Here is a 67,256-nt window from a genome sequence, read left to right on the forward strand (position 1 = left end):
GTGATCCATAGTCAATATTATCATGACACCACGTGCACCATCGATTTTCCGAATAAAATCACCGAACAAAGTCGTAACTTTCTTCTTCCCGACAGTATCAGTGATTTCCCTTTCCATCCAGTCCCATCCGAACTTATTTTTGACATGTTTATCAATTTCTTTTACTCGTAAAGCGTCCTTTCTCTCGAGAACCGACATTGTTTACATGTGGAAAATGGCCATATAGTAACCATCATTCATAACAGATGTCCTGATTGGTCACAAGGAACATATCGACCAATCAACTACGGCGTAATATAAACTACGTCTCGAATCTTGATTTAGGGTCGGAAAAAAAAACGGAAAAACGGGAGATAATTTTTTTTTCCCCCCGAGATTAAAAAAGACGGAATTCCGACTTTAGACGGAAAAATCACTTGCCTGGGAGACAGGAATAACAACTTCCAGACAAATGTCAAATGCTATAAATATATGTATGTATATACTAGGGTTGTACGGTACTAGTATGGTGTCAAAAGTCAAGATAAAGGTGAAGTTATAACATTGAAACACCCTCAGGAAGAGCTGCTTTAAGACACGGCTAGCTAGCTAGAAGCTAACGTCCATCCGCAGTGTTTTAGCTACTTCTAAATCACTAATCCTGGTCTCCATGGTGAGGAATAAAGTAAGTTTCTTACAAGTTTATTATCACTGGAGTAGGAGGAATAGCTAAACATACTTCACTACACACCGTAGGAGGATACAATAGCTCACCAGCGTCACAATGGCAACCAAGGTAATCAAAAAGGTTAACCAACGAACGAGATTTCTCTACAGAATTTCCTCTCTGGTCAACAAAAGCACCTTGAGGATTCTGGCGGGAACTCTCGTTCAACCCTTTTTCCATTACGCATGCACCTCCTGGTACCCTAGCACCTCCAAAACCCTCAAATCTAAACTCCAAACATCTCAGAACAAGCTAGTCAGGTTACTTCTAGACCTCCACCCCAGATCCCACCTCACTCCTACCCACTTCTCTAAAGTGGGCTGGCTCAAGGTGGAGGACAGAGTTAAACAACTTGCACTGAGCCTAGTCTATAAAATCCGCTACACCTCCCTGATACCGAAGTACATGTCAAACTACTTCCTTAACGTAAATGACCGCCATAACCACAACACCAGGGGGTGCTCCACTAACCACGTTAAACCCAGATTCCGAACTAACAAAGGTCTTAACTCATTCTCTTCCTATGCCACATCAATGTGGAATGCGCTCCCAACAGGTATAAAAGAAAGGGCATCTCTATCCTCCTTCAAAACCGCAATAAAAGTTCACCTCCAGGCAGTTACAACCCTAAACTAACACCCTCCCCGGATTGCTAATAATCAAATGTAAACAATCAAATGCAGATTCTTTTTCTTATGCCTTCTGATCTCTCTCTCTCTCTATGTCCACTACTTGATGTCCATATCCCCCCCCCCACCCCCGCCCTCCCTCCACACCCCTGATTGTAAATAATGTAAATAATTCAATGTGATTATCTTGTGTGATGACTGTATTATGATGATAGTATATATGATAGTATATATCTGTATCATGAATCAATTTAAGTGGACCCCGACTTAAACAAGTTGAAAAACTTATTCGGGTGTTACCATTTAGTGGTCAATTGTACGGAATATGTACTTTACTGTGCAACCTACTAATAAAAGTCTCAATCAATCAATCAAACAATGTAAACAAATGCCATGGGTGGCTCTACACCTGACATCCACTGTAATGATACCAAGTACAAGAGCGTATCTCGTCGACACTACTATGATTACATCGATATTTTTTATTGTCCCAAATTATTTTTTTCATATTATGTTTATAAACTCGGTAACTACGGACACATGAGGACTTTGAATATGACCAATGTATGATCCTGTAACTACTTGGTATCGGATCGACACCTAAATGTGTGGTGTCATCCAAAACTAACGTCAAGTATCAAAGAAGAGAAGAATAAGTGATTATTACATTTGAACAGAAGTGTAGATAGAACATGCTAAAACAGAAAAGAGCGCGACACCTACCCTTTACTTCACTATTTCTTAACCATATTATTATTGGTTTATTTGGTATTATATTTTATTGTATGATCCTGTAACTACTTGGTATCGGATCCGATACCTACATGTGTGGTATCATCCAAAACGAACGTCAAGTATCAAAGAAGAGAAGAATAAGTGATTATTACATTTGAACAGAAGTGTAGATAGAACATGTTCAAACAGAAAATAAGCAGATATTAACAGTAAATGAACAAGTAGATGAATAATAAATGAACACATTTTTACTGTTTGTCCCTCATAATGTGTACAAAATAATAGGTGTCTAAATGACACAATATGTTACTGCATACGACTAATTAGGAGTCTTTGTTTGTTTACTTCCTACTAAAAGACAAGTTGTCTAGTATGTTGACTATTTTATTTAAGGACAATAATAAACATGTTTCATGTACACTAACATTTGTTGTTACAATAAAGACAATAATGACATTTTTTTGTGCTCCCCTTTATGTATTGAAGTCTATAAATGCATGTGTGTGTGGGGACAACCCTAGTATGTATGTATGTATGTATATATGTGGCAGCCATAAAGACTTATGGAACATAGATAATAATGTTGCCTTAGGCGGCAGAAAAACATTTTAACAACCCCAGGATGACTACAAAAGAATAAAATTGATCATAAAGACAGAGTGGCCATTGTTGTCGGTGTTTTTCCTGGCATAAGTGCAGATATTCCACGTGTTTACGACGTGCAACTCGCATTCACGGCCTTAATTCAGTGGCTGGCAGGCACTGACAATCCTATTATATGACACAAAAGATGTTTCTCGGCCTTTGAATGTGTCGATTCTTCTTCTGCGCTCTGCAATTCAAAGAATTCCTATCTTTGGAATGCGTTTGCTTGGCTTTTTTATTCCCAACACGCCTTTGACAAAGTGATATTTCTGTAGTTTGTTGCTATCGAGGGGGGGAGAGCAAGGAGGAGGTAGGACTCTGGCGCCATCAGCTGGTGAAACAAAGAACTGCATCAACCCTTTCTGATTCTAACCCAGAGAGGTTCATGAGGTCTTCAAAAAAAATTATGCGCTCTTTTTTTTTTTTTTTTGTAGATTTTTTTATTTTATTTTTATTTTTATTATACAATTTTGTATTTATTTTATTTCTGCTCGTATTTCTTTTATTTGGGTTTTATCGTTGTATGTTTTGTCTTCTGTGATATGGATCTAGAGCTGCAGCTATCGAATATTTTAGTCATCGAGTATTCTATCGAATATCACGATCGATTAATCGAATATATCATATTTAAATGTTTTTATTGTCCTGTCCAACTTCTCAGGCAAATCATATAGTTCAGTGGTCCCCAAACTTTTTGTAGCTGCGGACCGGTCAACGCTTGAAAATGTGTCCCACGGACCGGTGGAGGGGGGGGGTGGGGGGGGGGGGGGTTGGGGGTGTATTTTAAAAAAACAATTTTTTTTTAAAATTTATTTATTTATTATTTTTTTTAATTTTTTTTTTTTTTTTTTTTGACGTAAATAAATACAATTATGTGTGCTTACGGACTGTATCCTTGCAGACTGTATTTATCTATATTGCTATATAATGTATATATTGTGTTCATTTATGTTGATTTCATAATTTATTTATTTATTTATTTTTTTTTATTTCTTGTGCGGCCCGGTACCAATCGGTCCGCGGACCGGTACCGGGCCTTCAACTATATTATAGTTGATATAGATACTGTTCAAATGTACTTTACAAAAGAGAAGTGTGGGATACTTCTCTTGTTGCCTTATTTGTATTTTGACATTATTAAATGTATTTATATTATTATTTGGTGCAGCCGGGCCACAGCAATATTTTAGTTTAATTAAGGTTTAAAATTATACATGTTAAAAAGTGCCCCTGAATTATTGTGTTTGGCCTAGTTGTCTTATTTCCTAAACGCCCGTTTTCAACGTTGAAGGCTGACACGCACAGCTGAAATGTGTCCGTGGTTGATTGTGCCAATTTGTGTGTGCTAATACAAACAGTTGCGCTCACAGCCCTATGTGCTGCAGGGTTTCCCACACATTCATTTATTTGTGGCGGCCCGCCACGAAAGAATTACGTCCGCCACAAATAAAATAAAAAAAATGTTAAAAAAAAAATAATAATAATAATAATTTAAATTAAAAAAAATAATAATAATAATAATAATTTTTTTTTATTTTTTTTTGTCCTCTCCAGCTTGTCAGGCAAATCATATAGTTGATGTAGATGCCCATATCGGCTGTTCAGATTTACTTTACAAAAGAGAAGTGTGGGATACTTCTCTTGTTGCCTCATTTGTATTTGACTTGATTAAATGTATTTATATTAGAAACACAACATGTGTATATAACAAAGGGTGCAAAGTCTGCGGGCAGTAGGAAACACATGGTTAAGTGTAGGGAGTAAAACTGATGGCAGTCTAAAGTTCAAGATTTTTGGAGCTCTTTGTTCAGTGGATCAGATGTTTGATGAAACTCTGTGTCCATCTACCACCACTATTGTTTTCTGTTTATTTGTTACTGACTGTGGCAGGACACCTCTGCCTCTGTTTCACTTTATGTTGCTGGTAAATAATATGGTTGTAGTAGTAGGCTAAAGTTAAATTATTTAGTATTCACTAATTAAAGGGGCAGAGCTTTATGAGACATTTTAGCTTTTATATTTTATAAGATATATTTTTTGTAAGAACCACAATTAATAAATATATTTCAGTGAATAACTTATTGTTCAAATCTGTATATAAATATGTACATAAAGTGTTGTAATTATATTGTAAAATGGATGGATGGATGGACGTTTAAAACAAAACTGTTATTATTAATTAGTAAGTATACATTTTTTGAGCCTTTTTAGAGAAAATCAAATAATGTAGTAAATTATGCAAATTGCTCGATGATGTCATGGTGACCACGCCCATAGCCACGCCCCCACCGCCACAGGTATCTTGGCAGTTTATGGGAAACACTGTGCTGTGTGGTGTGACCGCATAAACCAAGTTCTTGTCCCTCCTGCGTTTGTTGATGATTATTATACGCTGCCGTTTAAATGGTGGTTTCTCCACGCAAATCCGATGAGCTGTTGTCAACCTGCCAACAATACAAAAACAATACAAACAATACAAAGCGAACATTCCTCGAATATATTTTGTAATCAAATTACTCAAGGAATTGTTTCAGCTCTACAAAGCACAGTGGGCGGGGCTTGTTTTCAGAGCAGCCAGCCCTAAATGCATGTGTCAGGAACAGATGCAGTAGCAAATTTTTTACAACAAATGTCTGCATAAAAGTGATAATATATCATATTATAGGTGTTTATTACACTTTGCATTCATTCATATTCTGCTGTTTGTTACATTTTTGTTGTGTTTTGCTTGATTGTAAAAGCCATTGGGGAACGATGTTCATATGTTGTTAATATTCAGTGTTTTATCGTTCATAGCTAATATTGTAAATCCCACGCAAAAGAGGAGCGATGTTCATATGTTGTTGATATTCAGTGTTTTATCGTTCATAGTTAATATTGTAAATCCCATGTAAAAGAGGAGCGACGTTCATATGTTATTGATATTCAGTGTTTTATTGTTCATAGTTAATATTGTAAATCCCATGTAAAAGAGGAGCGATGTTCATATGTTGTTGATATTCAGTGTTTTATCTTTCGTAGTTAATATTGTAAATCCCACGCAAAAGAGGAGCGATGTTCATGTTGTTGATATTCAGTGTTTTATCTTTCGTAGTTAATATTGTAAATCCCATGTAAAAGAGGAGCGATGTTCACATGTTGTTGATATTCAGTGTTTTATCATTCATAGTTAATATTGTAAATCCCATGTAAAAGAGGAGCGATGTTCATATGTTGTTGATATTCAGTGTTTTATCTTTCGTAGTTAATATTGTAAATCCCATGTAAAAGAGGAGCGATGTTCATATGTTGTTGATATTCAGTGTTTTATCTTTCGTAGTTAATATTGTAAATCCCATGTAAAAGAGGAGCGATGTTCATATGTTGTTGATATTCAGTGTTTTATCATTCATAGTTAATATTGTAAATCCCATGTAAAAGAGGAGCGATGTTCATATGTTGTTGATATTCAGTGTTTTATCTTTCGTAGTTAATATTGTAAATCCCACGCAAAAGAGGAGCGATGTTCATGTTGTTGATATTCAGTGTTTTATCGTTCATAGTTAATATTGTAAATCCCATGTAAAAGAGGAGCGATGTTCATATGTTGTTGATATTCAGTGTTTTATCTTTCGTAGTTAATATTGTAAATCCCACGCAAAAGAGGAGCGACGTTCATATGTTGTTGATATTCAGTGTTTTATCTTTCGTAGTTAATATTGTAAATCCCATGTAAAAGAGGAGCGACGTTCATATGTTATTGATATTCAGTGTTTTATTGTTCATAGTTAATATTGTAAATCCCACGCAAAAGAGGAGCGATGTTCATGTGTTGTTGATATTCAGTGTTTTATCGTTCATAGTTAATATTGTAAATCCCATGTAAAAGAGGAGCGACGTTCATATGTTATTGATATTCAGTGTTTTATTGTTCATAGTTAATATTGTAAATCCCATGTAAAAGAGGAGCGATGTTCATATGTTGTTGATATTCAGTGTTTTATCTTTCGTAGTTAATATTGTAAATCCCACGCAAAAGAGGAGCGATGTTCATATGTTGTTGATATTCAGTGTTTTATCGTTCATAGTTAATATTGTAAATCCCATGTAAAAGAGGAGCGACGTTCATATGTTATTGATATTCAGTGTTTTATTGTTCATAGTTAATATTGTAAATCCCACGCAAAAGAGGAGCGATGTTCATATGTTGTTGATATTCAGTGTTTTATCTTTCGTAGTTAATATTGTAAATCCCACGTAAACGAGGAGCGACGTTCATATGTTGTTGATATTCAGTGTTTTATCGTTCATAGTTAATATTGTAAATCCCATGTAAAAGAGGAGCGACGTTCATATGTTATTGATATTCAGTGTTTTATTGTTCATAGTTAATATTGTAAATCCCATGTAAAAGAGGAGCGATGTTCATATGTTGTTGATATTCAGTGTTTTATCTTTCGTAGTTAATATTGTAAATCCCACGCAAAAGAGGAGCGACGTTCATATGTTGTTGATATTCAGTGTTTTATCTTTCGTAGTTAATATTGTAAATCCCACGCAAAAGAGGAGCGATGTTCATATGTTGTTGATATTCAGTGTTTTATCTTTCATAGTTAATATTGTAAATCCCATGTAAAAGAGGAGCGATGTTCATATGTTGTTGATATTCAGTGTTTTATCTTTCGTAGTTAATATTGTAAATCCCATGTAAAAGAGGAGCGATGTTCATATGTTGTTGATATTCAGTGTTTTATCTTTCGTAGTTAATATTGTAAATCCCATGCAAAAGAGGAGCGACGTTCATATGTTGTTGATATTCAGTGTTTTATCATTCATAGTTAATATTGTAAATCCCACTTTCTTTATTTTCATGTACATTTTGGGTGTTCCATTTAGTAAAAAAATGTAAAATTCCGTTCCGTTTTTTTGAGGTGGTCTGTCATAACTTTTTTTAGAACTCTATGGGACATTGGGACTTTTGCTATTAGTGTTCCTGGGGGGAAAAAAGGACCCAAACACACATACTGTACAGCTAAATGTGTATATATCATTTATACACACATACTGTACAGCTAAATGTGTATACATCATTTATACACACATACTGTACAGCTAAATGTGTATAAATCATTTATACACACATACACATTGACGTACGCTGTACAAAAGCAAGTCTTTAGATAGTACTGTATAAAACTGGCAGCTCAGTCGCCACAATTTGACCGTAAAATTTTGCAGTTTTTTATTTTATGTTTTATAGCATATAAAATAAAAAAATTCATGGAATTAAATTAAATGGAATGGAAAAACGGTACCACTGGGTTTTTTTCACGTACAAATTAATGAAAGTTTATTATACTGTAAAATCTACAGTTATTGTGTTTTATAGTGTATTATTACTCTATATTAAAAGTGGATTTTACTGTAAAAAAAAATGTTACTGTATAATATTTGCATGAACAGTTTGTTGGCTTACTTGCTTTGAAATCACAAGTCAGGCAGATATTTAAAGTATGTATCTTTTTTTGAACAACAACATTGTTTTGAAATGTATGATGATACAATATTTTGTTTTATCATTAGAGATGATTCAAGTGTAAATATACGTCATTGTAGGTGTTGCAGGTTAATGGCGTTGCCAATCCCGGACGAGCCCCCAAATATTTGTTGCAGGTCCCAGGTCGCCATGACAAGCAGTCAGATAATAATGTCCTTTCACTTTCCGGTTTATTATTAACGGACTGTTCGATCACAGGCATCTTGGTTAAGTTTCTCTCCTTTTCTCTAGCAAAACAATGACTCTTCAAAATCGTCTGTAAGGTTAGATTTAACCATCCCGGACGAGCCCCCAAATATCTGTTGCAGGTCCCAGGTAGCCAGGACAAGCGGTCACATAATAATGTCTTTTCACTTTCCAGTTTATTATTAACGGACTGTTCGATCACAGGCATCTTGGTTGAGTTTCTCTCCTTTTCTCTAGCAAAACAATGACTATTCAAAATCGTCTGTAAGGTTAGATTTAACCATCCCGGACGAGCCCCCAAATATCTGCTGCAGGTCCCAGGTAGCCAGGACAAGCAGTCAGATAATAATGTCCTGTTAAACAGGAGGAAAAAGCACACAGAACATTTCAGTTGTTTACAGACCGGTCGCTCGCATCAGAATTTATTAACAGAAATTACAAATCCACAATTCACTTCATTTCCCATATCTTTTGTCACTTTGTATTATCATGTCAAAGTCTTTTACTTCATCTTCACCTCTATTTTCCATCAAAACACTCAATAAACTATCATTAAACCGTTACTGTATCACTGGAGTTATAATTCCCATAACAATACTGTATTCGGGGGCCACACAGATTGATGTGGCGGCCCCCAGACCTTGAGTTTGACACCTGTGTGATAGATGATAAAATAACACCAATATAAAGGGAACAAACACTACAGAGTAGACTCAGTTCCATGTTTAAAAAAAACAAAACACAAAAAAACACGTATTTTATGCCAGAAAATAATTTAGGACCTATTTTATTAATGACAGAAAGTTAGTAGGGGATACATAATATTTCTGTGCAGCCGCTGTTCTTTACCTCTGGAGGATGTAATAACCACGCCCGACACCAGGGGTCGCTGCTCAGCTGCACAACACTCGCGGCGATGCGTCTGACGATACCGGAAATGGAAAAGTAGTCAATATTTTTCTGCCAATCGTCGAGCCGCTACACAAAAATACAATAATACAGAACAATAAATAGTGACCTTAAGTTATTTTAATGAGACGATAAAGGCGTGTCCCAAAGAGGAAAGTGTTACAACAATTATTGTCTCATTTAGAAATGTTTGTGTAACCTATTTTTGGACTTCCGCTCTTGGCGCCTTCAAAAGAAGAGCTCAAGGCATATAATGTATAACAGCTTATAACAGGAACTTAACATCACAAAGAAACATATAAGGCAACCTATTTTTATGGACTTGCCTCTTTGTTGATGTTAAATTCCTGTTATAAGCTGTTATACAGTATATGCCTTGAGCTCTTATTTTGAAGGCGCTAAGAGCGGAAGTCCACAAAAATAGGTACAATTACATTATTATGCACCAGGCGAAACAATTTCTACATAAATGTCGATTTATGAAAGTAAGGCCTACATGTTCTAATTGGCTTAATGGGTTAAATTTATCAGTCAAATCTTGGAGAATGATTAAGAATACAAAAGCTCTTAAATTTATATCATTTTTAAAAACATTTAAAGTGATTTAAGTAGCCCTTTTTGTCTTCTTTATTTATTTATTTATTTATTCATATTTTTTAGTATTATTACTCTATCTGTATTTGCTTTTGTTTTATTTCCTTGATGTTGAAAGTGCCTTGACTTTGGTGTGAAATATAAATGTATGTTTGTTGTTCAATAAAAATAAAAAATAAAGTGTAAGTATAACAATAATACATTATAAAATATATTATATTTACATGACGTCATGTGTTTTATTCTACAACAAAACTTGTGAATTTGGACTCACGTTATTAATTCCAAAAAAAAGTTAGTAAGAGATACATAATATTTCAGCATATTTCTGTGCTGCCGTAAAATGTGTCCCCCTAGGTAGCACTTTTTGTCTTCTTTTTTTTTCTTTTTTTTTTATTATTATATATTTTTTAGTATTATTACTCCATCTGTATTTGCTTTTATTTTATTTCCTTGACGTTGAAAGTGCCTTGACTTTGGTGTGAATTATAAATGTATGTTTGTTGTTCAATAAAAAAATTTTTTTTAAAAAGTGTAATTATAACCATAATACAACATTATAGAATACATTATATTTACATGACATCAAGTGTTTATTTTACAACAAAACTTGTGAATTTGGAGTCACACTATTAATTACCAAAAAAAAAAGTTAGTAAGAGATACGTAATATTTCAGCATATTTCTGTGCTGCCGTAAAATGTGTCCCCCGAGGTAGCACTTTTTGTCTTTTTATTTTTATTTTTTATTTTTTAATTATTATATAATTTTTAGTATTATTACTCTATCTGTATTTGCTTTTATTTTCTTTCCTTGATGTTGAAAGTGCCTTGACTTTGGTGTGAATTATAAATGTATGTTTGTTGTTCAATAAAAAAAATACAAAAATACAAAAAAATAAAAAGTGTAATTATAACAATAATACAACATTATAAAATACATTATATTTACATGACATCATGTGTTTTATTCTACAACAAAACTTGTGAATTTGGACTCACGTTATTAATTACCAAAAAAAAAGTTAGTAAGAGATACATAATATTTCAGCATATTTCTGTGCTGCCGTAAAATGTGTCCCCCTAGGTAGCACTTTTTTTAAATTCTTTTTTTTATTATTATATATTTTTTTGTATTATTACTCTATCTGTATTTGCTTTTATTTTCTTTCCTTGATGTTGAAAGTGCCTTGACTTTGGTGTGAATTATAAATGTATGTTTGTTGTTCAATAAAAAATAAAAAAATTAAAAAAGTGTAATTATAACCATAATACAACATTATAGAATACATTATCTTTACATGACATCATGTGTTTTATTCTACAACAAAACTTGTGAATTTGGAGTCACGTTATTAATTACAAAAAAAGTTAGTAAGAGATACATAATATTTCAGCATATTTCTGTGCTACTGTAAAATGTGTCCCCCTAAGTAGCACTTTTTGTCTTTTTATTTATTTTTTTAAATTGTTATTATTATATATTTTTTAGTATTATTACTCTATCTGTATTTGCTTTTATTTTCTTTCTTTGATGTTGAAAGTGCCTTGACTTTGGTGTGAATAATAAATGTATGTGTGTTGTGCAATAAAAATAAAAAATAAAAATAAAAGTGTAATTATAACCATAATACAACATTATAAAATACATTATATTTACATGACATCATGTGTTTTATTCTACAACAAAACTTGTGAATTTGGACTCACGTTATTAATTACAAAAAAAATGTGTCCCTGAGGTAGCACTTTTTGTCTTTTTTATTTTATTTCATTTTTTTAAATTATTATATAATTTTTATTATTATTACTCTATCTGTATTTGCTTTTATTTTCTTTCCTTGATGTTGAAAGTGCCTTGACTTTGGTGTGAATTATAAATGTATGTTGGTTGTTCAATTAAAAAAAATTAAAAATTATTTTAAAAAAGTGTAATTATAACCATAATACAACATTATAAAATACATTATATTTACATGACATCATGTGTTTTATTCTACAACAAAACTTGTGAATTTGGAGTCACGTTATTAATTGCCAAAAAAAAAAGTTAGTAAGAGATACATAATATTTCAGCATATTTCTGTGCTGCCCTAAAATGTGTCCCCCTTTCTGTTTTCCTCAATAAAACATCACGCATTTTATTCTGTAGATACTTAGCACCATTAACAACAAAACTTGTGGATTTGGACACATTGTATTAATCACACGGAATAAAGTTAGTAGGGAATAGATCATATTTATAATCATTGACATCGCACAGAGCTCCGCCCACATGCCCACATAATTTGACACCGGAAGTAAACATATGACTTTTTAATACTAAAAGGTTCTCTCTCCATCTGGCTGGCTGTCTATGCCTTGCAGTACTGCGCGCAGCCACCAGAGGGAACCATTAGTCCGTCAGAGGAGTTCCATCATCTCAGCCTGTTTCCATGAAGACCCTCCGACTAAATGTGACGTCATTTCATTTATTTTGTCATTTATTTCTGGCAATGAAACACAAAAGTACAAAGTAGACAACGAATTAAAGGTTCCATATCAAGCAGAAGTAACACAATCTGGTTAAAGGATTTTGCACAACAAATCAATGATTGGAGTGACAAACTTGCCATCCAAACAATACCCCGTTTGTTGACAGGAAGATTTGACAGCCATGGAAACACATTCCATGTCTTTCTTAAGCAGAGGCAACACAATCTGGTGAAAAGAGTCTTAAACAACAAATCAACGACTGAAGTGACACACTTGCCATCCAAACAATACCCCGTTTGTTGACGAGAATAGTTGACAGCCATGGAAGCACATTCAATCTCTTTATTAAGCAGAGGTAACACAATCCGGTGAAAATATTCAAAAGCTCAAAGCCGACAAAGTGCGCTGCTAACTGCTAAAGCTAATACCTGGATGACGTCACCCGTCGCTAGGCAACAGGCCCCGCCTTTTAAAAGCACACACTCCGCACACTGTGCTCTTATGTGCATATGCCAGATGTTTAAAAAGGATTTTTTTTACTTTTTAAGTAACGTATAAATTAATTTACCGAGTAATTAATAGTTTTTCGTGCCCTGACCTGGGATCTGAGCCCACGATGTCCTTGTGGCTTGTGCAGCCCTTTGAGACATTTGTGATCAAGGGCTATAGAAGTCAATTTGATTGATTGATTGGTTGATCTTTAGGTGATTTCCTCACTGAGCATTCTTTAGAATTCTGTCACCTCCATGGATGTTTGCTAACACCAGAAACTACTTCCTGCCATGTGACCAAGTCTGGGTGATGCATGGTCGTCCATCCCAGTGGGAGAGCCCGTTCCCAAACATGACTCTAGCTCGGTATTTGGCAACGCGGGGAATTTGTTGGTCATTACTGTCACATAAGTCTCAAACGGCTACTGTCGGCTCCTAAAAGCTGGGATATTTACAACAGGAAATAGAGCACTTTTCTAAAAAGTCATTGAAGTTGGATGTGTTTTAAGAATGACCGGTCAAATATGTTTGGATTGTAACACTTCAAAGCTTCTGTGTGAATACTCACAGTACTTCCAGTGCTGGGTTCAATCCTAGTACCAGTCCTGTTTTCAGTCTACATCCTGCCCATTCGACGCATTTAAAAACAATATCATACATCATGTCATCTTTATGCTGGTGTCCCTTTAAAATCACTTTGAAATTGTCTTGAGGACAAAAAAGCGTGTAAACTTTCTAAACTTCAATGAGAACAAGACGTAAATAATTCGATTTGACTGAAAAGTATGACAGAATGCTCCCCCCAGTGACCTGGACCGCCTGATGCCTTATTTAAAACCCACAGTCACAAGTCTTGCTTTTATGGACGATGATTTTAAATTGGAACAGCGGATTAACCCCCCACTTCATTTTACAATTCATTGTAAAAAAAATGTTCATCTCTTTACAAATTAGCGCCACAATATATGTCAGACTTTTTAAAAATGTACACGCCCACAAGGTCTCTGAGGTCAGCTGATCAGTTTCTTCTTGTCGTCCCAAAAACCCGTTCAAAATCCAGAGTATGGCACATGAGACATATCCTCCTATTGTATTAGGATTTGGGTTTTTTGGAACTGTACACACCCTTACACTCTCCGTAGAGTAGAAGAAGTAAAGAAGAACAGTTGTTGTTAGTTTTTACTTCGTTTATAGTTTGTCGTTATCAAACAGGGTTATGTGAAAATAGGTCGACTGTGGTACGTGTACCAGTAATGATACGCGGGCTCTGCCTAGTAGTGAATAAAGTACAGTGTTTTATTTTCCTAAATTCAAACACTGTGTTACTGTTCAAACTGAGTGGCCAAAAATATTAAGCATACTGGTTAAATAAAAACCTCTGCCTTGTTTTTGTTGAATTCTTAGGCCTACCACGTTACTGTATCTTATTGTCGGTGGTATTATGGTGGTACTTAATGAATACTTAGGTCTTAAAGGCCTACTGAAACCTACTACTACCGACCACGCAGTCTGATAGTTTATATATCAATGATGAAATCTTAACATTGCAACACATGCCAATACGGCCGGGTTAACTTATAAAGTGACTTTTAAAACTTCCCGGGAAATATCCGGCTGAAACGTCGCGGTATGATGACGTATGCGCGTGACGAAGTCAGAGTAACGGAAGTTATGGTACCCCGTAGAATCCTTTACAAAAAGCTCTGTTTTCATTTCATAATTCCACAGTATTTTGGACATCTTTTGCAATTTGTTTAATGAACAATGAAGGCTGCAAAGAAGACAGTTGTAGGTGGGATCGGTGTATTAGCAACGGACTACAGCAACACAACCAGGAGGACTTTGTTGGAGCGCTAGCCGCGCTAGCTAGCCGCCGACCTCACCTTGACTTCCTACGTCTCCGGGCCGCCAAACGCATCGGGTGAAGTCCTTCGTCCTTCTGCCGATCGCTGGAACGCAGGTGAGCACGGGTGTTGATGAGCAAATGAGGGCTGGCTGGCGTAGGTGGAGAGCTAATGTTTTTAGCATAGCTCTGTGAGGTCCCGTTGCTAAGTTAGCTTCAATGGCGTCGTTAGCACAGCATTGTTAACCTTCGCCAGCCTGGAAAGCATTAACCGTGTATTTACATGTCCACGGTTTAATAGTATTGTTGATTTTCTATCTATCCTTCCTTCTATCCTTTATTTTTTTGTTTCTATATGCAGTTAAAGCACGATGCTATCACGTTAGCTCGTAGCTAAAGCATTTCGCCGATGTATTGTCGTGGAGACAAAAGGCACTGAATGTCCATTTTGCGTTCTCGACTCTCATTTTCAAGAGGATATAGTATCCGAGGTGGTTTAAAATACAAATCCGTGATCCACAATAAAAAAAAGGAGAGTGTGGAATCAAATGAGCCAGTTTGTACCTAATTTACGGTCAGAGCGAAAAAAGATACGTCCATCACTGTCTCTCAAGTCCTTCACTGTAACGTTCCTCATCTACGAATCTTTCATCCTCGCTCAAATTAATGGGGTAATCATCACTTTCTCGGTCCGAATCTCTCTCGCTCCATTGTAAACAACGGGGAATTGTGAGGAATCCTACCTCCTGTGACGTCACGCTACTTCCGGTACAGGCAAGGCTTTTTTTTATCAGCGAGCAAAAGTTGCGAACTTTATCGTCGATTTTCTCTATTAAATCCTTTCAGCAAAAATATGGCAATATCGCAAAATGATCAAGTATGACACATAGAATGGATCTGCTATTCCCGTTTAAATAAATAAAAAATCATTTCAGTAGGCCTTTAATGTTGTCAGTATGTTGGTACTTGAAGAGCCAAGTGTTATCTGGTGAACAAAGTTTGACAACCACTCGTCTAGAGGGGCAAAAAGTAAAATATTCACTACTGTCTTTATCATTAATATGGACAGCAATTTCAAGTAGAGTAGTGTACGGTATGTTTGACTAAGCTCGTTGTAGCAACTGGAAAAGGTGGCCAGAGGCCATGCAGTCTGGGCCTCCCTGCTAGGACTGATACTCCATGGTAGGGCTTGGAGAAGTGGTAGAACCTGGATGGATGGATGGCGGGATGGTCCTTGACGTCTCTGAGGTGGACTTTACAACAGTAACCATAAACTCAGGACCGGTGGCTTCTGGTGGCCAGCCCTGAACCACATCCCAAGTTCTACTGGAGGCCTGAATGGGAGAACCAGGTCAGGAAGGTTCATAACAAACAGATTTTAATGGGACCTTAATCGGGGTTTTTTTTACACATTCTTTCGTCTTTTTGCCTCAAGATACGCTTTGCAAATATATGTGAAAACAACAAGATTCTACCATCCTTGGTATTGCTGTGAGAAGATATGACAAAACTAGTTTTTCTGTGCACCGACCTCGGTGGGAAAGGTGTACCTAATGCACTGTCTTAGGGGTGACTAGAAGACGTGAGTCAGACCACGTAGGATTGTACTCCACGCATCAGCCTGAGCACGCTGTGAGCATGACCACACCGTCTAATGACCCGCAGGCACAGGGCTTGTTTCTAAGAAGAGCTCCGGGTCTCCATTTTTACACTTGAGCGTTGCCAAGCAAAAAAAATATATATATATATATACACACATATATATATATATATATATATGACCTGATGTGCTTGCAGACTTTGAACAGGTCCAGCAGGCTTAAAACTGCCATTGGTAACAGCTCCCTCTGCTGGAGCATCTTGGTTACCGCATCACCCGGCCCTGGTGCAAGTGGACTGGGACTGCACATAGTGAAAGTAAATGTTTGTCAACACACGTTTCTTTGACAAAACAGAATGCTCCCCCCCAGTGACCTGGACCCACCCATGTAACACTTCTGCACTCTGACCATATTATTAGGGCAGTCATACTGGAAATATGCAAACATTGTAAAGAGATGTGCTGTTCATCATTGACAATCCTTATGTAAGAGAAGAACACGTATGGTTTGTATGCATTCTGAATGGTAAATAAATATCTAACAATTGAGTCAACGGATGGAGGGTCCTCTCATTATACTCTCTATAAACAGACTATTTTGCAAAGTGCCAACAATACTCCATTTACACGTCGTAACCTGAAAATGAACAAAATATGAGTGATATTGTTATTATAAGTGCTGACGCAGACAGAGCCAGCAAAAGTAGAAAATTGTTGTAAAAAGGTTACAAAAAAGGAAAGAAAAGTAGCACAGTAGCTGAGGGCAGTAATCTGCCCGACAACAATCGCTGTGCTGCTGGGCACAAAACGGCGGATGTGAGCAATCGAAGTCTAAGACAAGATGTGACCAATCTAAGTCTAAGACTAGATGTGACCAATCTAAGTCTAAGACTAGATGTGACCAATCTAAATCTAAGACTAGATGTGACCAATCTAAATCTAAGACTAGATGTGACCAATCTAAGTCTAAGACTAGATGTGACCAATCTAAGTCTAAGACTAGATGTGACCAATCTAAGTCTAAGACTAGATGTGACCAATCTAAATCTAAGACTAGATGTGACCAATCTAAGTCTAAGACTAGATGTGACCAATCTAAATCTAAGACTAGATGTGACCAATCTAAGTCTAAGACTAGATGTGACCAATCTAAGTCTAAGACTAAATGTAACAATCTAAGTCTAAGACTAGATGTGACCAATCTAAATCTAAGACTAGATGTGACCAATCTAAATCTAAGACTAGATGTGACCAATCTAAGTCTAAGGCTAGATCTCCAATCTATGCTTAAAACTAGATGTGACCAATCTAAGTCTAAGACTAGATGTGACCGATCTAAGTCTAAGACTAGATGTGAAGTTTAAGACTAGATGTGACCAATCTAAGTCTAAGACTAAATGTAACAATCTAAGCTTAAGACTAGATGTGACCAATCTAAGTCTAAGACTAGATGTGACCAATCTAAGTCTAAGACTAGATGTGACCAATCTAAGTCTAAGACTAGATGTGACCGATCTAAGTCTAAGACTAGATGTGAAGTTTAAGACTAGATGTGACCAATCTAAGTCTAAGACTAAATGTAACAATCTAAGTCTAAGACTAGATGTGACCAATCTAAGTCTAAGACTAGATGTGACCAATCTAAGTGTAAAACTAGATGTGACCAATGTACGTCTAAGACTAGATGGGACCGATCTAAGTCGAAGACAATATGTGAACAATCTAAGTCTAACACTAGATGTGACCAATCTAAGTCTAACACTAGATGTGACCAATCCAAGTCTAAGACTAGATGTGACCAATCTAAGTCTAAGACTAGATGTGACAAATCTAAGTCTAAGACTAGATGTGACCAATCTAAGTCTAAGACTAGATGTGACCGATCTAAGTCTAAGACTAGATGTGAAGTCTAAGACTAGATGTGACCAATCTAAATCTAGGACTAGATGTGACCAATCTAAGTCTAAGACTAGATGGGACCAATCTAAGTCTAAGACTAGATGTGACCAATCTAAGTCTAAGACTAGATGTGACCAATCTAAGTCTAAGACTGGATGTGACCGATCTAAGTCTAAGACTAGATGTGAAGTCTAAGACTAGATGTGACCAATCTAAATCTAGGACTAGATGTGACCAATCTAAGTCTAAGACTAGATGTGACCGATCTAAGTCTAAGACTAGATGTGACCAATCTAAATCTAAGACTAGATCTCCAATCTAAGCTTAAAACTAGATGTGACCAATCTAAGTCTAAGACTAGATGTGACCAATCTAAGTCTAAGACTAGATGTGACCAATCTAAGTCTAAGACTAGATGTGAAGTTTAAGACTAGATGTGACCAATCTAAGTCTAAGACTAAATGTAACAATCTAAGTCTAAGACTAGATGTGACCAATCTAAGTCCAAGACTAGATCTCCAATCTAAGCTTAAAACTAGATGTGACCAATCCAAGTGTAAAACTAGATGTGACCAATGTACGTCTAAGACTAGATGTGACCAATCTAAGTCTAAGACTAGTTGTGACCAATCTAAGTCTAACACTAGATGTGACCAATCTAAGTCTAAGACTAGATGTGACCAATCCAAGTCTAAGACTAGATGTGACCAATCTAAGTCTAAGACTAAATGTAACAATCTAAGTCTAAGACTAGATGTGACCAATCTAGGTCCAAGACTAGATCTCCAATCTAAGCTTAAAACTAGATGTGACCAATCTAAGTGTAAAACTAGATGTGACCAATGTACGTCTAAGACTAGATGTGACCGATCTAAGTCGAAGGCAATATGTGACCAATCTAAGTCTAACACTAGATGTGACCAATCCAAGTCTAACATTAGATGTGACCAATCTAAGTCTAACACTAGATGTGACCAATCCAATTCTAAGACTAGATGTGACAAATCTAAGTCGAAGACTAGATGTGACCAATCTAAGTCTAAGACTAGATGTGACCAATCTAAGTCTAAGACTAGATGTGACCGATCTAAGTCTAAGACTAGATGTGAAGTCTAAGACTAGATGTGACCAATCTAAATCTTGGACTAGATGTGACTAATCTAAGTCTAAGACTAGATGTGACCAATCTTAGTCTAAGACTAGATGTGACCGATCTAAGTCTAAGACTAGATGTGAAGTCTAAGACTAGATATGACCAATCTAAGTCTAAGACCAGATGTGACCAATCTAAGTCTAAGACTAGATGTGACCAATCCAAGTCTAAGACTAGATGTGACCAATCTAAGTCTAAGACTAGATGTGACCAATCTAAGTCTAAGACTAGATGTGACCAATCTAAGTCTAAGACTAGATGTGACCAATCTAAGTGTAAAACTAGATGTGACCAAACTAAGTCTAAGACTAGATGTGACCAATCTAAGTCTAAGACTAGATGTGACCGATATAAGTCTAAGACTAGATGTGAAGTCTAAGACTAGATGTGACCAATCTAAATCTAGGACTAGATGTGACCAATCTAAGTCTAAGTCTAGATGTGACCAATTTAAGTCTAAGACTAGATGTGACCAATCTAAGTCTAAGACTAGATGTGACCGATCTAAGTCTAAGACTAGATGTGAAGTCTAAGACTAGATGTGACCAATCTTAATCTAGGACTAGATGTGACCAATCTAAGTCTAAGACTAGATGTGACCAATCCAAGTCTAAGACTAGATGTGACCAATCTAAGTCTAAGACTAGATGTGACCAATCTAAGTCTAAGGCTAGATGTGACCAATCTAAGTCCAAGACTAGATGTGAAGTCTAAGACTAAATGTGACCAATCTAAATCTAGGACTAGATGTGACCGATCTAAGTCTAAGACTAGATGTGACCAATCTAAGTCTAAGACTAGATGTGACCGATCTAAGTCGAAGACTAGATGTGACCAATCTAAGTCTAAGACTAGATGTGCAGTCTAAGACTAGATGTGACCAATCTAAATCTAGGACTAGATGTGACCAATCTAAGTCTAAGACTAGATGTGACCGATCTAAGTCGAAGACTAGATGTGAAGTCTAAGACTAGATGTGACCAATCTAAATCTAGGACTAGATGTGACCAATCTAAGTCTAAGACTAGATGTGACCGATCTAAGTCGAAGACTAGATGTGAAGTCTAAGACTAGATGTGACCAATCTAAATCTAGGACTAGATGTGACCAATCTAAGTCTAAGACTAGATGCGAAGTCTAAGACTAGATGTGACCAATCAAAAGGTTCGCATAAAGAGGAATTTGTAAATGATTATTATTATTCGTAAAGTAATCGTTGTCTCTCACAAAGTCTGCTTGGTTAGCATTGTTGTTGATGGGGAAGGGATCTGTGGTTCCTTGCTCATTATCTCTCAAAATGTCTGGGGAATAATCCGTGTGATTGATACTATTTTGATCACATCTATTTACTGTGAATCTTTAGGTGTCATCAATCAGATATAAATGATAACAGCTTCCACATGGCGGCGACTTGTTTTTCCACTGGTATGTTAAAACAGGGTTTTTCTCCTGGTTCCATTGTTCCACATAGCCAGAATGACTGCATGTGGAACAATTAGCCCAATGTACCCAGCCCGGAACCGTATTCCATCCTTGCCTTGAAAAGAACACGACGTTACATCACAGCGTTGTGCAAGTCGGTCTAATGAACGCTATAACATCGTAAATATGAAGGAGACGCCGGCGCCCTCATCACTCCGAGGTGACACGCGTGTCTTGATTACCGCCGCCTTCTGCTCCGCGCTCGACCCATTGTGTCGGCTGTATTTCAGAATAAAGGTGGGCGCATTAGCGGTACGGAGGGGCGTGATTCAGTTTTCTCTGGCAATGTACCCAATTAGCTGGGTGTCACACATCCTGCTGGCTGGCCTTGTTTGTGTCCGTGCCAGCGAGTCCAGACTTATTAGTCCCCTGCAGGGTATTCTTTGGAAACGTCTTCCTCGGAATAATTAATCCAAGGGCTTCGGCGACGTTGACCTGATCGCAGGCAACGATGGCTGCTTAACATTGATTTGGTTGATGTTTGATGTCCCGCTGACATTTGATAACGCGCAGATAGGATCATGTGACCAGCCGGGCTTCTTCGTTGTCATGCATCAGGTCGGCCTCCACCTGTTCCGCGAGACGGACCGCCGGCTGAATATGCAAAACCACGGCTTCTCTGTCCGCAGGCCAGATGGTACGCCTCTGGCACTGGACATGAAGATGTGCATGCGTGCTCGGCAAAGCTGAAGGAGAGCTAATAAAAAGTGTCTGTTGTGATCGAACGTGAAGCACGGACACGTGACCAGACATGTGCGGGGAGAGGGGTGGTGGAAGGCAGGAAGCAGAGGAGGAGAACTGCTGTCGCCTTGGACGCCGTCCAGATCGGAGGCTGGGGGCCGCGTCAGCGGGGAAATAAGGGTGACTATGTGGGAATTCCTCAGTATACTTCCCAGATTTGAAGGACCCTTCCAGAAACAAGGCGGGCTATCTATTGAAGTTTCTGACAGAGAGCGACAGGAAGAAGTCACGGTCTCTCCGGAGTGGGAAGACAGAGGTTGCGACACAAACAAAGATTGTGCAATCACCCCTATTTTGGAAGGCTTTTTAAAAACTGTAAAATCCATCTATCCATCCATCTTCTTCCGCTTATCCGAGGTCGCAGCCTAAGCAGGGAAGCCCAGACTTCCCTCTCCCCAGCCACTTCGTCCATCTCCTCCCGGGGGATCCCGAGGCGTTCCCAGGCCAGCCGGGAGACATAGTCTTCCCAACGTGTCCTGGGTCTTCCCCGTGGCCTCCTACCGGTCGGACGTGCCCTAAACACCCCCCTAGGGAGGCGTTCAGGTGGCATCCTGACCAGATGCCTGAACCACCTCATCTGGCTCCTCTCCATGTGGAGGAGCAGCGGCTTTACTTTGAGCTCCTCCCGGAAGGCAGAGCTTCTCACCCTATCTCTAAGGGAGAGACCCGCCACCCGGTGGAGGAAACTCATTTGGGCTGCTTGTACCCGTGATCTTCTCCTTTCGGTCATAACCCAAAGCTCATGACCATAGGTGAGGATGAGCACATAGATCGACCGGTTAATTGAGAGCTTTGCCTTCCGGCTCAGCTCCTTCTTCACCACAACGGATCGATACAGCGTCCGCATTACTGAAGACGCCGCACCGATCCGCCTCTCCATCTCACCATCCACTCTTCCCTCACTCGTGAACAAGACTCCCAGGTACTTGAACTCTTCCATTTGGGGGAAGATCTCTTCCCCAACCCGGAGATGGCACTCCACCCTTTTCCGGGCGAGAAGTCACGGTCTCTCCGTAGTGGTAAGACAGAGGTTGCGACCCAAACAAAGATTGTGCAATCACCCTTATTTTGGAAGGCTTTTTAAAAACTGTAAACTCTTTCAGAAATATCTGTTTGATAATCACTCTTGCCGGCTATTGATGTCCTAAAAGTTTGCACTTGAATTAAGGACTCGGTTCTTAGACTGAGACAAGGGGGATATATTTAGGCGGAGAACGTTGAGAATGTGTTCTTTGTTTCTTGCATGCAAAGTTCTATTTTGTATCACCGCCTCAAATTAGACCAAAGACCAGACAAAAGCGATAAGCTTAATCTTTGTTCGATATTTGGTCACTTTCATCTGAAAATAGACTCGAAGCACTTTGGGTTGCGTTGGATGGTTCCAGGTGTGACAGCTCTGTGTGGAGTCGGCATCAGATCTCCACTCGCCTGCAGAGGTTTCTTCCGGGTACTGTAGTGCAAAACATGCACCTTAGGTACATTGTCGAATTGCCCTGCTCTAAACAATCTATAAAACCGACCCGACTGCAGTCCGAATGCTCAGGTCGTGTTCATCCGACCAATAAGTCCCCTATAAGACCTAGAAACGTTCCTTGGCCAAAGTACGACGTACAGGGGACCTATAATTATTGCACACTTGCCGATCAATTCAGACTCCGCGGGGGAAAAGCATTGATTAGATGACAATAATACTTTATCCTGCATCCTACATTTTATTTTGCGTATGAAAATGGAAAATGATGGTAGAAAATATGTATTTATTGGTTTTATTTTTGGTTTATGTAGTAGGACAAACATGGGTTAAAAAATAACCAAACCCAACTGCTGGTTCAGAAAAGGACGAACCCCTTATTTGGGTTATTTTTACTCAACATTTTGGGTTACATTTTTCAACCCAACTTTTGGGTTGAATTATTTAACTAACAAGTTGAGTTGTGATAACTCAATGTTGGGTTATTAGACAAAGATTTCTTACTATCGATGAGTGGCCTGATAAATGTTAATCGATTGATTGCTGTCATGAACATACTTGCCAACCTTGAGACCTCCAATATCGGGAGGTGGGGGGTAGGGTGGGGGGGTCGTAGTTCGGGGCGTGGTTATTTACAGCTAGAATTCACCAACTCGAGTATTTCATATATATTTCATATATATATATATATATATATATATATATATATATATATATATATATATATATATATATATATATATATCTGAAATACTTCACTTTCAGTGAATTCTAGCTATATATATATATATATATATATATATATATATATATATATATATATATATATATATATATATATATATATATATATATATATTTGTTTATTTTATTTACACAAAAGAAATACTTGAATTTCAGTGTTTCGGTGGCTATCCATTAGATGGCAGTATTGTCCTGTTTAACTTCTCCGTTCATGATGAGTATATCATTTCGGCCACCGTGTTCAATGGAGAAGTCTGTTCTACATATTTACAGGCAACATACATACGCCTTCCCCTTCGAACTGTCCTGGATGAACTGAAATTCTTGTTTCCATTCGTTTTGGAACTTGCAAGCGTATTTCTTCATCTTGCTCGTCGACGGCGTCGCCATGTCTGTAATTTCCTCTTTCTTCTGCTTCGTCTCCTTGTTGTGTGCGCAGTTGTGCACTCTACTCTCTAAAAGCCCTAGATGTTATGACGTCATTGGGCAGGCAAGCTGTTTATATTGTGGGAAAGCGGACGTGAGAACAGGCTGTCCCCACTCAGGTCCGCATTGAGCTGGAGGGGGCGTGGCCTCCACCTCCGGCTAAATACCGGGAGTTTGTCGGGAGAAAATCTCTGCCGGGAGGTTGTCGGGAGAAGCGCTGAATACCGGGATTCTCCCGCTAAAAACGGGAGGGTTGGCAAGTATGGTCATGAAGTGGTGGTGACGAACCCCAAGATGCAGAGATGACAGGCTTGGTACAAGAAAACATGGTTTTAAGGTAAAAATAAGCAAGGAAACCACAAACCAGAAACCAGGAAACAGCCAACAGGGACAGGAGTCAGGATCCAGGGAATAGCTCACAGCATTCAAGAAACAGGCAGTCCACAGCATACAGCAAACAATACTCCAGCTTCTCCGCCATAGAAATCTCCGCGGGGTTCGTATTTGGCTGGAGTATTCTGTCATGAAGTGGTGGTGACGAACCCCAAGATGCAGAGATGACAGGTTTGGTACAAGAAAACATGGTTTTAATGTTAAAAATAAGCAAGGACAACACAAACCAGAAACCAGGAAACAGCCAACAGGGACAGGAGTCAGGATCCAGGGAATAGCTCACAGCATTCAAGAAACAGGCAGTCCACAGCATACAGCAAACAATACTCCAGCCTCTCCGCCATAGAAATCTCCGCGGGGTTCGTATTTGGCTGGAGTATTCTGTCATGAAGTGGTGGTGACGAACCCCAAGATGCAGAGATGACAGGTTTGGTACAAGAAAACATGGTTTTAATGTTAAAAATAAGCAAGGAAAGCACAAACCAGAAACCAGGAAACAGCCAACAGGGACAGGAGTCAGGATCCAGGGAATAGCTCACAGCATTCAAGAAACAGGCAGTCCACAGCACACAGCAAACAATACTCCAGCCTCTCCGCCATAGAAATCTCCGCGGGGTTCGTATTTGGCTGGAGTATTCTGTCATGAAGTGGTGGTGACGAACCCCGAGATGCAGAGATGACAGGTTTGGTACAAGAAAACATGGTTTTAATGTTAAAAATAAGCAAGGAAAACACAAACCAGAAACCTGGAAACAACCAACAGGGACAGGAGTCAGGATCCAGGGAATAGCTCACAGCATTCAAGAAACAGGCAGTCCACAGCATACAGCAAACAATACTCCAGCACTGACTGGAGGGCAAGGCAGGTATAAATAGCAGCCGAATGATTGACACCAGGTGTGGCCAGGTGCCAATCAGTCGCAGCTGAGGGGAACAGCGCTAAGGGAGGCAAGCAGGAAACTGAACAAAAATAAAAGCGCTGACAGGAAGTAACACAAACAGAGGTAAAACTAAAACATAACCAAAACTGTCAGTGACCAGCCTGACATGGTGCTCTTTAAGTCTGTTTTTGGCAGTGTTGACATATTTGTGGACTAAAGTAGGACCATTCCCTTCCCAGTAATTCATCTTTATTTTGTCACAATAAAATTGACTTTAAAAGGTTTTAAAAACGTGTTAAAACTGAGTCACAGACTCGACGTCAAACTCAAACGTGTACAGTGAAAAAATGAAAAATAATAATAAGTGGATAAATAAGTAATAATCGATTGAGTGGTCGACTAATCGACAAACTGACTAATTGACTATGAAAATAATGGTTATTACATTCAGTACACCACTTGTGTGCAGTGTGTTTTGTTCAAACTCTGAGTAGAACAACATTCTTCCTTAAAGTAGAAGGAGCTGATATTTGTTTAAGAACTACTTTGACTCCTCATGCATTCAAATAATCTGGAACGTCTTCACAGTGCGTCTCTTTTTTACACTTTTGCTTACGTTACAGCCTTATTCCAAAATGGAATACAATTATTTTAGTCCCCAAAATCCTGCACACAATACCCCATAATGATAATGTGATTTATTATTTTTTTGGTGCAACATTAATATATATATATATATATATATATATATATATATATATATATATATATATATATATATATATATATATATATATATATATATATATATATATATATATATATATATATATATGTATATATATGTATTTATATTTATATTTATTTATTTATTTATTTTTTTTTTTTTTTAATTTTTTTTTTAAATCACATAAGTATTTCATAACAATATGTAATTAATACAATATTGTATTTTTGTTGTTGTTTTAATACATTTGCAAAACATTAAAAAAAAAACTTTTCACTTTGTCATTATGGGTTATTGTGTGAAGAATTTAGAAGGACAAACATGCATTTATAAGGCTGTTACATAACACAATGTGGAAAAAGTGAGGTTTCCGTAGAAGAAGCATGACTGGGAAGAGTGATTGTGTCTGCTAAGGAAAGCAGCTCTTAATGAGTCGTCCTCCTCCGCTTCCCCAAATCTTCCTTTCCTGTCAACTCACTGAGGAACTTCCTGCTAATTTTATTTTTATCTCAAACATTCAGTCTATAAAAAGAAATGACCACCCAGAGTGGGCGGGTTGTGAGTAGACAGGAGCGTTTAATGCAATTATTCATGGTCCCTGGTGGAATAATAATGACATCACATGTGATATTAGTAAAGTTATTTGTTAATTGCAGTTATTCATATTTCCTATTTGAATAATGACGACATCACACGTGATATTAGTAAAGTTATTTGTTTAATGCAATTATTCATGGTCCCTGGTGGAATAATGATGACATCACATGTGATGTTATTTCAATTATTCATGAATAATGATGACATCTCATGTGATATTATTGCAATTATTCATGAATAATGATGACATCACATGTGATATTATTGCAATTATTCATGGTCCCTGGTTGAATAATGATGACGTCACACGTGATATTAGTAAAGTTATTTGTTTAATGCAATTATTCATGGTCCCTGGTTTGTTTGTACAATGGAAAAGTTTGTGCAATGGAGAAGTTTGTGCAATGGAAAAAGTTTGTACAATGGAAAAGTGTGTACGGTGGAAAAGTTTGTACAATGGAAAAGTGTGTACGGTGGAAAAGTTTGTACAATGGAAAAGTACGTACAATGGTTAGGCGGCACGTAGTGAAAGTTCGTACAATAGGAACATTTTCATAATGAAAAAGCTCGTAAAATGGAAAATTTTGTACGATGGAAAAGTTTGTACAATGGAAAAGTTTGTACAATGGAAAAGTGCGTACAATGGTTAGCTGGTACGACGGGAAAGTTTGTACAATAGGAAAATTTGCATAATGAAAAAGTTAATACAATGGGAAAGTTTGTGCAATGGAAAAGTTTGTACAATGGAAAAGTTTGTACAATAGGGACATTTGCATAATGAAAAAGTTCATACAATGGAAAAGTTTGTGCAACGGAAAAGTGTGTACAATGGAAAAGTTTGTATGATGGAAAAGTTTGTGCAATGGTAAAGTGCGTACAATGGTTAGCTGGTACGACGGGAAAGTTCGTACAATAGGAACATTTGCATAATGAAAAAGCTCGTAAAATGGAAAAGTTTGTGCAATGAAACAGTTGGTACGATGGAAAAGCTTGTACAATGGAAAAGTTTGTACAATGGTAAAGTTTGTACAATGAAAACAATTTGGATGTTGGAAAAGTTTGCACAATGGAAAAGTTTGTGCAATGAAAAAGTTTGTACAATGGAAATGTTTGTGCAATGGAAAAAGTTCGTACGATGGAAAATGCTGTACAATTGAAAAGTTTGTGCAATGAAAAAGTTGGTAGGATGGAAAAGCTTTTAGAATGGAAAAGTTTGTACAATGGAAAAGTGCGTACAATGGTTAGCTGGTACGACGTGAAGGTTTTACAATAGGAAAATTTGCATAATGAAAAAGCTCGTACAATGGAAAAGTTTAAAAATGGAAAAGTTTGTGCAATGGGAAAAGTTTCTGCCGTTTCTTTTCTTTTCTCCTCTGCCCCCCTCTCCCTTGTGGAGGGGGGGGACACAGGTCCGGTGGCCATGGATGAAGTGCTGGCTGCCCAGAGTCGGAACCCCGGGTGGACCACTAGCCTGTGCATCGGTTGGGGACATCTCTGTGCTGCTGACCCGTCTCCACTCGGGACGGTTTCCTGCTGGCCCCACTATGGACTGGACTCTCACTACTATGTTAGATCCACTATGGACTGGACTCTCACACTATTATGTTAGATCCACTATGGACTGGACTCTCACAATATTATGTTAGATCCACTATGGACTGGACTCTCACACTATTATGTTAGATCCACTATGGACTGGACTCTCACTACTATGTTAGATCCACTATGGACTGGACTCTCACAATATTATGTTAGATCCACTATGGACTGGACTTTCACTACTATGTTAGATCCACTATGGACTGGACTCTCACACTATTATGTTAGATCCACTATGGACTGGACTCTCACTACTATGTTAGATCCACTATGGACTGGACTCTCACAATATTATGTTAGATCCACTATGGACTGGACTCTCACTATTATGTTAGATCCACTATGGACTGGACTCTCACACTATTATGTTAGATCCACTATGGACTGGACTCTCACACTATTATGTTAGATCCACTATGGACTGGACTCTCACACTATTATGTTAGATCCACTATGGACTGGACTCTCACTATTATGTTATATCCACTATGGACTGGACTCTCACACTATTATGTTAGATCCACTATGGACTGGACTTTCACAATATTATGTTCGATCCACTATGGACTGGACTCTCACTATTATGTTAGATCCACTATGGACTGGACTCTCACACTATTATGTTAGATCCACTATGGACTGGACCCTCACTATTATGTTAGATCCACTATGGACTGGACTCTCACACTATTATGTTAGATCCACTATGGACTGGACTCTCACAATATTATGTTAGATCCACTATGGACTGGACTCTCACTACTATGTTAGATCCACCATGGACTGGACTTTCACAATATTATGTCAGACCCACTATGGACTGGACTCTCACTACTATGTTAGATCCACCATGGACTGGACTTTCACAATATTATGTCAGACCCACTCGACATCCATTGCTTTCGGTCTCCCCTAGAGGGGGGGGGGGGGGGTTACCCACATATGCGGTCCTCTCCAAAGTTTCTCATAGTCATTCACATCGACGTCCCACTGGGGTGTGTTTTTCCTTGCCCGTATGTGGGCTCTGTACCGAGGATGTCATTGTGGCTTGTGCGGCCCTTTGAGACACTTGTGATTTAGGGCTATATAAATAAACATTGATTGATTGATTGATTGATTGATTGATTGATGAGGGGTTCTACTGTCCGACACACAAATCCTATTTTACCCGCAAGGAGTTGAAATGGTTGTTGTACATCACAGAATGTTCCGCACTGGCAGAAGAAGACGACAGTCCTCCCTTCCTGACTGTGGAACAATCAGAGAAAACTGCAGCCAGACTCCATGTGGGGAAGTCTCTGCTGATTGGCTGAGATGTGTGATGTCAGCCGGGGGCCGGCCTATAAAGAGCTTCTTGCCCCCACACAGGCGTCACAGAAGCATCCACGGGAGTACTGCAGAGTCCACCACGGGAGTACTGCAGAGTCCACCACACCACGTCTCACCATGTGCAGAGGACTTGATCTGCTGCCCATCACCTGCTTGGAGAGGTGAGTCCTCCTCCTCCTCCTCCTCCTCCTCCTCCATCTGACAGGTGTGTGTTCTCAGGGCCAAGGAGCTGAAGGCTCTGTTCGGGAGTCTCCTGCAGAAGTCGGACCAGGTGCAGCCCAGGAGGAGCCAGCAGAGTCCCAGGTGAGACCCGCTCCCCACCCCCCCCCCCTTCTTAAGTCCAAACATGGAGGAGCTCATCTTCTTGCTCTTCTTCTGGCAGCTTCCACGTGGACGAGCGGCTGCAATGGAAGGACTCCTTCGACAAAATGCTCTGCAGTCCCAGTAAGTCAACCTTGGTTGTTGGACTCTCAACACCAGTTTTTGACCTTAGTTGTTTTTTGATTGATTGAGACTTTTATTAGTAGGTTGCACAGTGAAGTACATATTCCGTACAATTGACCACTAAATGGTAACACCCGAATAAGTTTTTCAACTTGTTTAAGTCGGGGTCCACTTAAATTGATTCATGATACAGATATATACTATCATATATACTATCATCATAATACAGGACTCTCAACACCAGTTTTTGACCTTAATTGTTGGACTCTCAACACCAGATTTTTGACCTTAGTTGTTGGACTCTCAACACCAGTTTTTGACCTTAGTTGTTGGACTCTCAACACCAGATTTTGACCTTAGTTGTTGGACTCTCAACACCAGTTTTTTTACCTTAGTTGTTGGACTCTCAACATCAGTTTTTGACCTTAGTTGTTGGACTCTCAACACCAGTTTTTTTACCTTAGTTGTTGGACTCTCAACACCAGTTTTTGACCTTAGTTGTTGGACTCTCAACACCAGTTTTTTTACCTTAGACTCTCAACACCAGTTTTTGACCTTAGTTGTTGGACTCTCAACACCAGTTTTTGACCTAAGTTGTTGGACTCTCAACAACAGTTTTTGACCTTAGTTGTTGGACTCTCAACACCAGTTTTTTACCTTAGTTGTTGGACTCTCAACACCAGATTTTTTACCTTAGTTGTTGGACTCTCAACACCAGTTTTTTTACCTTAGACTCTCAACACCAGTTTTTGACCTTAGTTGTTGGACTCTCAACACCAGTTTTTGACCTAAGTTGTTGGACTCTCAACAACAGTTTTTGACCTTAGTTGTTGGACTCTCAACACCAGTTTTTTACCTTAGTTGTTGGACTCTCAACACCAGATTTTTTACCTTAGTTGTTGGACTCTCAACACCAGTTTTTGACCTTAGTTGTTGGACTCTCAACACCAGTTTTCTTTACCTTAGTTGTTGGACTCTCAACACCAGTTTTTTTACCTTAGTTGTTGGACTCTCAACACCAGTTTTTTGACCTTAGTTGTTGGACTCTCAACACCAGTTTTTTTACCTTAGTTGTTGGACTCTCAACACCAGATTTTTGACCTTAGTTGTTGGACTCTCAACACCAGTTTTTGACCTTAGTTGTTGGACTCTCAACACCAGATTTTTGACCTTAGTTGTTGGACTCTCAACACCAGTTTTTGACCTTAGTTGTTGGACTCTCAACACCAGTTTTTGACTTTAGTTGTTGGACTCTCAACACCAGTTTTTTTACCTTAGTTGTTGGACTCTCAACACCAGTTTTTTTACCTTAGTTGTTGGACTCTCAACACCAGTTTTTGACCTTAGTTGTTGGACTCTCAACACCAGTTTTTTGACATTAGTTGTTGGACTCTCAACACCAGTTTTTGACCTTAGTTGTTGGACTCTCAACACCAGTTTTTTGACATTAGTTGTTGGACTCTCAACACCAGTTTTTTACCTTAGTTGTTGGACTCTCAACACCAGTTTTTTTTACCTTAGTTGTTGGACTCTCAACACCAGTTTTTTTTACCTTAGTCGTTGGACTCTCAACACCAGTTTTTTTACCTTACTTGTTGGACTCTCAACACCAGTTTTTGACCTTAGTTGTTGGACTCTCAACACCAGTTTTTGACCTTAGTTGTTGGACTCTCAACACCAGATTTTTGACGTTAGTTGTTGGACTCTCAACACCAGTTTTTTTACTTTAGTTGTTGGACTCTCAACACCAGTTTTTGACCATAGTTGTTGGACTCTCAACACCGGTTTTTGACCTTGGTTGTTGGACTCTCAACACCAGTTTTTGACCATAGTTGTTGGACTCTCAACACCAGTTTTTGACCTTGGTTGTTGGACTCTCAACACCAGTTTTTTACCTTAGTTGTTGGACTCTCAACACCAGTTTTTGACCTTAGTTGTTGGACTCTCAACACCAGTTTTTGACCATAGTTGTTGGACTCTCAACACCAGTTTTTGACCTTGGTTGTTGGACTCTCAACACCAGTTTTTGACCTTAGTTGTTGGACTCTCAACACCAGTTTTTGATCTTGGTTGTTGGACTCTCAACACAAGTTTTTGACCTTAGTTGTTGGACTCTCAACACCAGTTTTTTTACCTTAGTTGTTGGACTCTCAACACCAGTTTTTGACCTTAGTTGTTGGACTCTCAACACCAGTTTTTGACCTTGGTTGTTGGACTCTCAACACCAGTTTTTGACCTTAGTTGTTGGACTCTCAACAGCAGTTTTTGACCTTAGTTGTTGGACTCTCAACACCAGTTTTTTTACCTTAGTTGTTGGACTCTCAACACCAGTTTTTTTACCTTAATTGTTGGACTCTCAACACCAGTTTTTTTACCTTAGTTGTTGGACTCTCAACACCAGTTTTTTTACCTTAGTTGTTGGACTCTCAACACCAGTTTTTGACCTTAGTTGTTGGACTCTCAACACTAGTTTTTTTACCTTAGTTGTTGGACTTTCAACACCAGTTTTTGACCTTAGTTGTTGGACTCTCAACACCAGTTTTTGACCTTAGTTGTTGGACTCTCAACACCAGTTTTTGACCTTAGTTGTTGGACTCTCAACACCAGTTTTTGACCTTAGTTGTTGGACTCTCAACACCAGTTTTTTTACCTTAGTTGTTGGACTCTCAACACCAGTTTTTGACCTTAGTTGTTGGACTCTCAACACCAGTTTTTGACCTTAGTTGTTGGACTCTCAACACCAGTTTTTGACCTTAGTTGTTGGACTCTCAACACCAGTTTTTGACCTTAGTTGTTGGACTCTCAACACCAGTTTTTTACCTTAGTTGTTGGACTCTCAACACCAGTTTTTTTACCTTAATTGTTGGACTCTCAACACCAGTTTTTTGACCTTAGTTGTTGGACTCTCAACACCAGTTTTTGACCTTAGTTGTTGGACTCTCAACACCAGTTTTTTGACCTTAGTTGTTGGACTCTCAACACCAGTTTTTTTACCTTAGTTGTTGGACTCTCAACACCAGTTTTTGGCCTTAGTTGTTGGACTCTCAACACCAGTTTTTTGACCTTAGTTGTTGGACTCTCAACACCAGTTTTTTTTACCTTAGTTGTTGGACTCTCAACACCAGTTTTTGACCTTAGTTGTTGGACTCTCAACACCAGTTTTTTTACCTTAGTTGTTGGACTCTCAACACCAGTTTTTGACCTTAGTTGTTGGACTCTCAACACCAGTTTTTGACCTTGGTTGTTGGACTCTCAACTCTTTTTTTTTTTTTTAATTAAATTTCTTGCGCGGCCCGGTACCAATCGATAAATAAATACTTTTTGTCAACTGTTTTTTTCTTTTTTTTTGTTTTATTTTTTTAATCTACATCAAATTATGTCGACGTCGAATAAAAACATGTGAGCAAAATGAGCTCGTTAAAAAAAATGAAAGTAAACCTTGTTTGTATTTTGGACTCTTATTTAACTGATTATTTGAATTACTTGGAACATTCATTCATTTACAACTCACAGTTTCTCTTTGCAACATGTTTGAAAAGGAGTAGGAAGAAGCATCCATCCATTTTCTACCGCTTGTCCCTTTAATTGCTATTTGTAGACAATTTACTACAGAAATAACAACAACAACAACAAAATATTTTCATCTTAACTGTTGACAAAGTACACAGAACAATAATTATGATGAATATCTTGAATTCTTTTTTTATGTATTTAATATTTGTTGACTTACTATTATGTATTTTTATTTTTATTGTATTTTTTTAAATCTACATCAAATTATGCCGACAACCTCATCGTTTGAAAAAAATAAATAAAGTAAACCTAGTTTGTATTTTGGACTGTGATTTAACTGATTATTTTAATTACTTGGAACATTCATTCGTTTACAACATTTACAGTTTTTCTTTGCAAAATTGTCGAAAAGGAGTAGGAAGAAGCAGATCTCATTTAATCCTGACCCTTTAATTGCTGTTTGTAGACAATTTACTATACAAATAACAATAAAAAAAGAAGATTTTCATCCTAATTGTTGACAAAGTACACAGAACAATAATTATGATGAATATCTTGAATTCTTTTTTTATGTATTTAATATTTGTTGACTTACTATTGTGTATTTGTATTTTTATTTTATTTTATTTTTTTAAATCTACATCAAATTATGCCGACAACCTCATCGAATAAAAACATGTGAGCAAAATGAGCTCGTTTGAAAAAAATAAATAAAGTAAACCTAGTTTGTATTTTGGACTGTGATTTAACTGATTATTTTATTAATTGGAACATTCATTCATTTACAACTTCCAGTTTCTCTTTGCAACATGTTTGAAAAGGAGTAGGAAGAAGCAGATCTCATTTAATCCTGATCCTTTAATTGCTATTTGTAGACAATTTACTAAAAAATGACTAAAAAATGACTAAAAAATTACAAACATAATTACAAAAAAAATTCTAAAAATGTACTTAAAAAATTACCAAACCAAAAAATATTTTCATCTTAATTGTTGACAAAGTACACAGAACAATAATTATGATGAACATCTTCAACCCTTTTTTTGATGCATTTAATATTTGTTGACTTACTATTATTTATTTATTATTTATTTATTCACTGTTCTGTTACAGAGAAGAAGGAAAAGGGGATTAAAATAGCTATGGTATGCAATGGGTAGGATTAAATAAACTCTGCTTCTGCCGACTCCTTTTCATACGCGCTGTAATGAAACAAGTGTAAATATGTGATGTATGTTCCACATAAACTGAAACTGAAACTATAACTGAAACAGTCTTTTTTTAATTTTATTTACTTATTATTTTTTTTAATCTACATCAAATTATGCCGACAATTTCATCGAATAAAAAACGTGTGAGCAAATATGAGTTTTTTTAAAAAATTTTAATTAATTAAACCTAGTTTGTATTTTGGCCACTGATTTAACTGATTATTTGTAGTTACTTGGAACATTCATTCATTCACAACTCACAGTTTCTCTTTGCAACAAAAGGGAGTAGGAAGAAGCACAGCTCATTTAATCCGGACCCTTTAATTGCTATTTGTTGACAATTTACTAAAATATTACTAAAAAATTACTAAAAAATTACTAAAGAATTACCAAACCAAAAAATATTTTCATCTTAATTGTTGACAAAGTACACAGAACAATAATTACGATGAACATCTTCAACCCTTTTTTTTATGCATTTAATATTTGTTGACTTACTATTATTTATTTATTATTTATTTATTCACTGTTCTGTTACAGAGAACAAGGAAAAGGGGATTAAAATAGCTATGGTATGAAAATGGGTAGGATTAAATAAACTCTGCTTCTGCCGACTCCTTTTCATACGTGCTGTAATGAAACAAGTGCAAATATGTGATGTATGTTCCACATAAACTGAAACTGAAACTATAACTGAAACAGTTTTTTTTTTTGTTTAGTCTACATCAAATTATGCCGACAATTTCATCGAATAAAAAACGTGTGAGCAAATATGAGTTTTTTAAAAAAAATTTAATTAATTAAACCTAGTTTGTATTTTGGCCACTGATTTAACTGATTATTTGTAATTACTTGGAACATTCATTCATTCACAACGCACAGTTTCTCTTTGCAACAAAAGGGAGTAGGAAGAAGCACAGCTCATTTAATCCGTACCCTTTAATTGCTATTTGTAGACAATTTACTAAAATATTACTAAAAAAAAATGTTTTTAAATTACTAAAAAATTACTAAAGAATTACCAAACCAAAAAATATTTTCATCTTAATTGTTGACAAAGTACACAGAACAATAATTACGATGAACATCTTCAACCCTTTTTTTTATGAATTTAATATTTGTTGACTTACTATTATTTATGTATTATTTATTTATTCACTGTTCTGTTACAGAGAAGAAGGAAAAGGGGATTAAAATAGCTATGGTATGAAAAGGGGTAGGATTAAATAAACTCTGCTTCTGCCTACTCCTTTTCAGACGTGTATCTTGTGTTTTTTATGTTGATTTAATCAAATAAATTTAAAAAACGATACAGATAATAAAAAAAACGATACCGATAATTACCGATATTACATTTTAACGCATTTATCGGCCGATAATATCGGCTATCGGACATCCCTAATAATGTGTTAATTCCACGACTGTATATATCGGTTGATATCGGTATCGGTTGATATCGGTATCGGTAATTAAAGAGTTGGACAATATCGGAATATCGGATGTCGGCAAAAAGCCATTATCGGACATCCCTAATATATGTATATAGGTATATAATGTAATGAAATATGGACATTGTATCATATGCATGTTCCCAATGAACTGAAACTGAAACTATAACTGAAACATTTTAAAGACAAATAAATAAATACATTTGGTGAAGTGATTTTTTTTATGCTGACAACTTTGTTGAATGAAAAATGTGGTTTGTTAAAACAAAAAAAAAATTCAGTTTGAAAAAAATGCAAGTGCAGAAAAAGTGAGTTTCTTCAAAAGTGCCGCGTCATGTGACTTTAAAGTCGACGCCTCATTGGCTGCTTCTGAGACATGATCGATTGCTTCAGTCTTCATGTTGGGAACTTTCCTGCACTCATCTTTTCAGAAATTGAATTTTTATAAACCAAAACAAAACAAAAAAGACCAGGCGTCTTGACCGGTAGGCGAGCAAAAAGACTCGGTATGGCCCGAAAGGAGCTGGAGGAAGTAGCTGGGGAGGGTCCGGGTGACCCGGAATGTGCCCGTGAGATGCTAACTGCAACCTCTTGGTCTTCCTAGACGGGTTGTGCCTATTCCGAGCCTTCCTGGTGTCGGAGTTCAGCGAGGAGAACATCGCCTTCTACTTGGCGTGTGAGGACTACAAGACCACCAAGCCCTCCAAGATGTCCGCCAAGGCCAGGAGGATCTACGAGGAGTTCATCAGCACGGACGCTCCCCGGGAGGTACGGCGAGATGGCTTGTTTTGTGGGCTCGGGCGCTGGATCGTTGACTCCTTGTCCTTGAACAGGTCAACCTGGACCACGTGACCAAAGCCCTCATCCAGGAGAACGTGGAGAGTCCCGCTCGGACGTGTTTCGACCTGGCCCAAGCCAAGATCTACACCCTGATGGAGAAGGACTGCTACCCTCGTTTCCTCAAGTCCTTGACCCAGCAGACCGGACCGGAGCGCCTGGGCGGCTCCGTCAGGATCTGCCCGGCCAGCGGCAGGCAGAACTGAGCCGCTCTCAGACAGGAACTTGCCGACGCCACAAATATACTCGCAGCCCAGGAGACAGGTGGCAGGACCCGAGTCCCGGCTGAAGGACCCGGGTCCCGGCTGAAGGACCCGAGTCTTGGCTGAAGGACCCGAGTCCCGGCTAAAGGACCCGAGTCCCGGCTAAAGGACCCGAGTCCCGGCTGAAGGACCCGAGTCCCGGCTAAAGGACTGGAAGCTGTGACTGATGGTTGTGAACAGAAGCACTATGTTACTCTCAGTATGTGACTAAGAGAGTCTTTATTTATTTCATCTTTTTTACTGTAAATGTGTATTTATATCAAGGAAATAATATTGCTTTTGTATTTATTGATTTGTCAAATAAATGTGTCAAATAAAAGACCAAAGAAGGGAGAGTGACATTCTTGGGATGGAGGGTAGTAATGTACTCCATTACATGTACTCCATTACACGTACTCTATTACAAGTACTCTATTACAAGTACTCCAATACACGTACTCCATTACATGTACTCTATTACAAGGACTCCAATACACATACTCCATTACACGTACTCCATTACACATACTCTATTACACGTACTCTATTACAAGTACTCCAATACACATACTCTATTACACGTACTCCATTACACATACTCTATTACAAGTACTCCAATACACGTACTCCATTACACATACTCTATTATACGTACTCCATTACACGTACTCTATTACACACACTCTATTACAAGTACTCCAATACACATACTCCATTACATGTACTCCATTACACGTACTCTATTACAAGTACTCCAATACACGTACTCCACTACATGTACTCCATTACATATACTCCATTACATTTACCCCTTTACATGTACTCCATTACATATACTCCATTACATTTACCCCTTTACATGTACTCCATTACATGTACTCCATTACACGTACTCCATTACACGTACTCTATTACAAGTACTCCAATACACGTACTCTATTACATGTACTCCATTACACGTACTCCATTACACATACTCTATTACATGTACTCCATTACATGTACTCCATTAAATGTACCCCATTACATGTACCCCATTAAATTTACTACATTACATGTACTCCATTACATTTACTCCATTATGTATATATGTATATAGGCATATAAAAGTATATATATATATATATATATATATATATATATATATATATATATATATATATATATATATATATATATATATATATATATATATATATATATATATATAATTGGATTATTCAAAAAAAAATAGTGCTCGATACCATGGTAGAGTGTAATGTATGTGTGGGAAAAAATCACAAGACTATTTAATCTCTACAGAAAAATCTCCTGATGATTGAGGAAACCCTCATGAAACAGGCCTGTAGAGATGAAATAGTCATATATATATATATATATATATATATATATATATATATATATATATATATATATATATATATATATATATATATATATATATATATATATATATATATATATATATATTAGGGATGTATGCCGATAAATGCGTTAAAATGTAATATCGGAAATTATCTGTATCGGTTTTTTTATTATCGGTATCGTTGTGTTTGTTTTTTTGTTTTTTTTTGTTTTTTTTAATTAAATCAACATAAAAAACACAAGATACACTTACAATTAATGCACCAACCCAAAAAACCTCCCTCCTCATTCACACAAAAGGGTTGTTTCTTTCTGTTATCAATATTCTGGTTCCTACATTATATATCAATACATATCAATACAGTCTGCAAGGGATACAGTCCGTAAGCACACATGATTGTGCGTGCTGCTGCTCCACTAATAATACTAACCTTTAACAGTTAATTTTACTCATTTTCATTAATTACTAGTTTCTATGTAACTGTTTTTATATTGTTTTACTTTCTTTTTTATTCAAGAAAATGTTTTTAATTTATTCATCTTATTTTATTTTATAATTTTTTTAAAAAAGTACCTTATCTTCACCATACCTGGTTGTCCAAATTAGACATAATAATGTGTAGGGATGTCGACAATGGCTTTTTGCCGATATCCGATATTCCGATATTGTCCAACTCTTTAATTACCGATACCGATATCAACCGATACCGATATCAACCGATATATGCAGTCGTGGAATTAACACATTATTATGCCTAATTTGGACAACCAGGTATGGTGAAGATAAGGTACTTTTTAAAAAATAAAAATAAAATAAGATAACTCAATTAAAAACATTTTCTTGAATAAAAAAGAAAGTAAAACAATATAAAAACAGTTACATAGAAACTAGTAATTAATGAAAATGAGTAAAATTAACTGTTAAAGGTTAGTACTATTAGTGGAGCAGCAGCACACACAATCATGTGTGCTTACGGACTGTATCCCTTGCAGACTGTATTGATATATATTGATATATAATGTAGGAACCAGAATATTGATAACAGAAAGAAATGGGGGGAGGGAGGTTTTTTGGGTTGGTGCACTAATTGTAAGTGTATCTTGTGTTTTTTATGTTGATTTAATAAAAAATTTTTAAAACGATACAGATAATAAAAAAAACGATACCGATAATTACCGATATTACATTTTAACGCATTTATCGGCCGATAATATCGGCTATCGGACACCCTTAATAATGTGTTAATTCCACGACTGTATATATCGGTTGATATCGGTATCGGTTGATATCGGTATCGGTAATTAAAGAGTTGGACAATATCGGAATATCGGATGTCGGCAAAAAGCCATTATCGGACATCCCTAATATATGTATATAAGTATATAAAGGTATAAAAAATACAGTTATATATATATATATGTATATATGTACATAGGTATATGAAGAAATATACAGAATAGGTATAGATATAGGTATATATGCATATATGTATATAAAGGTATATATATATATATATATATATATATATATATATATATATATATATATATATATATATATATATATATATATATATATATATATATATATATATATACGCTGTAGACATAAGTCACGTAATGAGGCAGCTTGTGTTTTCTCCACCGTGCAGCAGCCATGGCGTGACTCAGGGGCCCCTTCATCCCTCACCTCCCACGCAGGCAGACTGCAAAGGTGTGCAAACAATCAGGCCCCCAGGAGGCGGGGACACGGCCATTAACACGCGGGCGGAACATGGTCGCCCTCTTGGCGGCTCCATGGACACGCTTGCGGTGATGAACACCAAGTGACTTGTTTTCCACCCTGGTGGCCTCCACTTCCACTTACTTATTCTGAGCTGTCACAGGCGCTACTAGTATAGTATAGCATGGCGATACTAGTATAGTATAGCGGCGCTAGTACATCAACAACATTACAGCATCTTTTTTCTTTTTTTTTTTTAATTCATATTATGTTTATAAAGTCAGTAAATACGTCCTTGGACACATGAGGACTTTGAATATGACCAATGTATGATACCTACTTGGTATTGGATTGATACCTAAATGTGTGGTATCATCCAAAACACATTTTTTGGCATCACAGCATCATTTTTCTTTTTTTTTTTTAAATTCATATGATGTTTATAAAGTCAGTAAATATGTCCCTGGACACATGAGGACTTTGAATATGACCAATGTATGATCCTGTAACTACTTGGTATCAGATCCATACCTAAATGTGTGGTATCATCCACAACTATTTTTTTGGCATCACAGCATCTTCTTTTGTTTTAAAAAAAATTCATATTATGTTTATAAAGTCATTAAATACGTCCTTGGACACATGAGGACTTTGAATATATGATACCTACTTGGTATCGGATTGATACTTAAATGTGTGGTATCATCCAAAACAATTTTTTTGGCATCACAGCATCTTTTTTCGTTGTTTTTTTTTTCATATGATGTTTATAAAGTCAGTAAATACGTCCCTGGACACATGAGGACTTTGAATATGACCAATGTATGATCCTGTAACTACTTGGTATCGGATCCATACCTAAATGTGTGGTATCATCCAAAACTAATTTTTTGGCATCACAGCATCTTCTTTCGTTTTTAAAAAAAATTCATATTAGGTTTATAAAGTCATTAAATACGTCCTTGGACACATGAGGACTTTGAATATATGATACCTACTTGGTATCGGATTGATACCTAAATGTGTGGTATCATCCAAAACACATTTTTTGGCATCACAGCATCTTTTTTCGTATTTTTTTTCATTCATATGATGTTTATAAAGTCAGTAAATATGTCCCTGGACACATGAGGACTTTGAATATGACCAATGTATGATCCTGTAACTACTTGGTATCGACATGATCCATACCTAAATGTGTGGTATCATCCAAAACTAATTTTTTGGCATCACAGCATCTTCTTTCGTTGTTTTTTTTAATTCATATTATGTTTATAAAGTCAGTAAATATGTCCCTGGACACATGAGGACTTTGAATATGACCAATGTATGATACCTACTTGGTATCGGATTGATACCTAAATGTGTGTTATCATCCAAAACACATTTTTTGGCATCACAGCATCTTTTTTCTGGTTTTTTTAATTCATATAATGTTTATAAAGTCAGTAAATACGTCCCTGGACACATGAGGACTTTGAATATGACCAATGTATGATCCTGTAACTACTTGGTATCGGATCCATACCTAAATGTGTGGTATCATTCAAAACTAATTTTTTGGCATCACAGCATCTTCTTTCGTTTTTTTTAATTCATATTATGTTTATAAAGTCATTAAATACGTCCTTGGACACATGAGGACTTTGAATATGACCAATGTATGATACCTACTTGGTATCAGATTGATACCTAAATGTGTGGTATCATCCAAAACACATTTTTTGGCATCACAGCATCTTCTTTCGTTTTTAAAAAAAATTCATATTATGTTTATAAAGTCATTAAATACGTCCTTGGACACATGAGGACTTTGAATATGACCAATGTATGATACCTACTTGGTATCAGATTGATACCTAAATGTGTGGTATCATCCAAAACACATTTTTTGGCATCACAGCATCTTCTTTCATTTTTTTTTTAATTCATATTATGTTTATAAAGTCAGTAAAGATGTCCCTGGACACATGAGGACTTTGAATATGACCAATGTATGATCCTGTAACTACTTGGTATCGGATCCATACCTAAATGTGTGGTATCATCCAAAACTAATTTTTTGGCATCACAGCATCTTCTTTCGTTTTAAAAAAAATTCATATTATGTTTATAAAGTCATTAAATACGTCCTTGGACACATGAGGACTTTGAATATGACCAATGTATGATACCTACTTGGTATCGGATTGATACCTAAATGTGTGATATCATCCAAAACACATTTTTTGGCATCACAGCATCTTTTTTCGGGTTTTTTTTATTCATATTATGTTTATAAAGTCAGTAAATATGTCCCTGGACACATGAGGACTTTGAATATGACCAATGTATGATCCTGAAACTACTTGGTATCGACATGATCCATACCTAAATGTGTGGTATCATCCAAAACTAATTTTTTGGCATCACAGCATCTTCTTTCGTTTTTTTTTTAATTCATATGATGTTTATAAAGTCATTAAATACGTCCCTGGACACATGAGGACATTGAATATGACCAATGTATGATACCTACTTGGTATCATATTGATACCTAAATGTGTGGTATCATCCAAAACACATTTTTTGGCATCACAGCATCTTTTTTAATTTTTTTTCAAATTCATATTATGTTTATAAAGTCAGTAAATATGTCCCTGGACACATGAGGACTTTGAATATGACCAATGTATGATCCTGTAACTACTTGGTATCGGATCCATACCTAAATGTGTGGTATCATCCAAAACACATTTTTTGGCATCACAGCATCTTTTTTAATTTTTTTAAAAATTCATATGATGTTTATAAAGTCATTAAATACGTCCTTGGACACATGAGGACTTTGAATATGACCAATGTATGATACCTACTTGGTATCGGATTGATACCTAAATGTGTGGTATCATCCAAAACACATTTTTTGGCATCACAGCATCTTTTTTCATTTTTTTAAAAATTCATATGATGTTTATAAAGTCATTAAATACGTCCTTGGACACATGAGGACTTTGAATATGACCAATGTATGATACCTACTTGGTATCGGATTGATACCTAAATGTGTGGTATCATCCAAAACACATTTTTTGGCATCACAGCATCTTTTTTCATTTTTTTAAAAATTCATATTATGTTTATAAAGTCAGTAAATATGTCCTTGGACACATGAGGACTTTGAATATGACCAATGTATGATACCTACTTGGTATCATATTGATACCTAAATGTGTGGTATCATCCAAAACACATTTTTTGGCATCACAGCATCTTTTTTAATTTTTTTTCAAATTCATATTATGTTTATAAAGTCAGTAAATACGTCCCTGGACACATGAGGACATTGAATATGACCAATGTATGATCCTGTAACTACTTGGTATCGGATCCATACCTAAATGTGTGGTATCATCCAAAACTAATTTTTTGGCATCACAGCATCTTCTTTCGTTTTTAAAAAAAATTCATATTATGTTTATAAAGTCATTAAATACGTCCTTGGACACATGAGGACTTTGAATATGACCAATGTATGATACCTACTTTGTATCGGATTGATACCTAAATGTGTGGTATCATCCAAAACAATTTTTTTGGCATCACAGCATCTTTTTTCATTTATTTTTTTTTAATTCATATTATGTTTATAAAGTCAGTAAAGATGTCCCTGGACACATGAGGACTTTGAATATATGATACCTACTTGGTATCGGATTGATACCTAAATGTGTGGTATCATCCAAAACACATTTTTTGGCATCACAGCATCTTTTTTCGTATTTTTTTTCATTCATATGATGTTTATAAAGTCAGTAAATATGTCCCTGGACACATGAGGACTTTGAATATGACCAATGTATGATCCTGTAACTACTTGGTATCGACATGATCCATACCTAAATGTGTGGTATCATCCAAAACTAATTTTTTGGCATCACAGCATCTTCTTTCGTTGTTTTTTTTAATTCATATTATGTTTATAAAGTCAGTAAATATGTCCCTGGACACATGAGGACTTTGAATATGACCAATGTATGATACCTACTTGGTATCGGATTGATACCTAAATGTGTGTTATCATCCAAAACACATTTTTTGGCATCACAGCATCTTTTTTCTGGTTTTTTTAATTCATATAATGTTTATAAAGTCAGTAAATACGTCCCTGGACACATGAGGACTTTGAATATGACCAATGTATGATCCTGTAACTACTTGGTATCGGATCCATACCTAAATGTGTGGTATCATTCAAAACTAATTTTTTGGCATCACAGCATCTTCTTTCGTTTTTTTTAATTCATATTATGTTTATAAAGTCATTAAATACGTCCTTGGACACATGAGGACTTTGAATATGACCAATGTATGATACCTACTTGGTATCAGATTGATACCTAAATGTGTGGTATCATCCAAAACACATTTTTTGGCATCACAGCATCTTCTTTCGTTTTTAAAAAAAATTCATATTATGTTTATAAAGTCATTAAATACGTCCTTGGACACATGAGGACTTTGAATATGACCAATGTATGATACCTACTTGGTATCAGATTGATACCTAAATGTGTGGTATCATCCAAAACACATTTTTTGGCATCACAGCATCTTCTTTCATTTTTTTTTTAATTCATATTATGTTTATAAAGTCAGTAAAGATGTCCCGGGACACATGAGGACTTTGAATATGACCAATGTATGATCCTGTAACTACTTGGTATCGGATCCATACCTAAATGTGTGGTATCATCCAAAACTAATTTTTTGGCATCACAGCATCTTCTTTCGTTTTAAAAAAAATTCATATTATGTTTATAAAGTCATTAAATACGTCCTTGGACACATGAGGACTTTGAATATGACCAATGTATGATACCTACTTGGTATCGGATTGATACCTAAATGTGTGATATCATCCAAAACACATTTTTTGGCATCACAGCATCTTTTTTCGGGTTTTTTTTATTCATATTATGTTTATAAAGTCAGTAAATATGTCCCTGGACACATGAGGACTTTGAATATGACCAATGTATGATCCTGAAACTACTTGGTATCGACATGATCCATACCTAAATGTGTGGTATCATCCAAAACTAATTTTTTGGCATCACAGCATCTTCTTTCGTTTTTTTTTTTAATTCATATGATGTTTATAAAGTCATTAAATACGTCCCTGGACACATGAGGACATTGAATATGACCAATGTATGATACCTACTTGGTATCATATTGATACCTAAATGTGTGGTATCATCCAAAACACATTTTTTGGCATCACAGCATCTTTTTTAATTTTTTTTCAAATTCATATTATGTTTATAAAGTCAGTAAATATGTCCCTGGACACATGAGGACTTTGAATATGACCAATGTATGATCCTGTAACTACTTGGTATCGGATCCATACCTAAATGTGTGGTATCATCCAAAACACATTTTTTGGCATCACAGCATCTTTTTTAATTTTTTTAAAAATTCATATGATGTTTATAAAGTCATTAAATACGTCCTTGGACACATGAGGACTTTGAATATGACCAATGTATGATACCTACTTGGTATCGGATTGATACCTAAATGTGTGGTATCATCCAAAACACATTTTTTGGCATCACAGCATCTTTTTTCATTTTTTTAAAAATTCATATGATGTTTATAAAGTCATTAAATACGTCCTTGGACACATGAGGACTTTGAATATGACCAATGTATGATACCTACTTGGTATCGGATTGATACCTAAATGTGTGGTATCATCCAAAACACATTTTTTGGCATCACAGCATCTTTTTTCATTTTTTTAAAAATTCATATTATGTTTATAAAGTCAGTAAATATGTCCTTGGACACATGAGGACTTTGAATATGACCAATGTATGATACCTACTTGGTATCATATTGATACCTAAATGTGTGGTATCATCCAAAACACATTTTTTGGCATCACAGCATCTTTTTTAATTTTTTTTCAAATTCATATTATGTTTATAAAGTCAGTAAATACGTCCCTGGACACATGAGGACATTGAATATGACCAATGTATGATCCTGTAACTACTTGGTATCGGATCCATACCTAAATGTGTGGTATCATCCAAAACTAATTTTTTGGCATCACAGCATCTTCTTTCGTTTTTAAAAAAAATTCATATTATGTTTATAAAGTCATTAAATACGTCCTTGGACACATGAGGACTTTGAATATGACCAATGTATGATACCTACTTTGTATCGGATTGATACCTAAATGTGTGGTATCATCCAAAACAATTTTTTTGGCATCACAGCATCTTTTTTCATTTATTTTTTTTTAATTCATATTATGTTTATAAAGTCAGTAAAGATGTCCCTGGACACATGAGGACTTTGAATATATGATACCTACTTGGTATCGGATTGATACCTAAATGTGTGGTATCATCCAAAACACATTTTTTGGCATCACAGCATCTTTTTTCGTATTTTTTTTCATTCATATGATGTTTATAAAGTCAGTAAATATGTCCCTGGACACATGAGGACTTTGAATATGACCAATGTATGATCCTGTAACTACTTGGTATCGACATGATCCATACCTAAATGTGTGGTATCATCCAAAACTAATTTTTTGGCATCACAGCATCTTCTTTCGTTGTTTTTTTTAATTCATATTATGTTTATAAAGTCAGTAAATATGTCCCTGGACACATGAGGACTTTGAATATGACCAATGTATGATACCTACTTGGTATCGGATTGATACCTAAATGTGTGTTATCATCCAAAACACATTTTTTGGCATCACAGCATCTTTTTTCTGGTTTTTTTAATTCATATAATGTTTATAAAGTCAGTAAATACGTCCCTGGACACATGAGGACTTTGAATATGACCAATGTATGATCCTGTAACTACTTGGTATCGGATCCATACCTAAATGTGTGGTATCATTCAAAACTAATTTTTTGGCATCACAGCATCTTCTTTCGTTTTTTTTAATTCATATTATGTTTATAAAGTCATTAAATACGTCCTTGGACACATGAGGACTTTGAATATGACCAATGTATGATACCTACTTGGTATCAGATTGATACCTAAATGTGTGGTATCATCCAAAACACATTTTTTGGCATCACAGCATCTTCTTTCGTTTTTAAAAAAAATTCATATTATGTTTATAAAGTCATTAAATACGTCCTTGGACACATGAGGACTTTGAATATGACCAATGTATGATACCTACTTGGTATCAGATTGATACCTAAATGTGTGGTATCATCCAAAACACATTTTTTGGCATCACAGCATCTTCTTTCATTTTTTTTTTAATTCATATTATGTTTATAAAGTCAGTAAAGATGTCCCGGGACACATGAGGACTTTGAATATGACCAATGTATGATCCTGTAACTACTTGGTATCGGATCCATACCTAAATGTGTGGTATCATCCAAAACTAATTTTTTGGCATCACAGCATCTTCTTTCGTTTTAAAAAAAATTCATATTATGTTTATAAAGTCATTAAATACGTCCTTGGACACATGAGGACTTTGAATATGACCAATGTATGATACCTACTTGGTATCGGATTGATACCTAAATGTGTGATATCATCCAAAACACATTTTTTGGCATCACAGCATCTTTTTTCGGGTTTTTTTTATTCATATTATGTTTATAAAGTCAGTAAATATGTCCCTGGACACATGAGGACTTTGAATATGACCAATGTATGATCCTGAAACTACTTGGTATCGACATGATCCATACCTAAATGTGTGGTATCATCCAAAACTAATTTTTTGGCATCACAGCATCTTCTTTCGTTTTTTTTTTTAATTCATATGATGTTTATAAAGTCATTAAATACGTCCCTGGACACATGAGGACATTGAATATGACCAATGTATGATACCTACTTGGTATCATATTGATACCTAAATGTGTGGTATCATCCAAAACACATTTTTTGGCATCACAGCATCTTTTTTAATTTTTTTTCAAATTCATATTATGTTTATAAAGTCAGTAAATATGTCCCTGGACACATGAGGACTTTGAATATGACCAATGTATGATCCTGTAACTACTTGGTATCGGATCCATACCTAAATGTGTGGTATCATCCAAAACACATTTTTTGGCATCACAGCATCTTTTTTAATTTTTTTAAAAATTCATATGATGTTTATAAAGTCATTAAATACGTCCTTGGACACATGAGGACTTTGAATATGACCAATGTATGATACCTACTTGGTATCGGATTGATACCTAAATGTGTGGTATCATCCAAAACACATTTTTTGGCATCACAGCATCTTTTTTCATTTTTTTAAAAATTCATATGATGTTTATAAAGTCATTAAATACGTCCTTGGACACATGAGGACTTTGAATATGACCAATGTATGATACCTACTTGGTATCGGATTGATACCTAAATGTGTGGTATCATCCAAAACACATTTTTTGGCATCACAGCATCTTTTTTCATTTTTTTAAAAATTCATATTATGTTTATAAAGTCAGTAAATATGTCCTTGGACACATGAGGACTTTGAATATGACCAATGTATGATACCTACTTGGTATCATATTGATACCTAAATGTGTGGTATCATCCAAAACACATTTTTTGGCATCACAGCATCTTTTTTAATTTTTTTTCAAATTCATATTATGTTTATAAAGTCAGTAAATACGTCCCTGGACACATGAGGACATTGAATATGACCAATGTATGATCCTGTAACTACTTGGTATCGGATCCATACCTAAATGTGTGGTATCATCCAAAACTAATTTTTTGGCATCACAGCATCTTCTTTCGTTTTTAAAAAAAATTCATATTATGTTTATAAAGTCATTAAATACGTCCTTGGACACATGAGGACTTTGAATATGACCAATGTATGATACCTACTTTGTATCGGATTGATACCTAAATGTGTGGTATCATCCAAAACAATTTTTTTGGCATCACAGCATCTTTTTTCATTTATTTTTTTTTAATTCATATTATGTTTATAAAGTCAGTAAAGATGTCCCTGGACACATGAGGACTTTGAATATGACCAATGTATGATCCTGTAACTACTTGGTATCGGATCCATACCTAAATGTGTGGTATCATCAAAAACTAATTTTTTGGCATCACAGCATCTTCTTTCGTTTTTAAAAAAAATTCATATTATGTTTATAAAGTCATTAAATACGTCCTTGGACACATGAGGACTTTGAATATGACCAATGTATGATACCTACTTGGTATCGGATTGATACCTAAATGTGTGGTATCATCCAAAACACATTTTTTGGCATCACAGCATCTTTTTTCTTTTTTAAAAAAATTCATATTATGTTTATAAAGTCAGTAAATACGTCCCTGGACACATGAGGACTTTGAATATGACCAATGTATGATCCTGTAACTACTTGGTATCGGATCCATACCTAAATGTGTGGTATCATCCAAAACTAATTTTTTGGCATTACAGCATCTTTTTTCATTTTTTTTAAAATTCATATTATGTTTATAAAGTCAGTAAATATGTCCTTGGACACATGAGGACTTTGAATATGACCAATGTATGATCCTGAAACTACTTGGTATCGACATGATCCATACCTAAATGTGTGGTATCATCCAAAACTAATTTTTTGGCATCACAGCATCTTCTTTCGTTTTTTTTAAAATTCATATTAGGTTTATAAAGTCATTAAATACGTCTTTGGACACATGATGACTTTGAATATGACCAATGTATGATACCTACTTGGTATCGGATTGATACCTAAATGTGTGGTATCATCCAAAACAAATTTTTTGGCATTACAGCATCTTTTTTCATTATTTTTTTTTAATTCATATGATGTTTATAAAGTCAGTAAATATGTCCTTGGACACATGAGGACTTTGAATATGACCAATGTATGATCCTGTAACTACTTGGTATCGGATCCATACCTAAATGTGTGGTATCATCCAAAACTAATTTTTTGGCATCACAGCATCTTCTTTCGTTTTAAAAAAAAATTCATATTAGGTTTATAAAGTCATTAAATACGTCCCTGGACACATGAGGACTTTGAATATGACCAATGTATGATACCTACTTTGTATCGGATTGATACCTAAATGTGTGGTATCATCCAAAACAATTTTTTTGGCATCACAGCATCTTTTTTCCTTTTTTTTTTTTTTTATTCATATTATGTTTATAAAGTCAGTAAATATGTCCCTGGACACATGAGGACTTTGAATATGACCAATGTATGATCCTGTAACTACTTGGTATCGGATCCATACCTAAATGTGTGGTATCATCAAAAACTAATTTTTTGGCATCACAGCATCTTCTTTCGTTTTTAAAAAAAATTCATATTATGTTTATAAAGTCAGTAAATACGTCCTTGGACACATGAGGACTTTGAATATGACCAATGTATGATACCTACTTGGTATCGGATTGATACCTAAATGTGTGGTATCATCCAAAACAAATTTTTTTGGCATCACAGCATCTTTTTTCTGTTTTTTTTTTATTCATATGATGTTTATAAAGTCAGTAAATATGTCCCTGGACACATGAGGACTTTGAATATGACCAATGTATGATCCTGTAACTACTTGGTATCGACATGATCCATACTTAAATGTGTGGTATCATCCAAAACTAATTTTTTGGCATCACAGCATCTTCTTTCGTTTTTTTTTAAATTCATATTAGGTTTATAAAGTCATTAAATACGTCCTTGGACACATGAGGACTTTGAATATGACCAATGTATGATACCTACTTGGTATCGGATTGATACCTAAATGTGTGGTATCATCCAAAACAAATTTTTTGGCATTACAGCATCTTTTTTCATTATTTTTTTTAAATTCATATTATGTTTATAAACTCAGTAAATATGTCCCTGGACACATGAGGACTTTGAATATGACCAATGTATGATACCTACTTGGTATCGGATTGATACCTAAATGTGTGGTATCATCCAAAACACATTTTTTGGCATCACAGCATCTTTTTTCGTTTTTTTTTTATTTATATAATGTTTATAAAGTCAGTAAATATGTCCCTGGACACATGAGGACTTTGAATATATGATACCTACTTGGTATCGGATTGATACTTAAATGTGTGGTATCATCCAAAACAATTTTTTTGGCATCACAGCATCTTTTTTCGTTTTTTTTTTATTTATATAATGTTTATAAAGTCAGTAAATATGTCCCTGGACACATGAGGACTTTGAATATATGATACCTACTTGGTATCGGATTGATACTTAAATGTGTGGTATCATCCAAAACAATTTTTTTGGCATCACAGCATCTTTTTTCGTTGTTTTTTTTTTCATATGATGTTTATAAAGTCAGTAAATATGTCCCTGGACACATGAGGACTTTGAATATGACCAATGTATGATCCTGTAACTACTTGGTATCGACATGATCCATACCTAAATGTGTGGTATCATCCAAAACTAATTTTTTTGGCATCATAGCATCTTTTTTCATTTTTTTAAAAATTCATATTATGTTTATAAAGTCAGTAAATATGTCCCTGGACACATGAGGACTTTGAATATATGATACCTACTTGGTATCGGATTGATACCTAAATGTGAGGTATCATCCAAAACACATTTTTTGGCATCACAGCATCTTTTTTCCTTTTTTTTAAAATTCATATTATGTTTATAAAGTCAGTAAATATGTCCCTGGACACATGAGGACTTTGAATATGACCAATGTATGATCCTGAAACTACTTGGTATCGACATGATCCATACCTAAATGTGTGGTATCATCCAAAACTAATTTTTTGGCATCACAGCATCTTCTTTCGTTGTTTTTTTAATTCATATTATGTTTATAAAGTCAGTAAATATGTCCCTGGACACATGAGGACTTTGAATATGACCAATGTATGATACCTACTTGGTATCGGATTGATACCTAAATGTGTGGTATCATCCAAAACACATTTTTTGGCATCACAGCATCTTTTTTCGTTTTTTTTGTATTCATATAATGTTTATAAAGTCAGTAAATATGTCCCTGGACACATGAGGACTTTGAATATATGATACCTACTTGGTATCGGATTGATGCCTAAATGTGTGGTATCATCCAAAACACATTTTTTGGCATCACAGCATCTTTTTTCATTTTTTTTTTTTCATTCATATTATGTTTATAAAGTCAGTAAATACGTCCCTGGACACATGAGGACTTTGAATATGACCAATGTATGATCCTGTAACTACTTGGTATCGGATCCATACCTAAATGTGTGGTATCATCCAAAACTAATTATTTGGCATCACAGCATCTTCTTTCGTTTTAAAAAAAAATTCATATTAGGTTTATAAAGTCATTAAATACGTCCTTGGACACATGAGGACTTTGAATATGACCAATGTATGATACCTACTTGGTATCGGATTGATACCTAAATGTGTGGTATCATCCAAAACACATTTTTTGGCATCACAGCATCTTTTTTCGGTTTTTTTTTATTCATATAATGTTTATAAAGTCAGTAAGTATGTCCCGGGACACATGAGGACTTTGAATATGACCAATGTATGATCCTGAAACTACTTGGTATCGGATCCATACCTAAATGTGTGGTATCATCCAAAACTAATTTTTTGGCATCACAGCACCTTCTTTCTTTTTTTTTTTAATTCATATGATGTTTATAAAGTCAGTAAATATGTCCCTGGACACATGAGGACTTTGAATATATGATACCTACTTGGTATCGGATTGATACCTAAATGTGTGGTATCATCCAAAACACATTTTTTGGCATCACAGCATCTTTTTTCGTTTTTTTTTTATTTATATAATGTTTATAAAGTCAGTAAATATGTCCCTGGACACATGAGGACTTTGAATATGACCAATGTATGATCCTGAAACTACTTGGTATCGACATGATCCATACCTAAATGTGTGGTATCATCCAAAACTAATTTTTTGGCATCACAGCATCTTCTTTCGTTTTAAAAAAAAAATCATATTATGTTTATAAAGTCATTAAATACGTCCTTGGACACATGAGGACTTTGAATATGACCAATGTATGATACCTACTTGGTATCGGATTGATACCTAAATGTGTGGTATCATCCAAAACACATTTTTTGGCATCACAGCATCTTTTTTCTTTTTTTTTCTTTTTTTCATATTATGTTTATAAAGTCAGTAAATATGTCCCTGGACACATGAGGACTTTGAATATATGATACCTGCTTGGTATCTGATTGATACCTAAATGTGTGGTATCATCCAAAACAAATTTTTTGGCATCACAGCATCATTTTTCGTTTTTTTTAAAATTCATATTATGTTTATAAAGTCAGTAAATATGTCCCTGGACACATGAGGACTTTGAATATGACCAATGTATGATACCTACTTGGTATCGGATTGATACCTAAATGTGTGGTATCATCCAAAACAAATTTTTTGGCATTACAGCATCTTTTTTCTTTTTTTTTTTTATTCATATGATGTTTATAAAGTCAGTAAATATGTCCTTGGACACATGAGGACTTTGAATATGACCAATGTATGATCCTGAAACTACTTGGTATCGACATGATCCATACCTAAATGTGTGGTATCATCCAAAACTAATTTTTTGGCATCACAGCATCTTCTTTGGTTTTTAAAAAATTCATATTAGGTTTATAAAGTCATTAAATACGTCCTTGGACACATGAGGACTTTGAATATATGATACCTACTTGGTATCGGATTGATACCTAAATGTGTGGTATCATCCAAAACTAATTTTTTGGCATCACAGCATCTTTTTTCATTTTTTTTTAAATTCATATTATGTTTATAAAGTCAGTAAATATGTCCCGGGACACATGAGGACTTTGAATATGACCAATGTATGATCCTGTAACTACTTGGTATCGGATCCATACCTAAATGTGTGGTATCATCCAAAACTAATTTTTTGGCATCACAGCATCTTTTTTCATTTTTTTTTAAATTCATATTATGTTTATAAAGTCAGTAAATATGTCCCTGGACACATGAGGACTTTGAATATGACCAATGTATGATACCTACTTGGTATCGGATTGATACCTAAATGTGTGGTATCATCCAAAACACATTTTTTGGCATCACAGCATCTTTTTTCTTTTTTTTTTAAATTCATATTATGTTTATAAAGTCAGTAAATATGTCCCTGGACACATGAGACACTTGTGATTTAGGGCTATATAAATAAACATTGATTGATTGATTGATGAGGACTTTGAATATATGATACCTACTTGGTATCGGATTGATACCTAAATGTGTGGTATCATCCAAAACAAATTTTTTGGCATAACAGCATCTTTTTTCTTTTCTTTTTTAAATTCATATTATGTTTATAAAGTCAGTAAATATGTCCCGGGACACATGAGGACTTTGAATATGACCAATGTATGATCCTGTAACTACTTGGTATCGGATCCATACCTAAATGTGTGGTATCATCCAAAACTAATGTCAAGTATCAAAAAAGAGAAGAATAAGTGATTATTACATTGGAACAGAAGTGTAGATAGAACATGTTCAAACAGAAAGTAAGCAGATATTAACAGTAAATGAACAAGTAGATGAATAATCCATTTTTTACAGTTTGTCCCTTAAAATAATAGGTGTATAAATGACACAATATGTTACTGCATACGACTAATTAGTAGTCTTTGTTTGTTTACTTACTACTAAAAGACAAGTTGTCTATTTTATTGAAGGACTAAATGACAATAATAAACATATGTTTCATGTACACTAACATTTGTTGTTACAATAAAGACAATAATGACATTTTTTTGTGGTGCCCTTTATTTAGAGTAGTATGTAAACACCTGCTAACACAACTCAACCCTCGACTGCTTGCTGTTCTCCCTCACCAGGCAGGAGTAGAATCTAGAAGGTTCTATTTTAAAACATAATGACTGTTCTTTTCTTTCTCTTCTTCTTCTCCTCTTACCTTAGAAAGTACAGAATGTCAAGCGGAGACGTTACGGCATCAAGAACATACTCGGGAACATTCTGAGAATCACTTTGTGTTTATGTCATTTTGAAATAGGCTGATTTTGCTAAATGTTGGCATGCTTGGAAACACGTGCAGACTTGAGGGCTCAGGAAGTAGTCCAATAAAATGGAATATATTGAGGGTTGGACTTCATGTACATGCGCAACTCGGGCAGATTATGAGAGCACTCACCATAGTATTAGGGGGAGATATTTTACGTACTATAGAGCGTACATTTGACAAGAAAACATCATGTTTCCATATATTAGTCGCACCGGACTATAAGTGGCAGATATATACGTTGTGAAATTAGTTATTTACACAGAAATACTCTGTAAATGTTTGTTTACATACCTTAATTGTTTCCAAGTGAAGCAATGTAGTATCTGTTAGTCTGCAAAATAACAAGTTTTCCCCCCGTTTGGTGGAAGACTCACGTTATTTTCAGACTACTTAGGGCACCGGTATATAAGCCACACCCACTCATGTTTTAGAAAATAAATTATTGTTTCCATATATTAGCCGCAGATATATACGTTGTGAAATGAGTTATTTACACAGGAATACTTTGTAAATGTTTATTAACATACCTTCATTGTTTCCTAATGAAGCAATGTAGTATCTGTTAGTCTACAAAATAACATGTTTTTTTTGTGTTTTTTTTCTTCCCCCATTTGGTGGAATTTTACCGTATTTTCCAAACTACAAAGGGCACCGGTATATAAGCCACACCCACTCAATTTTTAGAAAACAAAATATTGTTTCTATATATAAGCCACAGATATATATGTTGTGAAATGAGTTATTTACATACCTTGATTGTTTCCTAATGAAGCAATGTAGTATCTGTTAGTCTACAAAATAACATGTTTTTTTTTTTTCCTTCCCCCATTTGGTGGAATTTTACCGTATTTTCCAAACTACTTAGGGCACCGATATATAAGCCACACCCACTCATGTTTTAGAAAATAAATTATTGCTTCCATATATTAGCCATAGATATATACGTTGTGAAATGAGTTATTTACACAGAAATATTCTGTAAATGTTTATTTACATACCTTAATTGTTTCCTAATGAAGCAATGTAGTATCTGTTAGTCTACAACATAACATGTTTCTCCGCATTTGGTGGAAGATTACCATATTTTCCAGACTACAAAGCACACCGGTCATATTTTCCAGACTACAAAGCACACCGGTAAATAGGCCGCACCCACTAAATTTTATAAGAAAAACATTGTTTCCATATATTAGCCACACCGGACTTTAGCCACAGATATATACGTTGTGAAATGAGTTATTTACACAGGAATACTTTGTAAATGTTTATTTACATACCTTAATTGTTTCCTAATGAAGCAATGTAGTATCTGTTAGTCTACAAAATAACATGGGTTTTTTTTTTTTCTTCCCCCATTTGGTGGAATTTTACCGTATTTTCCAAACTACTTAGGGCACCGGTATATAAGCCACACCCACCCATGTTTTAGAAAACAAAATATTGTTTCTATATATTAGTTGCAGATATATACATTGTGAATACACAGAAATACTCTGTAAATGTTTATTTACATACCTTCATTGTTTCCTAATGAAGCAATGTAGTATCTGTTAGTCTACAAAATAACATGTTTGTTTTTTTTCCTTCCCCCATTTGGTGGAATTTTACCGTATTTTCCAAACTACAAAGGGCACCGGTATATAAGCCACACCCACTCAATTTTTAGAAAACAAAATATTGTTTCCATATATTAGCCGCAGATATATACGTTGTGAAATGAGTTAATTACACAGAAATATTCTGTAAATGTTTATTTACATACCTTGATTGTTTCCAAATGAAGCAATGTAGTATCTGTTAGTCTACAAAATAACATGTTCCTCACCATTTGGTGGAAGATTACCGTATTTTCCAGACTACAAAGCACACCGGTAAATAGGCCGCACCCACTAAATTTTATAAGAAAAACATTGTTTCCATATATTAGCCACACCGGACTTTAAGCCGCAGATATATACGTTGTGAAATGAGTTATTTACACAGAAATACTTTGTAAATGTTTATTTACATACCTTAATTGTTTCCAAATGAAGCAATGTAGTATCTGTTAGTCTACAAAATAACATGTTTGTTTTTTTTTTTCTTCCCCCATTTGGTGGAATTTTACCGTATTTTCCAAACTACTTAGGGCACCGGTATATAAGCCACACCCACTCATGTTTTAGAAAACAAAATATTGTTTCTATGTATTAGTCGCAGATATATACGTTGTGAATACACAGAAATATTCTGTAAATGTTTATTTACATACCTTAATTGTTTCCTAATGAAGCAATGTAGTATCTGTTAGTCTACAAAATAACATGTTTGTTTTTTTTCCTTCCCCCATTTGGTGGAATTTTACCGTATTTTCCAAACTACTTAGGGCACCGGTATACAAGCCACACCCACTCAATTTTTAGAAAACAAAATATTGTTTCTATATATTAGCCACAGATATATATGTTGTGAAATGAGTTATTTACACAGGAATACTTTGTAAATGTTTATTTACATACCTTAATTGTTTCCAAATGAAGCAATGTAGTATCTGTTAGTCTACAAAATAACATGTTTTTTTTTTTCTTTCCCCCATTTGGTGGAATTTTACCGTATTTTCCAAACTACTTAGGGCACCGGTATATAAGCCACACCCACTCATGTTTTAGAAAACAAAATATTGTTTCTATATATTAGTCGCAGATATATACGTTGTGAATACACAGAAATACTCTGTAAATGTTTATTTACATACCTTAATTGTTTCCAAATGAAGCAATGTAGTATCTGTTAGTCTACAAAATAACATGTTTTTTTTTTTTCTTCCCCCATTTGGTGGAATTTTACCGTATTTTCCAAACTACAAAGGGCACCGGTGTATAAGCCACACCCACTCATGTTTTAGAAAACAAAATATTGTTTCTATATATTAGCCACAGATATATACGTTGTGAAATGAGTTATTTACACAGAAATATTCTGTAAATGTTTATTTACATACCTTAATTGTTTCCAAATGAAGCAATGTAGTTTCTGTTAGTCTACAAAATAACATGTTCCTCACCATTTGGTGGAAGATTACCGTATTTTACAGATTACAAAGCACACCGGTAAATAGGCCGCACCCACTAAATTTTATAAGTAAAACATTGTTCCCATATATTAGCCACACCGGACTTTAGCCGCAGATATATACGTTGTGAAATGAGTTATTTACACAGGAATACCTTGTAAATGTTTATTTACACACCTTAATTGTTTCCTAATGAAGCAATGTAGTATCTGTTAGTCTACAAAATAACATGTTTGGTTTTTTTCTTCCCCCATTTGGTGGAATTTTACCGTATTTTCCAAACTACTTAGGGCACCCGTATATAAGCCACACCCACTCAATTTTTAGAAAACAAAATATTGTTTCTATATATTAGCCGCAGATATATACGTTGTGAAATGAGTTATTTACACAGAAATATTCTGTAAATGTTTATTTACATACTTTAATTGTTTCCAAATGAAGCAATGTAGTATCTGTTAGTCTACAAAATAACAAGTTTTCCCCCCGTTTGGTGGACGACTCACGTTATTGTCAGACTACAAAGGGCACCATTATATAAGCCACACCCACTCATGTTTTAGAAAATAAAAAATATTGTTTCTATATATTAGCCGCAGATATATACGTTGTGAAATAAGTTATTTACACAGGAATACTTTGTAAATGTTTATTTACACACCTTAATTGTTTCCAAATGAAGCAATGTAGTATCTGTTAGTCTACCAAATAACATGTTTTTTTTTTTTCTTCCCCCATTTGGTGGAATTTTACCGTATTTTCCAAACTACTTAGGGCACCCGTATACAAGCCACACCCACTCATGTTTTAGAAAACAAAATATTGTTTCTATATATTAGTCGCAGATATATACGTTGTGAATACACAGAAATACTCTGTAAATGTTTATTTACATACCTTAATTGTTTCCAAATGAAGCAATGTAGTATCTGTTAGTCTACAAAATAACAAGTTTTTCCCCCCGTTTGGTGGAAGACTCACGTTATTTTCAGACTACAAAGGGCACCGTTATATAAGCCACACCCACTCATGTTGTGAAATTAGTTATTTACGCAGAAATATTGGGTAAATGTTTATTTACATACCTTAATTGTTTCCAAGTGAAGCAATGTAGTATCTGTTAGTCTACAGGAGGTGCCGAGACACGTGAGTGCCTGACAGGAGGTGCTGAGACACGTGAGTGCCCCACTTCACTTCCCAGGTAGACGTGAGCCAGCGCTCCTCCGAATGGCATCTTCTCCACGTGACTGCGCTCGTGGTTGCCATGGCAACACCACCTGGCCTGCTTGACCAGGTGAGCTGATGACAATACAGTTTATTCATGACATAAGTCCACTCCGCAGCCCCGTGTTGCGCCCTACACAGTGTGTACCCTGCAAGTCTAAACTTACTGTGAGTGTTGTAGTGGCCATGTGAAAGTGCTAATGCTAATCAGTAGCATGCAAAGAGTATGGAAAGTAGATTGTTAAGTTTGCTGTACTTGCTTTGTTGCCATTGGAGATGTCAAGCACACCTGCAGGCTGTTTGGCTGCTGGAGTTGTGGTTTCCTCGCCAAGTGTTTGAGCCGGTGTTTAGTCTGTGATGTCACCACTAACAAAGGTATGAAAATATGGAATTATTTGATTGGCTGTCAATCAATATCAGACAGTACACACAGAAGAGAGGATAGCTCTTCTTCTTCTTCTTCTTCTTCTTCTTCTTCTTTTCTTTCTTCTTTATCTTCTTCTTTCTTCTTTTTCTTCTTCTTTTTCATTTCCTTCTCCTTCCTTTTCTTTTTCTTTATCTCCTTTCTTTTTGGGGGGACGGCGTTGTGCAGTTGGGAGAGTGGCCGTGCCAGCAACCTGAGGGTTCCTGGTTCGATCCCCACCTTCTACCATCCTACTCACGTCCGTTGTGTCCTTGAGCAAGACACTTCACCCTTGCTCCTGATGGCTGCTGGTTAGCGCCTTGCATGGCAGCTCCCTCCATCAGTGTGTGAATGTGTGTGTGAATGTGTGTGAATGTGTGTGCGTGTGTGTGGGAATGTGTGTGTGTGAATGTGTGTGTGTGTGTGTGTGAATGTGTGTGTGAATGTGTGTGAATGTGTGTGTGTGAATGTGCGTGTGTGTGTGTGTGTGAATGTGTGTGCGTGTGTGTGTGAATGTGTGTGTGTGAATGTGCGTGTGTGTGTGTGTGAATGTGTGTGCGTGTGTGTGTGAATGTGTGTGTGTGAATGTGCGTGTGTGTGTGTGTGAATGTGTGTGCATGTGTGTGTGAATGTGTGTGAATGTGTGTGCGTGCATGTGTGAATGTGTGTGTGTGAATGTGCGTGTGTGTGTGTGAGTGTGAATGTGTGTGTGTGAATGTGCGTGTGTGTGTGTGTGTGTGAATGTGTGTGTGTGTGTGTGCGTGTGAATGTGCGTGTGTGTGTGTGTGTGTGTGTGTGTGAATGTGTGTGTGTGAACGTGCGTGTGAATGTGTAAATAGTGTCAAAGCGCTTTGAGTACCTTGAAGGTAGAAAAGCACTATTCAAGTCCCATTTACCATTTACTATTCTTTTTCTTCTTCTTTTCTTCTTCTTTTACTTCTTCTTTTCTTCTTCTTTTACTTATTTTTTTCCCTTTTCTTTCTCCTTCCTTTTCTTTTTCTTCTTCTTCTACTTTTTTCTTATTTCTTTTAATTTTTTTCTTCTTCTTTTTCGTCTATTTTTTTTCTTCTTTTCTTTCTTGTTTTTTCTTTTTCTTCTTCTTTTCTTTCTTTTTTTGTCTTTCTTCTCCTTCTTTTTTTCTTCTTTTTTCTCCTTTTTCTTCTTTTTTTCCTTCTTTTTTTCCTTCTCTTGTTTTATCATTTTCTTCTCCTTCTTCTTCCATTTCTTCTTTTTTATCTTTTTCTTTTTTCTTATTATTTCTTCTTTTTCTTCTCCTTTTCTTCTTATTATTTCTTCGTTTTTCTTCTTCTTTTTTCTTCTTACTTTCCTTTTTCCTTTTTTTCTTTCTTCTTTTTCTTCTTTTCCTTCTTCTTTTTCTTCTCTTTCTTCTTCTTTTTCTTAATCTGTTTCTCCTTTTTCTTCATCTTTTCCTTCTTGTTTTTTTTTTTACCTTTTTTTCTTCTTTTTGTTCTCCTTTTCTTCTTCTTTATTCTTCTTTATTCTTCTTTTTTTTCTTCTTTTTTCTTCTTCCTCTTCTTTTTTTCTTCTTCTTTTTCTTCTTCTTTTCCTTTTTCTTTTTCTCTTTCTTCTTTTTCTTACTTACCTTCTTCTCTTTCTTCTTCTTTTTCCTCTCTTTCTTTTTATTTTCCTTCTTCTTTTTCTTCTCTTTCTTCTTCTTTTTCTTAATCTTTTTCTCCTTTTTCTTCATCTTTTTCTTCTTCTTTGCATTCTTTTTTCTTCTTCGTCTTCGTCATATTGTTTTGTTCTTCTTTTTTCACCTGTTGTTTTCCTCTTCTTCTTTTTTCTTCTTCTTCTCCTTCTTCTTCTTCTTATTTTTCGCTTTTTCTTCTTATTTTTCTAATTTTTTCTTCTTTTTTCTCATTTTTGTTCTTCTTTTTCTTTTCCTTTTTCTTTTCCTTCTTTTCCTTCTTCTTTTTTTCCTTTTTTTCCTTCTTATTTTTCTTCTTCATCTGTTCTTCTTTTTCTTCTACAGGAATGGTGTCTACTGTCAGAATTGTTACTGACAGTTTGGTTATGTTTGGGTTTTCCTGTTTTTTTCTGGTTATTTCCTGTCAGGGCTCTTATTTGGGTTCCACTTCCTGCATGTCTCCCTGTTTCCCTCAACCTGTCCCTGATTGGCACACCTGCTTGCAGTTGCCAATCAGGCTACAATGTTGTCCTGGCTCCTGTGTTCCCCGCATGTGAACTTACCAGACATAGTTATGTTCCTTTTTGACATTAAAGTCATGTTTACCTGCCATCTCTGCGTCTTGGGGTGAGTCCCTGACTTGTGTGACTCCTGACATGTGTGACTCCTAACATGTGTGGCTCCTGACATGTGTGGCTCCTGACATGTGTGACTCCTAACATGTGTGACTCCTAACATGTGTGGCTCCTGACATGTGTGGCTCCTGACATGTGTGGCTCCTGACATGTGTGGCTCCTGACATGTGTGGCTCCTGACATGTGTGGCTCCTGACATGTGTGGCTCCTGACTTGTGTAGCTCCTAACATGTGTGGCTCCTGACATGTGTGGCTCCTGACATGTGTGGCTCCTGACATGTGTGGCTCCTGACTTGTGTAGCTCCTGACATGTGTGACTCCTGACTTGTGTGTCTCCTGACATGTGTGGCTCCTGACATGTGTGGCTCCTAACATGTGTGGCTCCTGACATGTGTGGCTCCTGACATGTGTGGCTCCTAACATGTGTGGCTCCTGACATGTGTGACTCCTAACATGTGTGACTCCTGACATGTGCGGCTGTGTTTGCAGGCTTTTACGGGCGGACTCCCATCAGCCATATTGCTGTCCGTCTAGCATGAGACAAGTGTTGCTATTTAGAAGTCACAAACCAGAGTAAAACCTGTTTTCTTCTTTCACACGGGACTTGGGAATGATTTAAGACTGCAAAAAACTTGGGCTACAAAGGTTGGCGACCACTATGCGAGTTGCCAAACAACCGTTACGTGATGGGTGATTAGGCTCCGCCCATTGAGTCAGCCGCCCAATCAAGGTCCTCCACACAGCAGCTTGGAAAGTTAGCATTCAGTCCTTCCCATGACTTGTGGGGCTTCAGGACGGGACTAAATCTTACGTGACAATTTAATGCAACATGAAGATCAGCCCAGAATGTTCCTGCCTGATGGAGATAAACGCTCAATGAGTGTGTGCTGACAAATGTGAAGTACACAACTAAATGAGTGTGTGGTGACAAATATGAAATACACAACTGGCAGCATCAAGGATCATGTTGAGGTGAGGAACATGAAGGAAATAGTTTTGTCTCAAACGGACAAAAACTATTCATTTGAGATTCTTTTCAAATTTTATGACACACACGGCGCTCGAAAATCAGTCAAAATGTTGTAGTACAACTCTGTGGGAGCATTACGACTACCATAGTCAGACGTACTGTGCTTCAACATACAGGATTATTATGGTGTGTGTATAAGGACCCCAAAATGGCACCTATTAGGAGACATTATCCGGTGTTTTGTTTCACAATATTAAGCAAAACCAGTACCGTATATATATATATATATATATATATATATATATATATATATATATATATATATATATATATATATATATATATATATATACATACATATATATATATATATATATATATATATATATATATATATACATACATATATATATATATATATATATATATATATATATATATATATATGTATATATATATATATGTACATATATATATATATATGTATATATATATATATGTATATATATATATATACATATATATATATATACATGTATATATATATATATATGTATATATATATATATATATATATGTATATATATATATATATATATATGTATATATATATATATATACATATATATATATATGTACATATATATATATATATATATGTACATATATATATATATACATATATATATATATATATATATATATATATATATATATATGTATATATATATATATGTACATATATATATATATATACATGTATATATATATATGTATATATATATATATATATATATATATATATATATACATATATATATATATGTATATATATATATATATATATATATATATATATATATATATATATATATATATATATGTATATATATATATATATATATGTATATATATATATGTATATATATATATATATGTATATATATATATGTATGTATATATATATATATATATATATATATATATATATATATATATATATATATATATATATATATATATATATGTATATATATATATATGTATATATATATATATATGTATGTATATATATATATATATATATATATGTATATATATATATATATACATATATATATATACATGTATATATATATATATATGTATATATATATATATATATATATATATACATATATATATATATATATATATATATGTATATATATATATATGTATATATATATATATATATATATATGTATATATATATATATATATATGTATATATATATATATGTATATATATATGTATATATATATATATATGTATATATATATATATATATATATATATATATATATATATATATATATATATATATATATATATATATATATATATATATATATATATATACATATATATATATATATAGTCAAGGCTTCTGTGGTTTATCTGTTATACAGTGCAGTGCTCAATACCGGAGTAGAGCGGAATATACTTTAGGTCAGGAAAAAACACAGAGGCTATATGATCCCGTCAAGCCTACATCATCCCGAAGTCTCATCCTAGTTGGTTGGTTGGAGTAAAGTGGTGGTCAAACAAAGAATTGTTTTAGTTATATTGTAAAACTTAAAAAACGTCGCTCGGAGCGATGAATGAAGAATCCATACGAGTACAAACGCTACGGGCGGCTTGAAGACAGAACCGCACTTCTACTTCCGGTTGAAAGCGCTAAGCAGAAGGACACTGCTTAGTCCAAAAGAGGGCGCTACAGTACTAACACACCTTTTCAGTGGATTTGCTTGTTTGTTTACCTTGAACTATTTGCACTATGGTCGTCAGCGCAGAAAAATCCGTAAATTAGCCGCGCCGTGTTATAAGCGGCGGGGGTCAAAGTTGAGGGAAAAAAAGCAACTCTTATAGTCTGGAATTTACGGTAATGATAATTGATTTACTCGATTGTCTTTTTTTGTCTGCACAGGTAACCATGACTACTATATTGTGGTAGTAGAAACGGGCCACACGGTGGACTTGCCATGTAGGTCAAAGTTCTACGTCAACACTCAATCACGTGATTTCAAACAAGTCCAGGTGGCAGAACTAATGCGTGTGGACTCCCCAGGGACACCATGATTCAAGCACACGTACTTACTCACGGACTCTGACTAACCAGGACTAATAATGGATGACCCTGTGCTGCCGCTGTCAGCCCAGTGTGGGATTATGGGTAATAACAAGAGCAAATGTACTATATGAGCCCTATACCGTCTCATAGTTGACGGCACGTGTCACTACAGTGAAACCATATCACTGTATGACACAGTACAGGGTGATGTGGTTTCAACGTTAAATGCCTGAAACACGTACAAGTCAAATATTCATATATATATATATATATATATATATATATATATATATATATATATATATATATATATATATATATATATATATATATATATATATATATATATATATATATATTGCACAATTGTCCTAGAATATATGAATTGGTTGGTGTTGGAATTTTTCAAAATGGTTGAATAATGTTGATGTACTAACGGTTTGAATTTAAATGGGTATTTTGGAATTCCTGGAATTTTGAGAAAACCGGGAATTTGTACGCAAAGAGGAATGTTTTGAAGGTGGAATGGTCAAAAACGGTTGAATAATGTTGATGTACTAACGGTTTGAATTTAAATGGGTATTTTGGAATTCCTGGAATTTTGGGAAAACCGGGAATTTGTACGCAAAGAGGAATGTTTTGAAGGTGGAATGGTCAAAAACGGTTGAAAAATGTGGACTGTGAAAATTATCCAGTAGGAGGTGAAAATAGGGCTTTGGAAAACCTGGAATCTTGAGAATCCTGGAATTTGTTTGAACTTGGGAAATGGTAGTTTGATGGTCCAAGGTGAGTGGAGTGTGTGGATGTTGGAACGGTTTAAATCGGGTGAGAAATGTGGGATATGGAGAGTTATGTATAATGCCTATTTATTTTATATGGTGAAAAATTACCATAAATTCCGGGAAAACTGGGAAAGGGAAAACATGTTTTGTGTTGGATATATGTAAAAAGCAGTGTGGGTTGATGGTCGAAAGGTCGGAATCGGGTAGTGGTGCAAAATTTTTAGAATTTTGGGCGGGGAATGGGAATTTCCTAGAATTTGGGGAATTTTGTGAAAAACAGGAATTTTTTGAAAATATACATAATTCCACAATTGTCCTAGATGATATGGATTGGTTGGTGTTGGAATTTTTCAAAACGGTTGAATAATGTTGACTTAGTAACAGTTTGAATTTAAATGGGTATTTTGGAATCCCTGGAATTTTGGGAAAACTGGGAGTTTGTACGAAAAGAAACATTTTAGTATTTTTGTCCCAACTAAGAGGAATGTTTTGAAGGTGGAATGGTCAAAAACGGTTGAAAAATGTGGAAAACTAAAAAAAAACTAAAATAGGGCTTTGGAAAACTTGGAATTCTGGGAATTCCTGGATTTTTTTGAACTTGGGAAATGGTAGTTTGATGGTCCGAGGTGAGTGGGGTGTGTGGATGTTGGAACGGTTTGAATCGGGTGAGAAATGTGAGATATGGAGAGTTATGTATAATGCCTATTTATTTTATATGGTGAGAAAAAGACTGGAAATTCAGG

The 67,256-nt window shown here is 35.5% G+C and overlaps 1 protein-coding gene across 5 annotated transcripts; it reads left to right on the forward strand.

The window, feature by feature from the left end:
• The first annotated feature begins 14,553 nt into the window (after window positions 1-14,553).
• Window positions 14,554-37,822, forward strand: LOC133649602 (regulator of G-protein signaling 5-like). 5 transcript variants are annotated; one of them, XM_062046211.1, is made up of 6 exons: window positions 14,554-14,865; window positions 29,665-29,951; window positions 30,010-30,093; window positions 30,173-30,234; window positions 37,011-37,174; window positions 37,240-37,822. In XM_062046211.1, the coding sequence occupies exons 2-6, from the start codon at window positions 29,776-29,778 to the stop codon at window positions 37,447-37,449; spliced, it is 696 nt and encodes a 231-aa protein (XP_061902195.1). In that variant the 5' UTR covers window positions 14,554-14,865; window positions 29,665-29,775; the 3' UTR covers window positions 37,450-37,822. The 5 variants fall into 5 exon arrangements, with proteins under 5 accessions (XP_061902195.1, XP_061902198.1, XP_061902196.1 ...); XM_062046214.1 differs by having other exon boundaries at window positions 29,830-29,951; XM_062046212.1 differs by lacking the exon at window positions 14,554-14,865 and adding an exon at window positions 15,496-15,516.
• The last annotated feature ends 29,434 nt before the right edge of the window (window positions 37,823-67,256 follow it).

This window comes from Entelurus aequoreus, linkage group LG05, assembly GCF_033978785.1.
Source record: "Entelurus aequoreus isolate RoL-2023_Sb linkage group LG05, RoL_Eaeq_v1.1, whole genome shotgun sequence".
NCBI lineage: Eukaryota > Metazoa > Chordata > Actinopteri > Syngnathiformes > Syngnathidae > Entelurus > Entelurus aequoreus.

Coding starts and splice junctions, on each gene's coding strand:
- LOC133649602 (XM_062046211.1), top strand. CDS start 29,776: ATGTGTGATGTCAGCCGGGGGCCGGCCTATAAAGAGCTTCTTGCCCCC. Junction 30,094..30,172: donor AGGAGCCAGCAGAGTCCCAG/GTGAGACCCGCT, acceptor TTCTTCTGGCAG/CTTCCACGTGGACGAGCGGC. Junction 30,235..37,010: donor CAAAATGCTCTGCAGTCCCA/GTAAGTCAACCT, acceptor TGGTCTTCCTAG/ACGGGTTGTGCCTATTCCGA.